This window comes from Argentina silus (assembly GCF_951799395.1).
Source record: "Argentina silus genome assembly, chromosome: Y".
Taxonomy (NCBI): Eukaryota; Metazoa; Chordata; class Actinopteri; order Argentiniformes; family Argentinidae; genus Argentina; species Argentina silus.
Window position 1 is genome coordinate 18,334,374 of NC_139654.1, and position 72,089 is coordinate 18,406,462.

The window sequence follows — 72,089 nt, forward strand, 5'->3', positions numbered from 1 at the left end:
AATGTATTCTACGATGTATCCTAATGGTGTTTTATTGAAATTGAAAAATGTATATCTCATTAAATTCTTATTCATACGTCACCCCGCCTCATCATTTTTACATATTCCAGGCTGGATAAAATCAGGGTTCACCGTTAACCATGCTGTTAGTCTGCTATAGCTTACCCTTGAGAATGGAGGTGACTGTCGACCTGGCATTCCAAATGCCATGTAGCATGCTAATAGTGGGGCCTAGTGGCTCAGGTAAAACTTTTTTTGTAAAACAATTACTTGAAAACATGGAGAGTACATTTTCAAAAGTGCCGGCTCGTATAATCTGGGCATACTCTTCATACCAGCCATTGTATGACGAACTCAGTCAAAATGTCAATATCGAATTCATAGAAGGTATTCCCGCAAACTTTAATGATGAAAATCTTTTCCCTTGGAACCAGCACAATCTTTTAGTAGTAGATGATTCCATGGATGTGGGAGGCAATCATGATGAATTAATGAAAGCGTTCACAGAATATCGACATCATAAAAAATTGAGCGTATTTTATCTGCTTCAGAATTTGTTTAATCAAGGGAAACATTCGCGCACGATTAGTTTAAACACTAATTACATGGTGCTGTTTAAATCACCACGTGATGAAATGCAGATCCGGGTTTTAGTTCAACAAATGTATCCCGGCCTGAAAAAATTATTTTTAGAAAGTTATGAAGATGCTACAAGGGAACCGTTTACATATTTAATCGTTGACCTACGTCCTAATTGCCCAGAAGCCTTAAGACTAAGAAGCGGGATACTTCCAGGAGAGTGGCCGACGGTCTATCAACCTAGAAAGTGACAAGAGACTTTTTAAATAAATAAACAATGTCTCAACGGATAAAAAGAAACCTTCCCATTTTAAAAGCTTTGCTCGCTCTAAAACCCTAGGAGAGAAGAAGCTTTCTATGTCGGGGGTCGGAAGATCTCATACTCGCACTGTGTGAGATTGCATTAAACATATTGAAGGGAAACATCCCTCTCACACCTGACCAGTTCACTAAATTAAAAAAACTGAAAAAATTTATCAAGCTTTTTGCCGAGCGTAAAACTGGATTTAAGCACAAGCGGAAAGTGCTGACGCAATCTGGTGGCTTCCTGCTACCATTATTAGCCACTGCAATTCCGTTTATAACTAGTCTGTTCTCTCGTCAGAGATAGCCATAGACACTCTGGTTATGGCTGCGTTTAATAAAATGTACATGATTTCTCCACAACAGTTGGATAATTTAACCCAAAAGAGCTCACAGAGCATTGGTGAGCGAGCCCAACATGTCTTGCAAAACAATATGGAACGAGTTCTGAAACAGTACAAGTGTTGACTCGCATACTAAAGCCAAGCAGTTCAATGATTTACTCGATAAATATCTAACCTTGCTCCGCAAGGGGTAGACTCGAGATCGCGAAATCGTTTTTAAACTATCTGACAAGCCCTCTGAGAAATCAAGTGAAGCTGATGAAGGCTACATAAGAGTGGAGGAGGGGGAAGAAGCTTCTGACAACCTGGAGGATGAGATTTTGGAGAATATAGGTTCTCGCAATCGAAAAAATGCAGCCTACATTCTGCAGAAGCTTCGTCAATCAAACCTTCTAAGATGGAATCGTTCAGGCGAGATAATTGTCCAGGATAACCCTATTAAAGGATCTCATATTTTTGATTTGATGAAGACGCTGTCAAACCGACGGTTCCATTCCGGAACTCTACCACGCGGATGGGATGTATTTTTAAATACAATTTCTGAATTAAATATTCCAATCACAACGGTTACGAACACACATGCTCGCCAGCAATTATGGCTTAAACCCTCCAAAACCTCGAGTGAATCAATTCCTCAGATACGTCACAGCAAGAGAAACCGTGGAGAAAAAAATAAAAAATCTCCATTGTCAACATCATTATTAGACATGTCTTACGACAGGACCCCTTCTAAAACACCTAAGGATATATTACAGATGGCTACATCAGCAGACTCTGAATGGTCAACGCCCACCGAATGGCAGCTCTCTACACCCATCCCTCCTAGATGGCTAGATTTCAATCGAAAAAAATGAATTCAAGCAGACTGTATGATCTTTTAATCAATAAATGAGTTATTGAAATTAATATATGACCGAAAGAGTATTCATTCATGACAATTATAACACTTTTTAAACAGTTTTAAAGAGCATGCATTCTGATTATACGTTTTAACAGTCTTCACCCGTGAAATACATTTAGCATATTTCTTGACAAACTTGCTGACCATAACATCATTCTTTTTTAAATGATCAGAATACAATCGCATTGTTTCTTGAAAGGAGAGTCCTTTAAACCGATGACAGAGGAAGAATACTACATGGGCTCCACAAGTCGTTGAATAATCATCTTGAACCTTCTGTTTGTTATAGCGTATTTCATGAGCATTCCTTGATAGAAAACGCATAAACGCTTCAGGGTAGAATCTGTGATCTGGAGGATTCGCATATGAGTCAAAAAATGGTGCCTTGTCAGGTTCAGCTTCAATAATCATCCCCACCCAATGTTCACCCTCCCTGTTCTGATCGTGCGTGTTAACGACTAGGTAGCTCGGTCGTCTATCTATCTTGGAGGGTAGTAAATCACTAGGCCAAACACCTGCAAAAGCATCACCTAAAATTGGCTTTAATATAGACTCCAGCTGATGGTTATCCATCCTTTTTCAGGTTTAAAGGTTTCCACTTTTTTAATAGTCGATCAGGACTTGTCGCTTTGAGTTTATCTCTATGACACTGTCATAGCAGGCATACACTATCAGGGTCATTGTCTGGGGTAGGGCTACTCTGAATCTTAAATCCAGACGACAGGTACCATGCACCGAGGGTGAGAGAGCCTCGCTGTCTAATTCATCATCCCTCGACAAATTGAACAGGAACAATGAGTAACCGTTTTCAAAGTTGTCACGGTTAATGCAGAGCGGAGAGTCTCTGATATGTCGGTTTGTACCCAAATATAAGTTGTAAAATTCTCGAACACTCTGATGTGTATCAAAGTGGGGTTGGTAGGGTTTTGCGGGGATAAAGCGTGAATTTACACTGAGACTGAGATATTCAAGATCCGAGTGATGGAATCTGAACGGGTTCTTTTCCCATGCTCCAACGAAAGCTCGATGATCAACTAATCCCGCTACTATATATTTAGGGAGCCTCCCTAAATATAAATTGTCTTGCGAGCACACCCGTGAGCCTCTAGGGATTGTATAATTCTTAACGACTACCCGGCTTATAGGGTATAGCGCATTGGATTTCATCAGAGGAGCCGAATGTCCTAACATGACATCGGGTGAAACCTGTACTTTTTTCGCAAAAATACTTGCAGATAGGATTTTTAATGCATACTCCTGGTCTGCAGCTGACACCAGTGTAAAAGCACTTTTGGCTTTCACCAGTTTCAAACGGACATCCACATTGTTTAACAAGAGTCTTTCCGAGAAAAATATGTCACTGTGTAGAGGCCCGATTAGTTCGAATGCGCGTGAACCTCGACAGAAGCTGCGATAGATACAGAATCCAAATCTGCACCTTCATCTTTGTACCAGAGCCTTGCTGAAAACTGGCTCTCCAAGGTTTCTTTTGAAAAGTTGAGCAGAGTTTCAATAATAGATCTGTAAGGATGTGTTGCGGACGATGAGCTAATGAGAACATCATTCAGACTGACATCTACCTGTGAGAATATAGTATTTAATGGGTATTGTATTATTCCACAATTATCAGCGCCTGCAAGATCTGTTCCATCTGCCTTGGTAATCTTGAGTCGTTGATAGAGCAATGTTGAGTTTAGATCTAGATAGGCACTTCCACTTCCGGATATCTGAAAATCCAGAACCTCTTGATCCACAATAGAGTTTAGAGGATGGATCTCCACGTAACTGCTTTTTCTATAGACAATTGGGTCATGGGCGGTGCAAAAAGGTCAAGTTCCGATTTGGTGCACTCAGCTGAGAGATGATGTACAAGAGACATTCTTCTTATTCTTATTCTTATTATTTTTAGAATATATTTCCGTCACTTAGTCTTTTAGCCTTTCTGGGTTTTTTTGATATGCGTTTCTTAGAGGTGCGATGCTCTAACAATGCCACAGATCTTTTTCTTCTTCTTCCTCTGGCAAGGCGTCCTATTCCTGATCCTTCCTGAGACTGGCTGGCTCGATTGGCGATATGACTGGTTACGGCCCCCACAACGTCTGATGCTATCCCCTTCGCTGCTGATTTCAAATGTGGTTTAACAATATTTGCCCCTCGCTTAAGAAACGGTAGGACAAATCTGAACGCCCGACTTAAGATAGACCCTAACCCTCGGCCATATTGCACAGGAGCACCTACAAACCCACTTAGACTGCCACGACCTGTTTGGTTTACGTAATAATTCACAAATCTTTGTGAATCCATTTTTTATTTTTTTTTGCTTTGTTCTATAGATTCAGATGAGAGACTTTGGTTTAAAGTGCAGCTTGCAAATTGTCTTCCCGTATGTGAATCGAATCAGCTTGTTTAAATCCGTTTTTAGCTCAATCTGTATATCCTGTATGCGCTGTTTATTAACAGGAACGTAGTGTAGCTTGCTTTCGGAGAGAGTGATTACATCACCGTAAGATCCTTCTTTTTTAACGATTCTTAGAAGGGGAACAACATCGTCTCCAACATGCTGTGCTTCCACGATATTCGTATAGACGAAAAAATTATACTGCCCTGCATTAATATCGCTGGGATATTTACTCATGGGATTTCCACCCGATCGTGTCCATTCGTCAGGCTCAAATCCTAGCATGTAGGCTAGTGGAGCCATGAACCTGAGAGAATATTTATCAGGTCCTAATACAGAAATTCTTTTATGTATAGAACTGTAATATAAAAGTAGATCTGTTTTTTGTTTCTTAAATATGGCATTTATCTCCTTCACTATCGCATCGACACTGTCATAATAGCCTGTAGGGATTTTCTGGTAGATTGGAGGGTCCCGCGGTCTCGAATGGTCTTTCAGGTCATAGGTATCTTCTAAACTTATAATATTATTCCATGTATGACAGTACATTATCTCTGCTAACGCCACCTCATAAGGTCCATGTAACTCTATAGGCTGAGAAAGCGTTATCGTATAATTTGAACTGTTATTGCTAGGGTAAACGTTGTGACATGCATTTGAAGGGAGCGTCACATAGAAAGATTCTCGCTCCTCCATCCTTGCTTCTTCTAGTTTGGCTTCTTCTTGTTTTTCTTCTTCCCAAGCTCTATGACCTCTTTAGCAGGCAGCCATGAGTCAAACTGACTAGGCCAACCTTGCCAGTGGACTAAAACCATCTTCCGTCCATTTTGAATTTTCTTGTCTAAAATCCTTTCTACCCGAAAGACTGTGTCGGGGGTGATTCTCACTTTCTGCAGTTCTGCCTCATAGAATGTGCCAGTAAGAATTTCACCTTTTATATCCCTTAATTTATAAACGGTCGGGAGTCTAGGGATACATTCATTAACTATAAAGTATTCATCAGTGAATGATTGTTCGTACATTTTATCGAATATCCCCCTGTATTTGGAAATCCGCACAATGTCACCCTCTTTGAATTTAAACACTGGGGGCTTACTGTTCAGAGGTAAAGTCCCGTATAAATTCTCAAAGACTTGCATGCTATTGGAGGGTGTTACCTCAACAGGTTTCATTTTGATACTGCTATGATAACTATTATTATAGCTATCAAGCAAATCCGGAATCACATCAATATATCTGCGGGTGTTCTTAGCTGTGAAAAACCTCCACATCTTCGTCTTCAGCGTACGGTTAAAACGTTCCACGACTGACGCCTTCAAATCACTACCCGTTGCAAAGTGTTGAATATTATGTTTCTTCATTAGTTTTTCAAAGATACGGTTAAAAAATTATTTTCCTGCATCCGTTTGAATTTTAACAGGTATACCGCTCTCCTCTAAGACTGCAGCAAAGGCCTCTGCAACTACGACGGCCGTCTTGTTTTTTAAAGAGCGTGCAAAAGCTTTTTTTGAAAATACATCTATTACTGTAAGCAGAAATTTAAAGTTATCATTGTCTTTAGACAGTGCACTCATATCGCAAAGATCCGCTTGAAATTGATACATAGGACGTGGCGCAAAAACACGATTTCTAGCATAGGTTTTTCTAGCCGTTTTGTGTAAGGTATACGCCTCCTGACCAGACAGCCACTCTCGTACTTGATCAGTGCTAACTTTTTCAGCCGTCTGCTCTTCGACGGCTTTTTGAAGTTTTTCTACCCCTCCAAATGATCCCGGGTGTGCAGGGTCATAATATATTCTCTTCATTACACGCTCAGACTTTTTTGAGGTCATGACGACTAGTAAGCATGCAAGATCTGAGTACAATGATGATTTTGCATAATTATTTATTGATTACATGTCATTACATTTGAATGATTAATACATGTTTTTAATACAACCCCACAGAAGTGTGTAAGGCATTTAGGGCCCTATCAACATCAAATGGTAGACCATTATATAGGTATACAACACCATGAGATGACTAAATTTGAAGCTATGCATAGACACTTCTCTAATAATTCCACCTAATGTTTTTTCAAATTTCTCCACATCAGATGCATTTGAACCAATATACACCAATTCCTTCCAACGGTTAAAAGACACACAACCTCTCACAATTTCCAATGACCTCTCAAAACGGACAACTTGTTCAATGTCAACATCGCTACATGTTTGAAATAAAGATTCATCATTAACACGATTAGCAATAGCACGTTTTACAAGAGAGCTGACCCCAGGATGACCTGAAGCGGAATTTAAAAAGTTAAAGAATAGTCTGAAAGCATTCCCCATTTTTGATCAGTTTAGACTAGTTCAAAAGAGGGTGTGAACTATTTCAACACTCTTCCAGTAGGATATGAGTTCATCTGTCATATGATCCCGGTCCTTGTCAGCCCCCACATACGCATCAACGATCTCTTTAAGCTTCCCCTGGATGTTTTCTTCATACTTCAGACCGTATAGAAAGGCCTTGGCTGCTCCTTGAACACGGCCGGTTGCTATCTCACCTAATCCAACCGTCTCCAGAGCAACCATAAGAGTCGGGAGAAATTTCCATGTCCACAGGGCGGTCATCAGCGCCTCAAAGTTGCTGTAAAAGTAATCACGCTCTAGAGGGTACAGACAAGCATGCTGATGTTGGCTTGGATGACCGGTTTTACACCCATAACATTCGTTTTTTATCTGATCCTCTATCACCAATGTTAACACAATGGCAACGCTGGCCTTCACCGTGTCCAGAAAAACATCACCACCCTGACGCTGAGATTGAAGCCGGTTCTCTAGAATTTCTTTAACCACAACAACCATCGGCTCATACAAGGGAGGGTTCAGGGGTGTCCCCTGAGCAGTGATGCAAGCTTCCGCACAGGGTTCGTTCTGAACCACAGGGGATCCCGCTACTTGCAGGCGAGGCGAAGTCGGAGGTGTAGGATAGGCGTTGAGGACAGAACGATCTTCAGCCACGGGGGCAGCAAAATCTGAAGCCTGACACCCAGGGGTGTACAGACAGGGTACTTTGTCCGATGTTGGCTTGTCGGTATATGGCCTATATCTTTTGACGGGGAATTCAAGAGGCCAGTACGGAGTATTTGACATGTCGCTGTCGGGCGAGTCGGGAGAGTAGGTGACAAGGCTAATAGTCTCCTCGGAATCGCTCTGATGTTCTAGGGCTTTCCACCTCGTGAGGTCGTCCGTCTGGGCATTCCGATAGTCTTCAAGAACCGGTTTATACAAATCATCGTAGCCGCCAGATTCCTGAGAAAGGCTCGGAAGATATCTGAGAAGCTTAGACTCTTCGTCCTGAGATTCTAGGGGTTTACATTCCCCAGCTGTAGAGTAGCCTTCGTCTTCACTTGATGAAGGCAAATCGTTGACTGTGAAAAAATCAGCCATGTTGAAGTAATGTCGCACAAACTCGTTTTTCCAAACTTCTTATATAGATTGAAGGTGAGGGGGGGGGAAGGGCTTGTGTCTAGTAGGCGTGTCTAGTAGCCATTGGTAGTAGAGGTGTCTAGCATGATTTACTATGATTCAACACCGTCTGTTTCAAGCATGTCTTCTGGAAAAAGATTACGTCTGTATGGCTCAGAGTCAGACAGAGATCTAGGGGTTAAACACCTGGTCGGGCCTGAGATCCGTTTACCAGAGCACGTGTTCAGACGTTTTGCCAGCTGGATGAGTCTCAGTCTCTGACTTTCCTGCTTGAAAAACTCGGTGATAGCTTTCAGCAGATTTGTCAACCTTGAGAAGTCTACCACTTTGATTGCCAGTTTAATCGGCCAGTAGCGCTCTTTCTCCATCACCGTCTTTGGTCTTTCAGAAGACTCTGCCTCTGTCTGGAATCGCACCAACAGCCATATGTGAGATCTTGAACAGTCAACAAGAAAAGCTTCCTGCAGGGAACGACTCGGTACTCTGGGATCCACGTTCATCTGGATAGAGGGTTTCATACCCTCCAGGGGCGCATTTTGCTCGTCGTGCACAGAATGCATGTAGCGGATGAATTCCAAGATGTGACCCTTCAATCTTTCGAATTCTGATGAATAGATTCTCAGAAGATTCTCAGATTCTTTTTCGAAAGTGTATATGTCCACATAGGGGAATGCACCTCCTGATGCAAACTCTACACGCACTACACGACCGCCGTCCAATTCCCACATCATACTTGTAGACGACATTTTAGACACTGTCATATAGTGACAACTACTACAGATCTCACACAGGGTCATATATATACACCTTTTGCCCGGGAAACACATGATCTTATCAGTGACACGCCCGCGACATGTGTCATACCCATGTTTGAAACTAAACATTTTTAAAAATTTAACCATTTTTTAATTCGCCATTTTATTCTTCATTATTGAACACTTATTTTTATTCTTCATTATTGAACACATTACTACCACTAGAGTAGCAGCCTAACCATTTTTTAATTGCCTTTTTTTTAATTGCACATTTTAACCCTCAGTATTGAGCTTTTATTTTAAGCCTCATATGCAATAAACGTTTATAGTATGTGTGTCTAGATGTATGTATGCGGCATGAAGTCATCACGACACATCACACAGCACTTATCAGTGACAAACTTTAGCTGACCCTTGGTTGGTCTTCAGCCAGTTCAGGGCCCCTGGTTTCCTAGAAAGAGAAAAGGCCCCTAATCCAACCGTTCTAACGGTTCTATATCCTATGGGGGTGACCACATCCTCAAAAAACTGTCAAGTTCCTAAATCTAATTTCACAAACAGCAGAACACCTTGTCCTCTCACCAACGTCTCATTGTGCAAGCATCAACACCCACCACATCCGCCCAAAGGGGCGGGACCTATAATTTTCAAGTATTATTTTTGATGATTAAATTCATGTGACGTCATCACCTTTTGACAGAAGGTGAATACTATATTCTCTGTCAATTCTTGGGTAATATCCCAGAGGTGTGGGTTAGGTACAACTCGTAGCCTTTTGAGTGGTGATGCACTACACGAGGCAATCTCCTTCTACCACCGACTGGACTTTTTTTTTTTGCCGAGTCTGCTTCCATAATGGGTTTTTCCATTTGTACCAATCATTTTGCATAGCCTGCTCCCATAATGGATTTTCCTTGCCTTCTCTGTCGTCATCTATTTCTGTGTTAACCTGTGTGTTGGCAGTTGTTCTGATTTTTGTTGTGTCTGGTTCAGCACTTCCACCCTTTCAGATGGTTTTCCATCTTCTAGCAAAGGCACATTGCTAGAAGGCACCGATGCCGTTCGCCATTGTGAGAGCTCCGCAGAGGATGTGCGTTTTTTTAGCTTTTATGTGTTTTCTAAATTCTCTCATTGTGAGAAACTCACTGGCACTGATATCCTACGACAAGGACACACTTCTACATGTAAATTACAACTTAAGACCAAGTATTTCGGATAATTATTCTATCGACACGGCGTGGCCGGCGGAGATCAGAAGGACCCCCCACGATAACAACAATGGGAGCGCGCCAAAAAAGAAGAGGAAACACCGGGGAAAGCGGGCAGGCATTCGGAATCGGCTGAGAGCTCAGGCCCACCGTCCACCTCTGCCTAGCATACTTCTTGCTAATGTCCAGTCTCTGGAGAACAAGATGGATGATCTCAGGGCGAGGATTACTTTCCAGCGAGACGTAAGAGACTGTAACATCCTTTGTCTAACAGAGACATGGCTTACCTCGTTGGTACCGGACCGAGTCATCTAGATAGATAGATAGATAGATAGATAGATAGATAGAAACTTTATTTATCCCAGGGGGAAATTCAGGTTCCAAGTAGCGTACAGACATAGGGGTATCACACATAACATACACATACAACATTAGCAGTATTGTATACAGGCGAGGTGCAGTTGTAAATGTCTTTGCAGTTAGGTGAGGTGCAAAAAGGTAAGGCAGACAGTGCAATTATAGCATTAAATACTAAAAGCTAAATACGGGCTACATAAATATGGACTATTTTTAAAGTGCATTTAGTCCAGGCTGGTGGAGGGAGGTAGGGGCTGTGTATGAGGCCTAGCATAGCCAGTAAACATTGTAGTTAATGAGGTGAAACTGTGACATGATACATGATAGTGATGTGATACAGAGGGTGGAGGTTATGCAGAGAAGTCCATCTCTTTGCCCTTGATTGACATATTGTAAAGTTGTATGGCTCTGGGGACAAATTATTTAGTCAGTCTGTCAGTTTTGCTTGTCAGTGCTCGTAGCCTCCAGCTGATCAAGCTCTTCTGCTGGATGATGGTGTGGTACAGTGGGTGACCTTCATTGTCCATGATGGTGAGCAGTTTGCTCAGAGTTCTTTTTTCCATTACTGAAGTGATGCTCTCCAGTTCAGCTCCCACAACAGAGCCAGCTTTCCTGACCAGCCTGTCCAGTCGCCCGGCATCCCTCTTCTTAGTGCTTCCTCCCCAGCACACCACTGCATAGAAGAGAACGCTGGTGACCACAGACTAGTAAAACATCCCTAGGAGTTTGCTGCAGACATTGAAGGACCGCAGCCTCCTCAGGAAGTACAGCCGGCTCTGTCCTTTCTTGTAAATCGCATCAGTGTTGGCTGACCAGTCCAGTTTATTGTCCAGGTGGACCCCCAGATACTTATATGTGCTGACCATCTCCACATTGACTCCTTCAATGGAGACTGGTAGCAGAGCGGGCTTAGACCTACGGAAATCCACCACCATCTCCTTGGTCTTTGTAGTGTTGAGTTGTAGGTGGTTGAGTTTGCACCATTGCACAAAGTCCTCCACCAGGCTCCTGTACTCCCCCTCCTGCCCATCTCTGATACACCCCACAATTGCAGTATCGTCCGAAAACTTCTGCATGTGCCATGACTCTTTGTTGTAGCAGAAGTCAGACGTGTACAGGGTGAACAGGACAGGAGAGAGCACAGTTCCCTGTGGTGCTCTGGTGTTGCATACCACAGTGTCCGAGAGGCAGTCCTTCAGTCTGACGAACTGTGGCCGCTCTGTCAGGTAGTCAGTGATCCAGGATACCAGGTGGGCGTCCACACCCATCTGCAGGAGCTTGTCTCCCAATCTGAGGGGTTGGATGGTGTTGAAAGCACTGGAAAAATCAAAGAACATGATTCTCACAGCGCTTTTCCCTTTGTCCAGGTGAGAATGCGTCCTGTGCAGTAGATATGTGATGGCATCGTCTACTCCAACCTTCTCCTGGTATGCAAACTGTAGTGGGTCCAGTGCATGGCTAACCTGGGGTCTGAGTGTATGTAGAAGCAGTCTCTCCATTGTTTTCATAATGTGTGAGGTGAGTGCGACAGGCCTGAAGTCATTGAGTTCTTTTGCGTGTGGCTTCTTTGGGACAGGGATAAGACATGATGTCTTCCACAGTGTTGGGGCCCTACCAAGACGTAGACTCAGGTCAAATAAGTACCTCAGCGGCTCTCCCAGTTCGGCAGCGCAGGTCTTGAGCAGTCTGGGACACACTTTGTCTGGACCCGCTGCCTTCCTGGGGTTAAGTCGCTTTAGTCCCGATCTCACCTGGTCTGCCGTGATTGTAGGGGGGAGGGGCTGGGAGGGAGGGAGGGGGGGGTGGGTGGTGGGGTGGCTCTTTGTCCCTGGGCGCTCCAGTAGACAGTGGCTGATGGCTGGTGATTGAGGTCGGTGACGCCTTTGATGATGGGGGGTGTTGGGAGATGGGGGGCTGTGTGAGATGGGGGAGAGGTGTAGAATGGCCCTGCACGCTGACAGAGACAGCTCCTGGAGAGGGGGTGGGGTAGGCCACCGCAGCTGGGTGGTCGAACCTGTTGTAGAACTGGTTCAGTTCATTGGCCCGGTCTCGACCTCCCTCAACACAGCTACTGCTCTTCCTCATGCCCGTCATCATCTTCATCCCATCCCACACCTCTCGCACGTTGTTCGGATCTGATCTGCCCTTCCGAACTTTGGACCATTGTTATACTCAGTTTAAGAATGGGTACAAAGCTGTTTCCCACCCTCCCTTTGGGAAATCAGATCACTGCGCCATTCTGTTGATGCCTGTTTACAAACAGAGGATCCAACAGGTAGCGGTCGTGAAAAGGGAGGGAAAGCGGTAGTCCGACCAATCAGAGGCCGCGCTACAAGACGCGCTGAGTGACGTCGACTGGGATATGTTTCAATCAAGTTCCAGCGATGTCAGCGAGTTTACAGAGACTGTCTTGGACTTTATCTCTACATTAGCCGATAACATCGTACCAACGACAACGGTAAAGATCTACCCCAACCAGAAACCCTGGGTCGACAGCTCCATCCGTGCCGCTCTGAGGGCTCGCACCGCCGCTTACAACTCCGGGCTGGCATCCGGCAGCATGGAGGAGTATAAAGCGGAGTCCTACAAACTGCGGAGGGCGGTGAAAGCCGCCAAGAGGAGATACGCAGACAGAATGCAGGCGCAGATGGAGAGCAACGACACCAGGGGACTATGGCGAGGACTACGGTCTATTACGGATTACCGGCACACACCCTCCTCAACCGGGAGTGCAGATGCCTCCCTAGCTGAAGACCTGAACTCTTTTTATGCACGGTTTGAGGCTGGCAACACCACCGCTAGCGCGCCGGCTAACAACAACAACGTCAGAGTGCTGGCTAGCGCGGCTGACGGGAGTTCACACGCTGGGGCAGAGCAAGCACTCTCCGTGACGGAACACGACGTGAGGAGGGCTCTGCTGAAGGTGAATACAAGGAAAGCTGCTGGCCCAGATGGCATACCTGGGAGAATACTTAAGACCTGTGCTAACCAGCTAGCTCCTGTGTTCACCACCATATTCAACCTCTCACTGGCTAATTCAGTAGTTCCCACCTGTTTTAAAAGATCATCTATCGTCCCTGTGCCCAAGATCACCTCCCCAGCCTGCTTGAATGACTACAGACCCGTGGCTCTAACCTCAGTGGTCATGAAGTGCTTCGAGAGGCTGATTAAGGATTACATCTGCTCCTCCCTCCCTCCGACCCTGGACCCACTGCAGTTCGCATATAGACCAAACAGATCTACAGACGATGCAGTTTCCCAGGTCCTCCACACCACTCTCTCCCACCTGGACAGGCAGAAGGGGGGCTATGTGAGAATGCTGTTTATAGACTATAGCTCAGCGTTCAACACCATAGTCCCCACCAGACTGGCTGATAAGATGATTGGTCTAGGACTGAACATTCCCCTGTGTGCCTGGATCCTGGACTTTCTGACGGCCAGGCCACAGGTGGTCAGGGTGGGTAGACACACCTCCAGCTCACTCACACTGAGCACAGGGTCCCCCCAGGGCTGTGTCCTTAGTCCCCTCCTCTACTCCCTGTACACCCACGACTGTGTGGCTAAGTCCAGCGAAAACTCCATCATCAAGTTTGCGGACGACACGGTCGTGGTGGGGCTGATCTCAGATAACAATGAGAAAGGCTACCTGGACGAGGTGGCGGACCTGTCACTCTGGTGTCAGGAGAACAGTCTCATCCTGAATGTCTCCAAGACAAAAGAGCTGATTGTGGACTTCGGGAGAGCACAACAACTAAGGGCCTACACACCGCTGGACATCGGAGGGACTGCTGTGGACAGGGTGAGCAGTTTTAAATACCTGGGAGTCCACATCTCAGAAGACCTGACCTGGACTACCCACATCAGTTCTCTGGTGGGAAAGGCAAGGCAGCGCCTGTTCCATCTCAGGCAACTGAGGAAATTCAGAGTCTCCCGGAGGATCCTTCAGTCCTTCTACTCTGGAGCTGTGGAGAGCATCCTGGCTGGCAACATCACCGTCTGGTACGGTAACAGCACGGCCCAGGACAGGCGAACTCTGCAAAGGGTGGTACGCCTGGCAGAAAAGACCATGGGAGCTCCAACCCCCCCTCTCCATGTCCTGTACACCAGGAGGTGTAGGACCAGAGCATACAGGATTATGAAGGACCCTCACCACCCGAAACATGGACTGTTCCAGCTGCTGCGGTCAGGAAAACGCCTCCGCTGTCATGCAGCAAAAACAGAGAGGCTAAGACTGAGTTTCTTCCCCCATGCCATCAGAATCATCAACGATGACCCCACCAGTGCCCCCCTCAAGTCACTCACACATGCACTGTCATTCTAACACATATGCACACACATAATCATCCATCTGCTATTTATATTGCTTACTGGCTATACTGTTCATATTGTTTATACTGTTTATACTGTCCATTTTTTAGTACTTCTATTTTTATTTTATTGTATTTTAAAACTTATTGTGTTGTTGCACTACTCTGTGGCACTGTCACTTTTGCATTTCACTGTATACTTGTATGCACGTGACAAATAAAGAAATCTTGAATCTTGAATCTTGAGTCCTTCTCTGTTTTCCGGGCGGATAGAACGGAGGAGTCCGGCAAATCCAGGGGTGGTGGAGTTTGTTTCATGACCAACAACAACTGGTGTAACCCTAACAACGTAACAACGCTTTCTCAGTCCTGCTCGGCTGACCTGGAGCATCTGACCATCTCATGCCGCCCATTCTACCTTCCCCGGGAGTTCAGCTCAATCATTATCACAGCCGTCTATATTCCACCACAGGCCAACACAGAGGCAGCGCTATCGACCCTACATGATACGCTGTGCCGGCATCAGAGCAACCACCCTGAGGCGGCGATGATAGTAACAGGTGATTTCAATCGGGCTAACCTTAAAAAAGTTATGCCTAACTTCCGTCAACACATCAAGTGTGCCACCAGGGGAGATAGAACTTTGGACCATTGTTATACTCAGTTTAAGAATGGGTACAAAGCTGTTTCCCACCCTCCCTTTGGGAAATCGGATCACTGCGCCATTCTGTTGATGCCTGTTTACAAACAGAGGATCCAACAGGTAGCGGTCGTGAAGAGGGAGGGAAAGCGGTGGTCCGACCAATCAGAGGCCGCGTTACAAGACCGCCAAGAGGAGATATGCAGACAGAATGCAGGCGCAGATGGAGAACAACGACACCAGGGGCCTATGGCGAGGACTACGATCTATTACAGATTACCGGCACACACCCCCCTCAACCGGAAGTGCAGATGCCTCCCTAGCCGAAGACCTGAACTCTTTTTATGCACGGTTTGAGGCTGGCAACACCACCGCTAGCGCGCCGGCTAACAACAACAACAACAACGTCAGAGTGCTGGCTAGCGCGGCTGATGGGAGTTCACACGCTGGGGCAGAGCAAGCACTCTCCGTGACGGAACACGACGTGAGGAGGGCTCTGCTGAAGGTGAATACAAGGAAAGCTGCTGGCCCAGATGGCATACCTGGGAGAGTACTTAAGACCTGTGCTAACCAGCTAGCTCCTGTGTTCACCACTATATTCAACTCTCACTGGCTAATTCAGTAGTTCCCACCTGTTTTAAAAGGTCCTCTATCGTCCCTGTGCCCAAGATCACCTCCCCAGCCTGCTTGAATGACTACAGACCCGTGGCTCTAACCTCAGTGGTCATGAAGTGCTTTGAGAGGCTGATTAAGGATTACATCTGCTCCTCCCTCCCTCCGACCCTGGACCCACTGCAGTTCGCATATAGACCAAACAGATCTACAGACGATGCAGTTTCCCAGGTCCTCCACACCACTCTCTCTCACCTTGACAGACAGAAGGGGGGCTATGTGAGAATGCTGTTTATAGACTACAGCTCAGCGTTCAATACCATAGTCCCCACCAGACTGGCTGATAAGATGATTGGTCTAGGACTGAACATTCCCCTGTGTGCCTGGATCCTGGACTTTCTGACAGCCAGGCCACAGGTGGGTAGACACACCTCCAGCTCACTCACACTGAGCACAGGGTCCCCCCAGGGCTGTGTCCTTAGTCCCCTCCTCTACTCCCTGTACACCCACGACTGTGTGGCTAAGTCCAGTGAAAACTCCATCGTTAAGTTTGCGGACGACACGGTCGTGGTGGGGCTGATCTCAGACAACAATGAGAAAGGCTACCTGGACGAGGTGGCGGACCTGTCACTCTGGTGTCAGGAGAACAGCCTCATCCTGAATGTCTCCAAGACAAAAGAGCTGATTGTGGACTTCGGGAGAGCACAACATCTAAGGGCCTACACACCGCTGGACATCGGTGGGACTGCTGTGGACAGGGTGAGCAGTTTTAAATACCTGGGAGTCCACATCTCAGAAGACCTGACCTGGACTACCCACATCAGTTCTCTGGTGGGAAAGGCAAGGCAGCGCCTGTTCCATCTCAGGCAGTTGAGGAAATTCAGAGTCTCCCGGAGGATCCTTCAGTCCTTCTACTCTGGAGCTGTGGAGAGCATACTGACTGGCAACATCACCGTCTGGTACGGTAACAGCACAGCCCAGGACAGGCGAGCTCTGCAAAGGGTGGTACGCCTGGCAGAAAAAACCATGGGAGCTCCAACCCCCCCTCTCCATGTCCTGTACACCAGGAGGTGTAGGACCAGAGCCTACAGGATTATGAAGGACCCTCACCACCCGAAACATGGACTGTTCCAGCCGCTGCGGTCAGGAAAACGCTTCCGCTGTCATGCAGCAAGAACAGAGAGGCTAAGGCTGAGTTTCTTCCCCCACGCCATCAGAATCATCAACGATGACCCCACCAGTGCCCCCCTCAAGTCACTCACACACGCACTGTCATCATAACACATATGCACACACATAATCATCCATCTGCTATTTATATTGCTTACTGCTTATTCTGTTCATATTGTTTATACTGTTTATATTGTCCATACTGTATATTTTTTAGTACTTCTATTTTTATTTTATTCTATTTTTAAACTTATTGTATTGTTGCACTACTCTGTGGCACTGTCACTTTTGCATTTCACTGTATACTTGCACGTGACAAATAAAGAATCTTGAATCTTTTGGTCCTGATTGATCAATGAATCCGCAGCGTGGTTCAAAATATGCATCTAAATTCCAAGTCATTGACCATTCCCTATTTGGTAATACTCCTGCCATCATTGCTGCCATACACTGCCCCGTTGTAACCCTAGACCCTTCTGCCACATCCTGACCATTTATCAGGCTTGGAATAGTATGTTTTGGGTTTGTTTTAATTCCAGCTAGGTGATGAGTGCGTGTTTCTGTTAGCCTGCATGCGGTAGCTCATAAATGCAAGTGGCAGAGCATCCACCCAGTTAATATGATATGTGCTTTGTGCTGGCACATATCTTGTTCATCTTTGTTTTGAGGGTTCCATTTATTCTTTCTACCATCCCTTGTGACAGTCTTAACTGTTGTATGACTTGTTTCACAGTTTTCTGAATAAATGCTGCACCGTTATCTGAGCTAATCTCATTAGGTATTCCAAATCTGGGTATTACTTCTCTTGTTAGGAATTTGACCACTGTTCCTGCCCCTAAGTCTACTGATGGCGTTGTTTCTACCCATCTGCTGAGTCTATCTATGACAACAAGCATGTATCTTTTCCCATTTACAATTTTTTTTATCATACTACATAGTCCATTACTAAATGTTTGAATGGCCCATCTAGAACCAGTATGTGCCCTAAGGGTGTTGTGATTCCCTTTCTTACATTGTTTTGCGCGCATACTGTGCATTCTGCTAATGCGTTGTCTACCATTGCCAGTAAATAGGGTGACCAATACCCTTGAAGTTTTATTTTTCTCACAACTTCCCCCCTTGCGCAATAGTCAAAACCATGAGCATCAGTGATCAAAATCCCCAGCAGCACCGTGCTACTATTGTTCCCTCATGAGATCTCCAAAGTCCTGTAGAGTCGGCTTTTGCCCCCCTTTGAAGCCACATGGATTGCTCATATGGCCCCGCATTCTGTTACATGCGTATGATGTCTTCCGGCTGCGGTATTGGTTCTACCAATACCATTGGGGCCAATACAGCCAGCGCACATTTTGATGCTCCTTTTGCCGCTTCATCAGCAGCATTGTTTCCCTGGATAATGTAATCATTGCCTTTCCGGTGTGCCTGACATTTAATGATGGCTAATCGCTTTGGTTTCATCATGGCCAACATTAATTCTTTGATCTGTTCAAAATGTTGTATGGGTGATCCATCACTTTTCAAAAATCCTCTCTGTTTCCATACTGCTCCAAACAGATGACAAACATACGCTGAGTCAGTAAAAACATTCACTGATTTGCCTTTTTCCAATCTACAGGCTTCCGTCAGCACTTTTAGTTCTGCCAGTTGGGCAGAACATGGTTGTTGACAACTGTCTATGTTTTCTTCTTTGAATGACTGTCCTATTTGTCTAACTATGCCATACCCTGCATGATTCCCTAGGTGATCTCTATAGCATGAACCATCTACAAAATATGTCTGTAACAAGTTCGTGACACAGAGGCGGAGTCGAGGTGGTGTGGTCTGGGAAAATCCCGTTTATTTTATAAAATGTTCGTACTCTTTCCATAAAGTTAGTAAAAACCAAACACTCTGCGACTTTCCAGTCGCCCTCCTTTTCCTCGAACGCCGAGGCACACACATCTTAAACCATCTAGTCAAAGAGGCTTCATTTGCAACAGGTGTGCAACGGAGCCTCGTCGACGTCACCCTGGCCACGGTCCTGTAGCTCCCTCTACAGGCCGAACGCTGCATGTCCCCCCACATACCCCCACCGGCCGACAACCTACTCCCCCCCCCCTGCACGGGAGAGGAAGTCTGCCACGACCATCTGCGCCCCCGGTCTGTGCACGACCGAAAAGTTGAAGGGCTGCAACGCGAGATACCACCGGGTGATCCTCGCGTTCACATCCTTCATGCGGTGGAGCCACTGGAGGGGAGCATGGTCGGAGTAGAGGGTGAAAGCGCGACCCAGCAGATAGTAGCGGAGGGCGCCGACCGCCCACTTGATGGCCAGGCACTCCTTCTCCACCGTGCTGTACCGGCCCTCCCTCTCCGATAGTTTGCGGCTCAGGTACAGCACCGGCCGGTCAGCCCCCTCCACCCGCTGGGTCAGCACTGCTCCCAGGCCTCTATCCGACGCGTCCGTCTGTAGGGAGAAAGGGAGGTTAAAATCAGGCGCATATAGGACCGTTTCTCCACAAAGAGCTCCCTTAAGGGCCTCGAACGACCCGTGGCACTGGCCCGACCATTGGACCGGATCCGGGGCACCCTCCCGGGTGAGGTCCGTCAAGGGACTGGCCAGCTCTGAAAACCCCGGCACGAACTGCCGGTAATAGCCAGCCAGCCCCAGGAAGGCCCTCATCTCCTTCTTCGTCTTGGGCCGCGGAGAGGCGGCGATGGCCGCAGTCTTTTCAATCTGCGGCCGGATCTCCCTCCGCCCGATAACGCACTTCTTCGGGTTGGCCGTCAGCCCCGCCTGCCTCAGGGACCGCAGAACAGCAGCCACACTCTGCACATGCTGCGTCCAGGTGTCACTGTGAATGACAATGTCATCCAGGTAGGCCGCAGCATAGGCAGAGTGCGGCCGCAGAATGCGGTCCATGAGGCGCTGAAAAGTGGCTGGGGCTCCGAACAACCCGAAAGGGAGCACCGTGAACTGGAATAGCCCGAGCGGAGTGGAGAATGCAGTTTTCTGCCGGGATACCGGCGAGAGTGGAATCTGCCAGTATCCCTTCGTGCAATCCAATGTCGTAAAAAACCTGGCCGTGCCAAGCCAGTCCAAGAGCTCGTCAACCCGGGGCATCGGGTAGGCATCGAATTTGGAGACCGCATTAACCCTTCTATAATCCACACAGAACTGTATAGACCCATCCGGCTTGTTGACAAGCACGATGGGGCTACACGAGTCACTGCGGGACTCCTCGACCACACCCAGCTCCAGCATGGCTTCCAATTCCTTGCACACAATGTCTCATTTGTGTACCGGCAGCCTATAGGGACGCGTGCGCACCGTTAAACCCGGCTGCGTTTCTATATGGTGGTCGATAAGCGTAATCCGACCAGGCAGGGGAGAGAACACGTCAGTGAACCTAGCTTGCAAATCTGCACCGTCTGTGGCCTGGCTAGCAGAGAGGTGCTCATCAATACCGACTGGAGTGCTAATTTTTTATTTTTGGACTTCCGATCCGAACTCATCTCCCTCTGGAATTATTGTAGCCAGAGCAACAGTGACCACGACGTTCCATTTTTTAAGGAGATTTACGTGATACACCTGCAAGCTATCCCCCCGGTCCGAGCGTACTACCTCATAATCCACGTCCCCCATGCGACGTGTGACCACAAACGGCCCTTGCCACTTCGCGAGTAATTTCGTGCTGGAGGTGGGTAACAGTAAGAGCACCTTGTCTCCCGGTGAAAATCCTCGCAGGTTAGAATGAAAGGAAGAAGAGCACCGTCAACACCTTGCCCTATCATAGGGGTCAGCACAAACACTCGGAGATGGGTTAGGGAAATGGATGATATTGAAACACAAGGAATAAGAACACACTTTTGGCTAGAAAGAACATATAGAGATGAGGAGGGAGAGGAGTGTCTCCAAGATCAGGAACTAATAGAGTAAAAACTGTGGAGAATAACAAGGTGGATAAACCTAGCAGAAATACCCTGGATAAGAATACTTAAAGCTGTGTGGCAAGTGAAACATTTGTGTCAATGTGGGGGGACATGCAGCGTTCGGCCTGTAGAGGGAGCTACAGGACCGTGGCAAGGATTACGGAAGCGAGGCGTCGTTGCGCACCTGGTGCGAATGAAGCCTCGTGAACGAAATGGTTTAACCTTTAAGAACGTAGGTTTTTTTTTTACCGTTGTATTCAACTGGGTGGGTTTTTTTAGGCCGTTTCACGAGTGTTCTATAGTAGCATTCTATAGTCATTGTTAGAGCAGCCGACTGGGGATATGCAGAGCTAGCATGGACTGATTTGCTGTCTTTTCAATTTAATCATTAATTTTCATCCAAAATATGTTACAATATTTATTTAGCAAATATTGTAACGATGACTGCTCGTCTGGTTCAACTTCATTTAGCGCAGGTTCGTCAGCAGCATCTTCAGCATCCACGTCCAAAAATATCTTCCTTATTTCCTCGTCGGTAAGCTGACGTCTTTTTGTTCGCCCGGACATGTTCCCTTTCTATACTTTATTCTACGTTTTTATTATTACCTTAGATTACGTTCGCTACTTGTGTTTATTCTGCATCACTGAATGAATGAATGAGATGCCGGGTATGTTGCAGCCGCTATGTGTTTCAAACTGTGGATGCGCTGATATTGCGCAAATAAAGTTGCAATTATAATGGGACAAGTTGGAGGTGTCTGCGCAGTTATTGTGCATGAATGATACGGAGGATGTAGCAAGTGACGTTTCCAAGTAAACAAAATGATAACGACAAGATCATATGGAGAGAGTCAATTATTGACGGAAGGAGAACAATGTTAGCTTGTGTTAGCAATCGAGCCATAGTGCTTGTGACAACTATCGTTAATTTGGGCCGTGGTCTTACATTAAAGTGAGGGACCCACACATATGGGGAAGGCGGCTGTGGATATCCCTCTGCTGTCACCCATTCACTCTCAATTTCCTTTATCTTTACTTCAATTAATGTTCCCCACAGTTGAATTTGGCACTCTGTTTCTGTTTTTATTGAATAGGCAGAAAAGAACAGCAAATGAGGTTGCTGTCCTATCAAATGGTCTATTACTGTGTATTTTATTTCCTTTTTGTTATCTTTTTTTCCTTAAAATCTATTTCCCATGTACTTTCTCATAGCCAGTTTATTATTTGATCCAAAAAGTGTAGGGAGTGTACTTCTCTCAGCTGTGTTTCTTTGCGTACCTTTTTAAAATATTCTGCGGGGCGTGGTAACACTATTTGCCGTTTTATCCCCTTCTCGTATTCTTTAAATATCCTACCCTTTATTTTGCTTTCTTGCCAAATTAACTCTTGTCCCAACCGTATCTCTACCCAGTTTGTAAATCTCACTCCTTCTATTAGCTGGGTATTTCTGGAGCCCTTATTTACCGGTATTGTACACTGCAGCAATTGTTTTTAGTGCGATCGTAAAATTTCCTATTTTCCACTCTTTTCTGTGTTTTGCCTCTCAGAGTGGCTAAGAACAACATAAGCTTTGCTTTGTTACCTATCCCCCTTTGTGGTTGAGACTGACCGCATCCTCTTCTACCAGGTCACACTTAAGTGACGGTCCAGGACGGTGCACGGCCCTTCTCTCCCATCCAGGTGGACTACACTACCTTATTTATCTATTTTACCGTTGTCTTCTTAAGTCAATTTTCACTGTGTCTTCTGCAGCTTTTATCCAAATCTGGTGTTCTTTTTTCAATTGATGTCTTAAAAAGTTTCAAAAAACTTTTTATCTGGTGTTCTTATTTCAATTGATGTCTTAACACGTGTCAAATGCTTCCTCTAAGATAAAACGATGGCTTCCTACCAATATCTTCTCCACCTGACTCTGGATTCTTGTTATTTTGTACTCTGGGAGACGTGTGTCATAAATTGTGCACTTCGCCACTTCACCTAAAAATGTTTACCTTTTGTTCTTCCATGTGTGATACCCGCGGTCTTATTGTTAAATTAGACTGTGGGGGGACATGCAGCGTTCGGCCTGTAGAGGGAGCTACAGGACCGTGGCCGGGGTTGTGTCGGCGAGACTTTTGTTGCACACCTGCTGCGAATTAAGTCTCGCCGGCGAATGTTTAAGATGTGTGTGCTTCTGCCATTTCAGTAGGAGAGGTGAGCTGGGAACGGAGAGAGAGAGAGAGAGAGAGAGAAAGAACACGAACACGAACGAACCTACCGACCTACGAACCTTGGGACGAGGCTGGAAAGCCCCTTAAGAGGTTCACTAAAGACTTTATGAATAAACGGGAGCAATCCCTAATCCCTACACTGCGTCTGCCTCTGTGTATCATCGGACATTGTTACATTGGCGCCCAACCTGGGACACAGAAGAAGGCAAGATGGACGCGCTAACAGCGGCAATATCAAGGATAACGCTCGTCCTCGAGCAACAGACGGCCCTGCAGCAGACCCAGCAGGCGACACTGGAGGAGCTGACGGCGGCGAGGGCCCTCCGCCAGGACTTCCCCAGGGCCGGCGGGCCGGCGCCGGGGACCGGAGCGGCACCAGGTCCCCCCAAGGTCCAGCTGCAGAAGATGGGGGACCTGGACGACCCAGAGGCGTTCCTCGCGGTGTTCGAGGGGACGGCGAGGATCTCGGGGTGGCCGGACCGAGAGTGGGCCTACCATCTGCTGCCCACAGTTTGCCGGCGGCCGCCCAACGGGATTACCAGTCCCTGGCCCGGGCGATTCGGGACCGCCTGGGCCTGACACCGGAGGAACACCGGCGCCGGTTCCGGGCCATGACCATGGAGGAGGGGTGCCGGCCCTTCGCCTTCGCCCAGCGGCTGGGGGACAGCGCATGGCGGTGGCTGGACCCCGAGAACAACTCGGCGGTGGAGGTCGGGAACCGGGTGGTAATGGAGCAGTTCCTCGCGGGGCTCCCGGCCCGCACCGCCGCAGAGAGCACCTCGAGCGACAGGGGCGGTGTGTTGGCGGTGCGGACGGCCGGGCCACGTGCAGGCCGAGTGTCGGGCGATGGACGTGGGGCAGGTCGTCCGCATCGGCGACATACCGGGCCCTCCCCCCGGACCAGGAGCGGCGTATCGTATTCCGGTAAGGAAACAACGTGATACGCACCAGGCGTTCTTGGATTCGGGCTGTATGCAGTCCATGATCCAGGAGCGCCTGGTTCGGCCGGGGGCACTGTTGAAGGCATCGAGGGTGCGGGTGAGGTGTGTGCATGGGGACATTCACGAATATCCGCTGGTCGCTATCGAAATTCATTTTGAGGGGAAAAACCATAGTGTACAGGCGGCGGTTAGCCCACGCCTCACGCATCCCCTGATTCTAGGTGTGGATTGGGAGGGGTTTCCTCAAGCGGTAAAGAGGGCTACCGGGATGCGTGCACGACAGCTAGGGAGGTGTGTGGCGTGTAATGTGCTCTGTGCCGAGGCGGCGCCTCGCGACACTGCCGGGGAGCCGGAGCCGGCGGGGGCGCCTCACCCCGAGACTTCCTCGCCGAACTATCCGCTGCTAGGCGACTTCCCCCTCGAGCAGTCTCGTGACGAGACCCTAAGATCAGCCTTTGACCAAGTGATAGCAATTGATGGTACTTTGATACGGCCAGACACAGTGCGCGCCCACCCCTATTTTGCGATTATCAGCGACAGGTTATATCGAGTAAGTCGTGACTCACATAGTCAGGAGGAAGTAACCCAGTTGCTGGTTCCCCGCAGCCGCCGCGAAATGGTCTTCCAGGCGGCTCATTTCAACCCCATGGCGGGCCATCTAGGGTATGACAAAACACTGCACCGTATAATGGCTCGATTTTATTGGCCGGGGATTCGGGCAGAGGTGCGTAGGTGGTGTGCGTCCTGTCGGGAATGTCAGTTAGTAAATCCCCCGGCCATTCCACGGGCCCCCTTGCGGCCCTTACCATTCGTCGAGAACCCATTCGACCGCATTGCGATGGATATTATCGGGCCATTTGAGCGGAGCACACAGGGTTATCGATTTGTGTTGGTCTTGATAGATTACGCCACCCGATACCCCGAGGCAATACCTCTGCGCAATATCTCTGCCAGGAGTGTAGCGCAAGCATTGTTTCAAGTCATCTCCCGCGTGGGAATCCCGAAAGAGATTCTCACCGATCAGGGCACTAATTTTATGTCACGCACCCTCAAGGAACTGTATGGCTTGTTGAACATCAAGGCGATTCGAACCAGTGTTTACCACCCGGCCACGGACGGCCTTTGTGAGCGGTTCAATCGGACCTTGAAGTCAATGATCCGGAAGTTTGTCCACGAGGATAGTCGGAATTGGCATAAATGGCTAGATCCCCTGTTGTTTGCGGTGCGGGAAGTTCCCCAAGCTTCCACCGGGTTTTCCCCGTTTGAATTACTCTACGGGCGTAAGCCCCGGGGTGTCCTAGACCTGTTTAAAGAAAATTGGGAGGAAGGGTCTAGCGACAGTAAGAGTGAGATCCAGTACGTCCTCGACTTGCGCACAAAGCTCCACGCCCTAGGGGCTATCTCACGTGAGCATTTGCTGCAAGCCCAGGAGCGTCAGAAACGCCTGTATGACAGGGGGGCTACCTTACGAGAGTTTACACCGGGAGACAAGGTGCTCTTACTGTTACCCACCTCCAGCACGAAATTACTCGCGAAGTGGCAAGGGCCGTTTGTGGTCACACGGCGCATGGGGGACGTGGATTATGAGGTTATACGCTCGGACCGGGGGGATAGCTTGCAGGTGTATCACGTCAATCTCCTAAAAAAATGGAACGACGTGGTCACTGTTGCTCTGGCTACGATAGTTCCAGAGAGAGAGGAGTTCGGTCCGGAAGTCCCAAAATCGAAAGGTAGCACTCCGGTCGATATTGATAACCATCTCTCTGCTAGCCAGGCCGCGGACGTTGCAGATTTGCAGCTTAAGTTCGCCGACGTGTTCTCTCCCCTGCCCGGTCGGACTACGCTCATCGACCACCATATAGAAACGCAGCCGGGTTTAACGGTGCGCACACGTCCCTATAGGTTGCCGGTGCACAAACGAGACGTTGTGTGCCGGGAGTTGGAAGCCATGCTGGAGCTGGGTGTGGTCGAGGAGTCCCGCAGTGATTGGTGTAGCCCCATCGTGCTTGTCAACAAGCCAGATGGGACTATACGGTTCTGTGTGGATTATAGACGGGTTAATGCGGTCTCCAAGTTCGATGCATATCCGATGCCCCGGGTCGACGAGCTCTTGGACCGGCTTGGTACGGCCAGGTACTTCACGACATTGGATTGCACGAAGGGATACTGGCAGATTCCACTCTCGCCGGTGTCACGGGAGTAAACGGCATTCTCCACTCCGCTCGGGTTATTCCAGTTCACCGTGCTCCCTTTCGGGTTGTTCGGAGCCCCAGCCACTTTTCAGCGCCTCATGGACCGTATTCTGCGGCCGCACGCCGCCTATGCTGCGGCCTACCTAGACGACATTGTCATCCACAGTGACACCTGGCCGCAGCATGTGCGGAGTGTGGCTGCTGTTCTGCGGTCCCTGAGGCAGGCGGGGCTAACGGCCAACCCGAAAAAGTGCGTGATCGGGCGGAGGGAGATCCGGTATCTGGGGTACCACTTGGGACGGGGGGAGGTGCGACCGCAGATTGAAAAGACTGCGGCCATCGCCGCCTCTCCCCGGCCCAAGACAAAGAAGGAGGTGAGGGCCTTCCTGGGGCTGGCGGGATATTACCGCCAGTTCGTACCTGGGTTTTCAGAGCTGGCCAGTCCCTTGACGGACCTCACCCGGAAGGGTGCCCCGGATCCGGTCCAATGGTCGGGCCAGTGCCAGGGGTCGTTCGAGGCCCTTAAGGGGGCTCTTTGTGGAGAAACGGTCCTGTATGCGCCTGATTTTAACCTCCCTTTCTCCCTACAGACGGACGCGTCGGATAGAGGGCTGGGAGCAGTGCTGACCCAGCGCGTGGAGGGGGCCGACCGGCCGGTGCTGTACCTGAGCCGCAAGCTGTCGGAGAGGGAGGGCCGGTACAGCACCGTGGAGAAGGAGTGCCTGGCCATCAAGTGGCCGGTCGGCACCCTCCGCTACTACCTGCTGGGTCGCGCCTTCACCCTCTACTCCGACCATGCCCCCCTCCAGTGGCTCCACCGCATGAAGGATGTAAACGCGAGGATCACCCGGTGGTACCTCGCGTTGCAGCCCTTCAACTTTTCCGTCGTGCACAGACCGGGGGCGCAGATGGTCGTGGCAGACTTCCTCTCCCGTGCAGGGGGGGGGGAGCAGGTCGTCGGCCGTCGGGTCCCCGGCCTGTGTCGGGCGGTGGGGGTATGTGGGGGGACATGCAGCGTTCGGCCTGTAGAGGGAGCTACAGGACCGTGGCCGGGGTTGTGTCGGCGAGACTTTTGTTGCACACCTGCTGCGAATTAAGTCTCGCCGGCGAATGTTTAAGATGTGTGTGCTTCTGCCATTTCAGTAGGAGAGGTGAGCTGGGAACGGCGAGAGAGAGAGAGAGAGAGAAAGAACACGAACACGAACGAACCTACCGACCTACGAACCTTGGGACGAGGCTGGAAAGCCCCTTAAGAGGTTCACTAAAGACTTTATGAATAAACGGGAGCAATCCCTAATCCCTACACTGCGTCTGCCTCTGTGTATCATCGGACATTGTTACATAGACATTTGTCCTTTTCCTTGGTTCTGATTATATTTTTTTCCAGCGCGGAACTGGCCGCGTCCTCCCTACCAGGTCACACTCAAGTGACGGTCCAGAGGAGGTGCGCACCCTTTCCCCCCAGAGACAGAAGCCCTACCCCACACTCCTCTTGAGTGACCAGTAAATTCAGCCTTTCCATGGGCGGGACTGGCTGCATCCTCTCTGCCAGGTCACACTCAAGTGACGATCCAGGAGAGATGCGCAGCCCTTGGCAACCCTAACCTACACTTCTATTGAGTGACCCGTAAATTCAGCCCTTATCCAGATACACTTCCTCAACACCAGACAAGCGGTATTATACAGAATTTCTGCCAACCTATTCAGCCCTCTGTTGACACACTTCCACAACACAACAAAGCGCTATCCGTAGGACTTGCACATGTGATCCTACCTAGGGCTTTATGGTGGTACCCCCAAGACTTAATTACAGTTAGTGCATGCACATTTTCTGAAATCCCCAACAGCTCTAGTTCAAATTCTAAATTTGGTTCTTTTGATTGGTAAGACCCGTGCTAGTGCCCTACCGTCGAGTCCGGAGACCCAGAGCGACACACACATTATCTAAAATAAAGCAGGAATACTGCTTACCTTGTTCTGCGGCCACTATTTGTGCAGTTCGTCCAGTCCATCCTCGACGACCGTCCACTGTGCCCGGGCCTCTTTTCAATCCTGTTTGTGACGCCAAGATTATGTTGTGGAATTCTATGCTAAAATACTTTGAAATGAAATGCCAAAGGCTAGAGCTGATGGTTTCTACAGAGATTTTTATTTAAAGTAACAAAAGCCGAGGTGGTTTGCGAAGCATCCTCCCATTTGCCCCTCAGCACACCATATTTATACAGTTTCCAATCCTTATCAAATTTTGGTTCCATCCCTCATATGTAAATCATTTACACCTCCTGGCTGTTCGCCACCAATATCTTTTACCTGGTTCCTACACCCCCTCATGGTTTGGTTTCCGCTCCCATTTCTAAAGTCAGTCATCAGGGTGTAACAATATTGGTGGCGAGCCCATCGTGATTATCTTAAAAATATTACATCAACTCCACTCCTGCTCTTAACCTCTGGGTACCTCTTGGTACTACTCCCTCCATACAATAATTATCACATGATTATACATTATTTTGAGATACAACTCAAGGGTCAGGTCAGATGGTTCCCAGCATTACACAGCCCGCCAGCAGTTTATGATGAAACGTATCTGGTTGGACAGTCTTCAAAAATCAATTAAGGAGACCTTGAGTGCTTACTGGCGTTGGACAGTAAGCACTTCAAAGACCATCTTTTGCACACGACTCTTGCATTCAGCACGCTTCCGCATAAAAAAAAAAAAAACAGTTCAGTGAAAATACAGTACAGTATTCTAAGTTAACTTTTCCTACAATCTATTAGAAAAATGTATGTTTGATGATTAGTACCTATCACAGGATCTACACTCACCTTATGATTTATGTAGTACATTCTTTGGCATCCTTATGATTATGTGACACATTCATTCTTATTTTTGTACACAACGGAAATTTACCATAGTAGCTGTTGCAGGAGTAGTTAATTAAAAAAGGAAACATGGCTTGTGATTCCCTAAGAGATTTAGCATGTTGTCCATCAGCTCCGAAGGCTTGGAGTCACCAAGGCCGTGCAGAGAGAGAAGCTGATGGGCACGTTCGGATTCAGTACATCCAAAAGTCTCTTGGAGTTAAGTTTTCAACGCCGCATATTTGTCGTGCTCAGGAGGGTCTTCGAGAATACTCACGACCCTGGCTACTGTTGTGCTTCCGAGAGCGGAGACCACATAGTAGTATTTGGTGTCGTCCATGACAATTCCTCAGAGTGCGAATTGTGCTTCAGTCTGGGCAAACCAGGATGTAGATTGCCGTTCCCAAAACTCGTCATGGTTGGAAACCACCAAAAATATCTTGGAAATTGTCGAAAAACGAGTCAGGATCACCACTGTAGGAGTCGAAGGGAATAAAGGAACCAGAGACTTGTTTGCAGTGAAAAGTCCAAATGCAAAGTGTGAAGTGCTGCCAAAAGCCACCACAAAGTGGTGACAAGTGCTGTGAAGGATGTTTGAAAAGAGAATGGTTTGCCTTGTCAGCTTGTCTTATCAGATAGATTGGCAAAATCGAGTTTATTTGCTCATGAATTACAGAAATGAAGAGTGGAAATGGTTTAAATATCAGGTTATTTTAAGGTTGTTTGTCTTTGTTTTATGTTATTTCATTTATTGTTTCCTGTTTATTTTTGTGTTACTCACCTTGTCTCTCGTTTCAGACACTTCACCACCTGCCCTTGTGTGTTTCCCGCCTGTGTGATCGTCTACCCCGCCCTGATTGGCTTCACCTGTTTCTCATGTTTGTTTTTATCGTGTTTTGTTTTGCTTGTTTTATCACTTTCTGCACGCGATCAGAGTTTGATGTGCAGGTTGTCAATTATGTGCGCCGATATGAAACATTGGACATTACTTTACTTACTGTGAATTTTGCTATGCGTTCTACAACTGGCTTGGGCGGGTTGGATTTCACCAGCAGATCCACACATCACCAACCCAGGTACACTCAACTATACCCGGGCTGACCTTCTGAAGCTACGACATGCTTCCTGGAAAAAAACTGTATCACCACTGCTGGATCTAATCCCCGACCATCTGTTAAGGAAACACATTTGGAGGAAAAGGAGATAAAGAGGAGGAATTAGGAACCGGTTGCGGAGACGAGGAAGTAAGCTCCCATTACCGGTTTTTACTCAAATGTGCACTCACTACGAAACAAAATGGATGAACTGTCTGCGCTGATCAAATTTGATTCTGACTACAGGAACACAAGCATGTTTTGTTTTACTGAAACATGGTTGTCTGAGGACATTACAGTGAGTTTAGATGGATTTACATTCATACGTTTTGACCGGGACACCAGCAAAACAGGAAAATCAACAATATGTCTCCAAGCCCCGCCCTCCCCTTGGTTTCTCAAATCATAATATGTAATATGACTCTCTGCCAAAATATGACTCTAATATGACTCTCTGACTCTCGCTGAGCAGCTGAACACCTTCTACACCAGGTTCAACAGGACTGACCTCGAGGAGGACTGGATCCCAACCAATAACAGCTACGCCCATGCACCAATCAGTGTGGAGGAGCGGAAGGTCTTTTCCATCCTCTCCAAGTTACACCCGAGGAAAGCTCCTGGACCAGATGGGCTCAAGGGCCGCGTAGTGAAAGAGTGCGCGGCTCAGCTGGGCGGTGTGGTGGCACAGCTTTTTCAGCTGTTCCTGAATGCCAGCTTTGTCCCCAGGACATGGAAGGAGACAACCATCATCCCTGTTTCCAAAAAGCCCAATGCCAAAGCCATGAATGATTTCAGGCCTGTGGCACTCACCTCCATCCTCTGCAAATGCTGTGGTGGAATACCACGTTAAAATACTTTGAAATAAAATGCCAAAGACTAGAGCTGATGGTTTATTCAGAGACTTTTATTCACAAGTAACAAAAGCCGATCTGGTTCGCAAAGTAGATCATGTTGTTCTCCCTAGCCACCATCTTTATACTTTCAAAGTTAGGTTTCCTCCCTCCTATGCAAATCATTCACCCTTCCTGGCTGTATCCAGCAATAACATTCGGTTCCTATATCTCGTCACAGCCTGGTTTCCCCTCCCATTTCTGGTGATGAGCTCATTGTGTTTATTACTGCGATCCTGGTTCTTGATGACCTTTTTTTCACCTACCAACTGCCCTTGTTTATTAATATCTCCATAAAAAGTCACTCCGTCTATCCCTTATCCTGTTTTCTCACGAAATAAGTGTATCTGGTTTCTATAACCCACTATTAGCTTCTTTGTTCTGTCTCACATGGAATGTTTAAATCATTCCTGCACTTCTTATCTACTATATCCTGGCTTCTCATGCCCCCATGTAACCTCTAAGAACCTCTTTCCTTCACTCCCCTCACAAATCAACCTCTGGCCATCTGCGTTCTTATTCTCTCTCTAACTCAACCTTTCTTTTGTGGAATTAGGAATCTTTATTTTCTAAAGAAATTTACCATAATGCATGGAGAGGGTGGTTGCTGGGGAGCTTACCACCATGGTGGGCGAGAGTCTGGACCCGTTCCAGTTTGCCTACAAGGCGAAACAGGGAGTTAAGTGTTACACTATGAACGTCGGCGGAACCAAAAAAAAAACGGCGCTCAGGGGTATGATAAGCCCGAAGGCGTATTTAATAATAATAATAAGGGAAAGGGGTTGGGGAGAGAAGGAGGGGGGTAATCCAATAGAGTGGTCGTGGGTCGGTCCAGGGTTCGGCAGGCAGGCGGGTAGTCAGATGAGCGGAGGTCGGGAAGCCGGGAGGTCCAGTAGTCGGGGAGGGGGCTAGGTCCGTGGAAGGGTCGATGAGGGGAAACACCAGGGAGGACGGGGTATCTGGATGTGGACACAAGGGAACGCTGTGACAACACAAACAAACACAGGATACTCAAGAGAGGTAATCTAGGGCTAGAAGCGTAAGGAATACTCGAAGGGTTACCGTGGGACGCAGTACGATCTGGCACTGGAGTGAAGATCAGGCAGGGTTTATGTAGTGTGCTGATTGGCAATCGTGTCCAGGTGCGCTGTTGACTGGGGAGACGCTCTAGTGATGACCGCCGCGGCCTCGAGGTGGTGCCAGAGGGTCGGTTGGGAGGGGGAACCGTAACATTAAGGATGCCAGCCTAACTCTTTTGGATACAGTGGCAAGGCACCTCGACTCACCAAAATCATATGTCAGGATTTTATTTATGGACTTTTCATCTGCTTTTAATACAGGAAACACAAACACACTTCTGCACCACCTCGAAGGACTACAGGTCAACACAACACTGGTTTTATGGATTAAGGATTTAATCCAACATGTCAGAGTGAACAGTCTTAAATCCAACAACATTGTGTATATGGAGAAGAGGATGAGTATTTAAAACAAATGAAATCACCTGCAACAGCAACGGACTGTCACTTTTTAAGTATGTTGATGACATGGCCTTGGTGGCCTGCATGACAGATGAGCGCTCCCTGTGCACATACAGGCAGTATGTGCACACCATGGTCCTCTGGTTCCAGGAGAGCTCCCTGGAACTGAACATTAGTAAAACCAAAGAGCTGTGTTGCGGGGGGCACCGGGCACCTAACACCCCACACCCTCTCTCTGGACCACTCAGGCTGGAGGGGCAGGAGGTGGAACAGGTCGAGATCTTTAAATATCTGGAGAGATCGACCACCGCCTGGCCTTCACACAACATGTGGATGGGGTCTATAAAAAGGCCCAACAGCGCATGTTTCTCCTGAGAAGGTTGAAAGGTTTTAATGTCAGAAAGGACATTTTAACAGTAGTATACTGGTCACTCATCGAATCAGTTCTCACATTCAACATTGCATCCTGGTGCATTCCTCACACTGAAAAGCAAGAAAAAACTCACAAGAATCATCAAGCACGTAACCAAAATCACCGGCACCACTCACACCCAACTCTCAGATCTTTACAGTCACGTAGAAAAAAGAAAGGCAGACTCCATCACTAAGGACCCTTCACACCCCTTTCAGATACTCCCATCTGGTCAAAAAAACTACCTATAAAAACTCTTTCATTCCTATCCATTTTAAATAAGGCCAAATACACTGTCATTACTTTTTAATGCAGCTCTGCACACCTACTCTTATTTATTTATGGAACTGTTTTTTAATGTAATTTTATGTGAGTCTTTCATGGATGTTTTTTTATGTTGTTCTTGAGCCTCTAATCTAAGGCAATTTTCTGTAATTTTTATGTCATAGACAATTACGTTTTTTTTTAATTTGAATTGAATTTAATCATTCTTCCCCGTGCATTTAGTCTGTGTGTTCCCCTGTCTCTGTGCCAGTTCGTCTTTGTACCTTCGTGTCATACGTCCCAGCATTTCCTAGTGATAAGTATTCCTGGTTTTTGATCTACGAGTGGGTTTCTGACTTTACCCCTTATCGGATTATCTGCCTGCCTTTTTTGAACTGCCTACCTGTGTACCGAACCCTGCTTTGCCTACCCCCTTCCTGGATTATCTGCCTACCCATTGACTGCCTACCTGTGTACCAAACCTTTTTTGAAAGTAAAGACGATTCTATTGGATTTAAGTTTTGTCTCTGAGTCGTGCATTTGAGTCCTCTGCCTAAATACTCCAGTCATTACAACGAGGACCAAGCAATGGGACCAACTACTATCTACTCCCATACCGTCATCACGCATTCTCTCACAGCGAAGAGAAGCAAGGGAAATGTTTTAGTGCAGTCTGACATGAATAAGCGCGAGTCTGCTTTAATTATGTTGCAATGTATTGATTACAGAATGAAGCTAGGAATTTTCATGCAAGATGTTGGGTTTCAGTGGGTTAGTGGGTTTCCGCTCCTTTGAACATCATGCTATACTGTTAAGATCCCAACCTCCTGTACTTGTTATAACCATATATAGACCCCCCAAACAGTGTCCTATCTTCCTGGATGAATTCTCTGAATTGTTGTCCATTGTCAGTACAAATTATGACAACATTATGCTATTGGGTGATTTTAATCTACATGTGGATAACGTGGCCGACTCTAGAGCTGCTGGGTTCCTAAAAATGTTGAGTTCTATGGACTTCATTCAACATGTTAATGAGCCGACACACAACCACGGTCACACGCTAGATCTAATTATTACTCATGGCCTAAGGGTTGATGCATCCTCTGTAATTGACTTGGCACTCTCAGACCATTACTGTATCTTTTTCACTGCATTACTATCATCGTCTAGCTTTACTACTGAGCAGGTTGTTACAAAACGCTATCTTGGAAGTTGCTGAAACTTTTGTTAATCATTTTAATGACATACCCCCACAGATCCTTCCGTCCTCTTGTGATGATCTAGTCAACAATTTTAATAATAAGTTAAAGACTACCATTGACACTGTAGCACCAGCCAAACTTAAGAAGACTAAATCTAAACAGAAACCACCATGGAGAACAGGGGATATTATTAACTTGAAGAAAAACTGTAGGAGAGCTGAACGTCAATGGAGAAAAACTAAGCTGCAAGTCCATTTTGACATTTTTAAACACCTCGCTAACTTCAACAGAGCAATTAGAAATGCAAGACAAATACAAACTCATTTATAATAATCTTAATAATCCTAGAATACTTTTCTCAACTATTGACAGCCTCATAAATCCAGCCCCAAAAAAACACGCTTTATTCTCCTCAGTATCTAAAAGCAAAGAATTTGCCAAATTTTTCAGGGACAAGAAATCAGGCTGGACCTCAAACATGTTTTACAGAATGTGCGTGAGCCCCTGTCTTCGGACACTCAGACCCAAGATGGCGCCGAGTATGGCTGCCGTGCTTTGGGCTCCTGAACGACAATGCAGCTTTTTGCTTATTTTATTGTTATTTTGTGTTATTTTACCTTCTAAAGTAGCCTGCTACCTTAGATATGACAGAGATGCACTACTGCACGTGAGAGAACTGATGACTACGTACCCAAAACCGGAGTTTTTTCACTGGGACCCGCTGCTCACTCCAGACGCTGGCCAAACAATAACAATGGCCGGGTCACAACAGAAGCACCGCCGGCGTCGTCGACTGAGAGGTCGCAGGGCTGGCGTGCTGATGAAGCTGAGACGCCGCGTAAACAAACCTCAGCATTCTGCAAGCGAACGTCCAGTCACTAGACAACAAGCTCTGCGAGCAAAGAGCAAGGATGGCCTTCCAGAGAGAAACAAGAGACTGTAACATCATTTGTTTGACTGAAACCTGGCTTACGGAAAACACACCGGACCAGGCGATTGTTGCTCTGGGGTTCTCTGTTTGCCGCGCGGACAGGTCAGCAGAACTTCCTGGACAAAGCAAAGGAGGTGGGGTGTGTTTTATGATCAATAACACTTGGTGCAAACCAGAGAGTGTTCATACACTTAAGACTTTCTGCTCCTCGGACTTAGAATACCTCGCACTGTTGTGTCGCCCTCACTGGCTACCCCGCGAATTCACTGCCATTGTAGCAATAGCGGTGTACATTAGACCATCAGCTAACACAAGTACAGCACTCAGCGAACTTTATGACTTCGTCAATAACACAGAAATCAAGACCTACATGGGTACGCGCAAGGAGTCATGGGATTCATACAACACAGAATACAGGAAGTTGTCCACACAAAGACTGTCCGGCTGTTTCCAAATCCTAAACCGTGGATAAATAGCGCAGTCAGAGCTGCACTCACCGCGAGAGATACAGCCTTCAAATCCGGTGACATCACCAATGACAAGAGTCACAACTATGCAGCAACAACTCACGCAGCATGTGGCAAGGGCTACACACCATCTCAGACTTAAAAGGGAGACCTGGCTGCGTAGCTACTGTAGCTAGCTCTCTCCCGGACGAGCCGAATAGCTTCTACGGCCGCTTCGAGAACCCCAACGCCATCCCACCAGAGAGGATACACACTGCGGACAGTTCTGCCAGCGCCTTGGTCATCACCGAAGCAGACGTGTGCAGGCAGTTCGGGCGCATTAACATCCGCAAAGCGGCCGGACCAGACGGCATCCTAGGCCGAGTGATCAGAGTGTGCGCAGCGCAACTGGCTGGTGTGTTCACGGACATATTCAACCTCTCCTTCTCCACAGGAATAGTCCCGTCCTGCTTCAAGTCATCCACCATTGTCCCAGTGCCGAAGAAGAACAAGGTAGCATGCCCAAACGACTGGCACCCTGTTGCTCTCACTCCCATCGTGAGCAAATGCTTTGAGAGGCATGTCAAGGCCCAGATCTGCAGCATGCTCCCTCCCACCCTGGACCCTCACCAATTTGCCTACAGGCAAAACAGATCCACTGACGACGCCATCGCCACCGCACTCCACTCCGCCTTCACCCACCTGGAGAAGAGGAACACGTGAGGATGCTGTTCGTTGATTATAGTTCAGCATTCAACACTATTGTCCCCTCCAGGCTCGACACCAAGCTGAGGAACCTAGGCCTCAACCCCGGCCTATGCGACTGGATACTGGACTTCCTGTCGGACCGACAACAGGTGGTGAGAATGGGCTCAAAGACCTCCACCCCCCTGACCCTCAACACAGGAGCCCCCCAGGGCTGTGTCCTGAGTCCCCTCCTCTACTCCCTGTACACCCACTACTGCGTGGCCACTCATGGCTCTAACTCTGTGATCAAATTCGCTGATGACACCACAGTGATTTGCCTGATCACAGACGGCGATGAGACGACCTACAGGAGAGAGGTCGACCGCCTGGCCCAATACAGCCAGGAGAACAACCTCTCTCTCAATACCGACAAGACCAAGGAGCTTGTGGTGGACTTCAGGAAGAAAGGCAGGAACAGGACCCTATCACCATCAATGGGTCCGCAGTAGAGAGGGTCAACAGCTTCAAGTTTTTTGGCGTCCATATCTCCGACAACCTCACCTGGGACGAGCACACCAATCAGGTGGTGAAAAAGGCACAGCAGCGCCTCTTCCACCTCAGGCGGCTGAGGAAGGTTGGCATGGGGCCCAAGATCCTGCGGACCTTCTACAGGGGCACTACCAAGAGCATCCTGACGGGATGCATCACTGCCTGGCACGGCAACTGCACCGCCCTCAACCGCAACGCGCTGCAGAAGGTGGTGCGGACAGCTGAGCGCATCAGTGGATGTGACTTTCCCTCCACCCAGGACAGCAAGCGATGTGTCAGCAAAGCCCGGAGGATCATCAGAGACCTCAGCCACCCCAATCACGGCCTGTTTGAACTGTTGCCGTCCAAAAGACAGAGCCTCCTCCGAAGCCTCAGGGCCAAAACTCAGAGGCTCTCCAACAGCTACTTCCCCCAGGCCATCAGGCTCATGAACAAGTCTACCCTGAACCCATGACTTTACCCCCAGCACACCCACAGAATGGACTCTACTAGCACACAGTCACTTTAACAACACCTCTTACACCAACGGCACAGTGCAATAATAATGACATTCCACTGAACCACTTTACTTTTTTACTCTACTATTTATACTGCAATTGTGTCTTGTCTATTGTCTTGTGTCCCCAACAATCGTCACTGTCCAACCGTCTCACTTATATCGTACTATGTCACTTATTGTCTTGTCCTTACCTCATTGCACTACTGCATATTTGTATTATTTGTATATTGTATGCTGCATTGCCAAGGAACCAAGCCCAAGAATTGTACTCCCTGCACTCGTGTATGAGACGTAACAAATAAACTTGAAACTACCCCTCTGCCATCACTATGAATGGTGGCTATTGATAAAGATATGCTGAGGAAAGGAGTTATGGAACTAAAACCCTCTACCTGCTCACTTGACCCCATCCCCACCACCTTTTTTAAGACTGTGTTTAATTGCCTGGAGGATGAAGTTCTAGCGATTGCAAATTACTCCCTGCTCACTGGTACTTTCCCCGAGGCACTGAAAAATGCTGTTGTAAAACCCCTCCTAAAGAAAAATAACCTGGATCCTTTAGTACTAAATAACTTCAGGCCAATTTCAAACCTTTCCTTTTTAAGTAAAATTCTTGAGAAACTAGTATTCAGACAGCTAAATTACCTTCATTTCAGCGGTACACTTGAGAAATTTCAATCTGGTTTTCGTCCCCAGCATAGTACTGAGACAGCACTAGTTAAGGTCGTAAATGACTTAAGAATGAATATGGATGACAATAAACTCACAATATTAGTACTCTTAGATTTAAGCGCTGCATTTGATACAGTTGATCATGACATCCCTACTAACAGATGACAAAATTGTGTTGGTCTCTCTGGCTCCGTTTTAGACTAGTTTAGGACTTACAGCGGGTGAAATAAGTATTGAACACGTCACCATTTTTCTCAGTACATATATTTTCAAAGGTGCTATTGACATGACATTTTCACCAGATGTTGGTAACAACCCAAGTAATCCATACATACAAAGAAACCAAGTTGTGTAATAATGTGAAATGACACAGGGAAAAAGTATTGAACACATGAAGAAAGGGAGGTGCAAAAAGGCATGGAAAGCCAAGACAACAATTGAAATCTATCAGTAATTAAAAAGCAATCCAGCCCCTTGTCAGTGCAAATTAATATCAGCTGGTTCAGTCCCAACTGATGGCCTACAAAAAGGTGTCATTGCCAAGGTGTCACACAAGACACGTCTCATAATGGGTAAAAGCAAAGAGCTGTCTCAAGACCTTCGCAACCTAATTGTTACAAGACATAACGATGGCATTGGTTACAGGCGCATTTCTAAGCTTCTGAATGTTCCAGTGAGTAGTGATGGGCAAATGAAGCTTTTGTGAAGCACTGAACCACTTGAGCCAATTGTTTCGAAAATGGGTTCATTACTCGAAGCTTCAGTTACAGTGACCTCTCCTGGCGAAGTGCAAGGCTGCAGGCTAGTTGGTGGACAGGAGGCTTTTAATTACACGCACGCACGCATGAACACACACACACACACACACACCTCAATGAGCAGTGTTGGAGAAACTACTTTACTTTTGTAGAAAAGATCTTTTGTTCTGAAGCATCTTTGCTTTGATCACCCTTGGATTTAAAGTATTGTAACGACCCTGTGTAAGGCCCGTTAGCAACTCCGCCAAGGGTGTTACTGCTCTTGGTGTTGTGGCTAGCGCAGCCGGTTTGTAAGCGAAAGATTGCGAGTTCGATACCCGCTTAAGGCAAGCTGCTCTACCCCGCCGTTCGCTACAGTATCTTTGCTTTGATGAAATTCTTTGATGCACACACACACTAAGACTGAATATCATGTTCTATTTACAAATAAAGATTGATGAATGTGTGTATTGTGTTATTGAGGAGAGAGTGCTGGGGAAAATATGGCATAGTTTGGGTGTGTTTGTGTAACTATGGCAGGGGGTGATTATGTGGGATGGGGAACACTCAGAGAATACAAACGCAATACCAACAACTCAACAGCAACAACGCACCTACTACGACAATCCACGAATTGTGCATTGTTTAGAGCGGTTATAAAGTGTGGAGGCACTCAAATTCAAAACTGTCGCAACCTATCACCTGTCAGAATCGAGACGAGGCAGTGCCAGTGAATCACCTGATTGGACCGCGAACCAGTCAGGTGATTCATTCAGGCAACGAAGCAGTTGCTGCTTCGGACGTCATATGTCACATGATTTTTTTCGCACCAAAGCAAGCTTTGAAGCAGTGGTTCGATGGAATTGTTGTTCAGTGTTTGAAGCACGTATCGAAGCTTCAGTGTCGCACTGCCATCACTACCAGTGAGCACTGTTGGGGCCATAATACGGAAGTGGAAAGACAATCATTTCACCATAAATTTGCCTTGATCAGGTGCTCCTGACAGAGGAGTGAAACATTTCTGACAGAGGAGTGAAAAGAATAATCAGAAGAGTTGTCCAAGAGCCAAGGACCACTTGTGGAGAGCTTCATAAAAGACCTGGAATTAGCAGGTACTGTTGTCTCAAAGAAAACAGTAAGTAATGCACTCCACCGCCATGGCCTGTATGCACGCTCACCACGCAAGACTCCATTGCTGAAAAAAAAGCATGTTGAAGCTCGTTTAAAGTTTGCTGCACAACATTTGGAAAAGCCAGTGAAATACTGGGAGAATATAGTGTTGTCAGATGAGAGCAAAATTGAACTGTTTGGATGCCATAATACACACCATGTTTGGAGGAGAAATGGCACTGCACATCACCCTAAAAACACCATACCAACAGTGAAGTTTGGAGGTGGGAACATCATGGTGTGGGGCTGCTTTTCAGCAAATGGTACTGGCAAACTTCACATAATTGAAGGAAGGATGAATGGGCAAATTTACCGAGACATTCTTGACCAAAATCTGCTGCCATCTACCAGGATGATGAAGATGAAATGAGGGAGGACATTTCAGCAAGACAATGATCCCAAACACACAGCCAAGGAAACTCTCAATTGGTTTCAAAGAAAGAAAATAAAGCTGCTAGAATGGCCCAGCCAATCACCTGACTTAAATCCCATTGAAAATCTATGGAAAGAACTGAAGATCAAGATTCATAGAAGAGGCCCACGGAACTTTCAAGATTTGAAGACTGTTTGTGTGGAAGAATGGGCCAAAATCACACCAGAGCAATGCATGTGACTAGTTTCTCCATACAGGAGGCGTCTTGAAGCTGTCATTACCAACAAAGTATTAAATAAATATCAGTAAGCGTGTTCAAAACTTTTTCCCTGTGTCATTTCACATTATTACACATAACTTAATTTCTGAACTTATTTGTTTTGGTTTCTTTGTATGTATGGATTACTTCAATAGTACCTTTGGAAACATATTTACTGAGAAAAATGGTGACATGTTCAATACTTATTTCACCTGCTGTATCTGTCCGGCAGAGCTTTTTCGGTCTCCCTTGGTGAACACTCCTCAGCTAACACTAACATAACGTGTGGGGTCCCTCAAGGCTCCATTTTGGGACCTGTGTTGTTGCAGTCTCTATATGCTGCCTCTAGGAAACATTATCAGAGAATATGGAATTCATTTTCATAGCTATGCCGATGATACACAACTTTATCCTTTATCACCAAATGACATCAGCCCTATTGATAAACTAGTTCAGTGCATTGATCATATCAACTCATGGATGTCCCATAACTTCCTGCAATTAAACAAAGTTAATTATCGGAACAAAGGTCGAACGAGAGAAGCTATGCACTAGCTTAAAGTCTCTAGCACAAAACACCAATCCCCTCGCAAAAAATCTTGGTGTACTTCTAGACCCTGATTTGAATTTTGAATCACACATCAGTAATATCACTAAAAACGCTTTTTATCACCTTAGAAATATTGCCAAAGTGCAACCATTTCTCTCCCAGGCAGATACTGAGAGACATATGCATGCATTTATCACTAACAGGTTAGATTACTGCAATGCTCTCTTCTCTGCTCGACCTAAACAAGCTACAGATCATTCAGAATGCAGCAGCACGTGTATTGACCAAGACCAGACGAAGAACACACTTAAAGTCTCTTCATTGGTTGCCTGTCAGTTTTAGATTTGATTTCAAGATCCTTTTACTGGTATTCAAATCACTAAATGGTCTTGCGCCTGAATACCTGTCAGATATGCTTTCAGTTTACAGTCCATCGAGACCTCTCAGGTCCTCTGACACTGGTCTTTTAGTCATACCCGGGGCGAGGACAAAGAAATGCGGGGAGGCAGCTTTTAGTGTATAGTCTATTCCTCGCCTCTGGAATAACCTCATGACCTTAGGGTGTCACAATCCATGAACACTTTTAAAAGAAACCTCAAGACACACCTTTTTAGCTTAGCTTTCTCTTAATCCATTTGCACTTCTATTTTTGTTTTCTTTTTATTTACCCTCTTAATCCATTATTATTTCTATTTCTATTCTATTCTCTATGTATGTACAGTACCAGTCAAAGGTTTGGACACACCTTCTCATTCAAAGGTTTTTCTTTATTTTTTATTATTTTCTACATTGTAGATTAATATTGAAGACATCAAAACTATGAAGGAACACATATGGAATTATGTAGTAAACAAAAAAGTGTTAAACAAACCAGAATATGTTTTATATTTTAGATTCTTCAAAGTAGCCACCTTTTGCTTTGATGACAGCTTTGCACACTTTTGGCAAGGTGTGTGTATTTATGTATTTAAAATGTTACTGTTAAGCACCTTGTATTGCAATTTTGTATGAAAGGCGCTATATAAATGAAGCTTGATTGATATTCCGAACATAACACACTATCAATACAAATAAGGGGAAACATTTTTCTCAAAATGTTCTAACACACAACAAAAGTGCAGTAGAAGAAAATAAAAACATTTGTGCAAGAAAAAAAAGGAATGTCTCCCATGTATTACGGTTCCATCTGGACACAGAGACCGCCTCATGAACTTACACGCACAACAAGTGCATCTTATTATTTCATTATGACCTTTCTATTTAAGTTGTGTGTTTTGGATTCCCAGTGTGGTAGCTTGACTCTCATCTGAGGTATGTTCTCTCATGGTCCTCAAAGCCGTGTGTTTATAAGAGATTTTCTAGTGTCCTAAGTTGTTTAAGTTAATTATGTTTATTATTTTCTAAATTCGTTCCTGTCTAATCTCTGGAATATACCAAGTAAAGTGGCTTTGCCTTTCACTGCATTCCCTCGTCTGGTCTCCTCTCTGCGCCTGGGTCCTACACTTCACATCCTCACACCATGGCCATAACCACTGATTTACAAAGCCATTGTCCACATTGTGCCTCTATTCAAATGTATTTGATACAAATTTCCCTCTGTCACTCTCCTGTTAATCCCAAAACAACCCTCAAAAACTTGGACTGCTTTCAAATAATACTGCAAAATAAAACAAAGTTTAAAAGGAATGAAAGGCTATACTATAAAAGCACTCAAACATTCAAACTATATTGCCTATAGGAGAGATGAGATCGAGGGAACAGGAGGAAGGAGTATTGTAGAACTTTATTGCACGTTTTCTGATGCTTCACAGTCATGGAACCGTGGCAAAATTTCTAGGATTGTACTCGATATATGAATATTATACATATTAGAATTAGTGTGTGTATGTACATATTACAATTGATCAACGATGCCTCCTGGTGGTTGTTTTGCCGACAGTCAATGTGTAATGATGATTTTCGGATGTTGAAGAATGTAGTCACCGGTGATGTAACAAAGTAGATACGCCGAATAAAAGTTGAATCAGGATAGTTTAATTCAGATCGATCTGGGCTCACAATGGAAGATACATGGTCAATGCACAGTTACACAAGAGAGCAACGAAGTGGGGGTCATTTTATACAGTAAGATAAACAATTCTGGAGGCCTCCCCTCGTATATCTTACGTGGCATGGCTCCAGTAAGTCTGGGAACCAAGGGGCCCTATACCATGTTCCACATCTGGTTATTATCTCAACAGAATCTTAAGTAAGTTGCACCCCAGCTAAAGTTCATCATAACAATCCATCTTTTTCTTCGTTTTTCTTTGGAGCATATAAGTTCCCCGGCCTATATGGTTTACACTATTCCAGGTGGCTGCGAAGTCGTACTCCGGACTTTTCACTACTTGAACCTGACTTGGGTTCTTCCTGTTTATCAACAGAGTACAGATTCGCAGTCATCTGGACCACACACACATGACCAAACATCTCACTCCACAATTGACTAGGAGCAAGTAAAAGATCATGGCATGTCTAACTAATGCATAATACAGATATATGTCTATTTGGGCAAAACCTCATGTATATATAGAGGGCAAAATCCCACATAGAAATAACTAGAGGTAGATTACATAATTGAATAACACGTTTCAAGTTTTGGCCAACACAATATCAAGGCTTTTCACTAAAAACAGTCATAAGAAAAATAAAAATGAACATTATTTCTTCATATAAAGTACACGGTTACATGATTATCTCTACATTTATGTAAACATAACACGATATATGACCAAGATCTCATGACCAAGATGGCGGCGCGCATGCATCGCAACGCTCGGTGTCTCTCCAGAGTTTGCGAATTAGTCGACATTTGCTTGTTTATCTTAAGTATTCTCGCTAAAAACAGTTTAGCGTACATATCGTACAGCCGACAAGAACTTCTGGACATCGGTTCCGGCACTCCAGTCATCTTTATCGACGATATACCCGAGATAACCAAAACAGCGGGTCCAGCTAACTCCGCTACACCGACCGGAAGAGGCCCCAGACCGGCTCGGAAACGAAAACACAGGCGAGGGAGCCGAGGTGGGCTGAGAGCTAGGCTAAAGCTAACTCCACACCGACTCTCACTACCTAGCCTTTTCCTTGCAAATGTTCGTTCCCTGGCAAACAAGATGGATGAACTGCGGCTGCGGATCATCACCCATAAATGGATTAAGGAATGTAACGTCAACGTCAGAGGAGACAGGACATTGGACCAAGTATACACCAGCATGGCTGATGCGTACAAAGCCGTTCCCCTCCCCCACCTAGGTCAATCAGACCACCTCTCATTGTTCCTACTGCCCAAGTACTCAGCACTCATCAAACGAGTGAAACCTACAGTGAGGACAGTCAAGGTCTGGCCAGAGGGAGCGGACTCAGCGCTCCAGCAGCGTTTTGGAAACACTGACTGGGGTGTGTTTGCCACTCAGGCCACCCATGACTCCCACACGGACATTGATTCATATGCCTCCTCTGTTTTGGATTACATCAATTCTAACATCAACAGTGTCACCACACTCAAGCGGATCACCACTTTCCCTAATCAGAAGCCATGGATGAACAGTGAGGTCCGACTCCTGCTGAAGGCACGCGACATTGCCTTCAGATCAGGGGATGCTCGGGCCTATAGCTCATCCAGGGCTAATCTGCAGAGGGGCATCAAAAAGGCCAAGCACAACCACAAGCTGAGGATAGAGGATCACTTCAGGAACAACTCTGACCCCCGACGCATGTGGCAGGGCATCCAGGCCATCACAGACTATAAACCAACTAACACATCAACCCTCTCCGTTGACGCCTCCCTCCCTGATGAGCTGAACCACTTCTATGGCCGCTTTGACAGGGACAACAAGGAGGTGGCCATCAAGGCTGTGCTCCCTGCGGATCACCAGCCCCTCACTCTATCTCCCACTGACGTGTGTGCGGCACTGAGCAGGACTAACGCACGCAAGGCTGCTGGTCCTGATGGGATCCCCGGACGCGTCCTCAGGGCCTGCGCTGTGCAGCTGACTAAGGTTTGGACTGACATATTCAACCTGTCCCTAGCCCAAGCAGCTGTCCCCGCGTGCTTCAAAACCACCTCCATCGTGCCGGTGCCAAAACACTCCACTGCAACGAGCTTAAATGACTTCCGACCAGTGGCACTCACGCCCATCATCATGAAGTGCTTCGAGAGGCTGGTCTTAGCTCAACTCAAGACCTGCCTACCACCCACACTGGACCCCTTTCAATTCGCCTACCGGCAGAACAGGAGTACAGAGGATGCCATTTCAACGGCACTTCACTCCGCCCTGTCCCACCTCGACAAGACTAACTCTTATGTGAGAATGCTGTTTATTGACTTCAGTTCAGCATTCAACACCATCATCCCCTCCAAACTGATCTCCAAACTCAGGCAACTGGGCATCAACTCCTCCCTCTGCAACTGGATTCTGGACTTCCTAACCAACAGGCCGCAGTCTGTTAGGCTTCACAACCACACCTCCTCAACCCTCACCCTGAACACCGGCGTTCCACAAGGCTGTGTGCTGAGCCCCCTCCTTTACTCCCTCTTCACCTACGACTGCACACCTGTACATGGCTCAAACACCATTGTTAAGTTTGCAGACGACACAACGGTAATCAGTCTCATCAGCAACAACGATGAGTCGGCCTACAGGGAGGAGGTCCAGCACCTAACAGTGTGGTGCAACGAAAATAACCTGGCTCTCAACACCAGGAAGACCAAAGAGCTCATTGTGGACTTCAGGAAGTCTAAAGCTGGCGCACACACCCCCATCCTCATCAACGGGACTGAGGTGGAGCGAGTCACCAGCTTCAAGTTTCTGGGTGTCCACATCTCTGAGGACCTCTCCTGGACCCTCAACACCTCCACCCTGATAAAGAAGGCTCACCAGCGTTTCTTCTTCCTGAGGAGACTAAAGAAGGTACATCTGTCTCCTCAGATCCTGGTGAACTTCTACCGCTGCACCATTGAGAGTATCCTTACCAACTGTGTCACAGTGTGGTATGGCAACTGCTCGGCATCTGACCAGAAAGCACTGCAGAGGGTGGTGAAAACTGCCCAACGCATCACCGGTTCCTCACTCCCCTCCATCGAAGCTGTCCAGGGCAAACGATGCTTGCGTAAGGCACGCAGCATCGTCAAGGACATTTCTCACCCCAACCACAGACTTTTCACCCCACTCCCCTCCGGGAGGCGCTACAGGTCTCTCCGCACCCGAACCAGCAGGTTCAGAGGCAGCTTCTTCCCTGCGGCTGTCACCCTGCTGAACTCGAACACTGCACCTACCTGACAACCTACTACCCCTGCAACCCCTGCAACCCCCCCCCCCCCACCCGGACAATTGCACTGTCACTCCCCTCCCCTGCTCTTACTCAATACCACTGCTCTTCTGTACATATCTGTCCATACTGTTCATACTGTTCATAATGCATAATAATGCACATATCTTTATATTTTTCTTAATACTACTGTTAATACTCTGCACATACTGTTCATACGGCATTCCATATTTATATTTATTCTGCTATCTACCTCATGTACTGTTAATACATATATACTGCTAGACTGCATTACTATACAGTTCATATGCTGCTACACTGTTCATACTGTAACTTATTTATTCTGCTATAATGCTAATGCTTACTCATATACTGCTCACACTGCACTACTTATATTATACTGCACTACTTACTGCTCATATATTGCACTACCTGTAAATACTGTTCATTGCACTTTCTGCTATTTTGCACTTCTGGTTAGACGCTAACTGCATTTCGTTGTCTCTGTACTTGTACTCTGCACAATGACAATAAAGTTGAATCTAATCTAATCTAATCTAATATAGAGGTAGATGACTATATTTTCACACTCTGGGATATTTTCCATACTATTCTTCATCAGAGGAGCCTAAATGCGTCTCCTTGGTAGCAAAGGGCGCTATCTGACTCTGGATGTAGTCGAGATCTTTATGCGTTGATTCGTGGCATCTTCACTTTTTTCACAGTCCTCTCCACTACTCCACGTCAGACGGTGGGTTCACAGGCGCCGCCTTAAGACATGCCGCATGAATCCACTGCGGTTGATTCTTCACTTTAACTGCAGTTCGAGTCGTCAGGAGAACCTGTGTTGGTCCACCATATCGAGGTTCGCCCTGTAGAATTACTGGTTTCAGACTACATAATCGCCCGGCTTAAAGTTGTGAATAGGCTTATCCCCTGGAGAGGGAAGGGCCTCTATGACCTGTTGGGAATATTTGGAAACAAAATCATACACGTGTTTAACATAATTTTGTTGCATTTCCTGTAATTGGCTTAAATCAACAGCTGGCTTCTCGTTCATCACTGCTCCTAATGGAAAAGGGCAGGCCATTAGAATTTCGTGAGGACTCAATCCAGTAGTAGCATTGTGCATGGCCCTCATTGACAAAAGTACTAATGGTAACGCATCCAGCCAATTCATCTGTCGAGCTTGGTGCACTTTCATTAGTTTGTCTTTGATAGTGTCACGAGGCTGTCCGACCAGCAGATGGCGACAGAGAGCACTTCCAGGGGGACCAAGAGGAAGTAACCGGGAGATGCCCATATTTGGTCCTTCCTGCCCGAGGGACTCACCTGGAACTGATGACCGGAGTGATTGTGTTTTGTGTTTATGTTTCTCACCTGTGTTTAGTCGTTAGCCCTTATTAGTTGGAGTATTTAAAGACCTCTGTTAGCAGTGCCTCTTTGCTGAGTTTTGAATGTTTATTCCCGAGACAGTTTTTCCGTGTATTGTAAAGATCCCTAAGTTTTCGAGTAAAAGCCTTGGACCTCCCTCAACTGCCTCTGACTCTGCATTTTTGTGGTTTGCCTGGTTACCATCAGCTTTGGCTAAGGTGAATAGAGCCTCTGGTGGTCAACTCTAAATCTGCCGTGACAGCAAAACTCAGCCTTCAACATGAACCCCGCGGAGTCACCAGCACCCTCCTCAGAGGCCGAGCAAATCCGAACGGCACTGACGAACCAACGAGCGATGTTGGGTGCGCACCAGGACCAAGTGGCTGCAAGCCATTTCTGACCCAGTGCTCACTGATTTTCAAGCTCCAGCCCTATTCCTTTGCCACAGAAGCCTCCAAGATCGCCTATATCATCACCTTGCTGTCTGATCGGGCCCTACACTGGGCCACAGCCCTAGTGGAGAAGGAATCCCCGATCTGCGACAGTCTGGATGTGTTCACCCATGCTCTCCGTCAAGTCTTCGACCGTCCCGTAAGTGGGCGTGAGGCCGCCAGACGACTCCTAGACCTACGTCAGGGATCACAGACGGTGGTCGACTATGCCATTCAGTTCAGAACCCTAGCTGAGGAGACTGGATGGGAAGAAGAGGCCATGATCTCAACCTTTTACCATGGACTGGCAGAAGAGATCAAGGATGAGCTGTCTACTCGAGACTGGGGCGATGGCCTGGAGGCACTTATCACCCTTGCCATCCGTATTGACAACCGCCGACTGGAGAGCCTAAGAGAACGAGGTGGCAAGAGCCTGGCATCCAGTGGCCTGTATCCACCAATCCTGTCACCCGCAGTTCCTCAGACACCTCCGGAAACTCCATGGATGGCGGAGGAGCCTATGCAACTGGGAAGAGCTCGTCTGTCTCAGCAGGAACGTGAGAGACGTTGGCGAGAGGGAAGATGTCTCTATTGTGGGGCTGCCGACCACCTCTGTCTCCAATGCCCAGGGCTGCAGGGAAAAGCCAGGGCTCCTCAGGGAGCTGGGAAACCCTGAGGAGCGGAGCCATACTCCCGTCCAGGTCAGTGTCTGGTCTGCATTTGCATGTGATACTTAGATGGGGGGGATCCTCAGACCAGGTAAGCACCGGTTAATGCCCTTGTTGATTCTGGAGCCGCAGAGAACTTTTTAGACTTGTCGTGGGCCTTGAAATTGCAATTACCCATTGAGTTAAACCCTTCTCCACGAATAGTGCAGGCTATTGATGGGAAACCTATTGGCACTGGCAGACTAACCTACCGTACTAAACCTGTTCAGCTACGTATTGAGGACCACTGTGAGACTATCCAATTTCAGTTACTTGACTCACCAATGGATCCTATGATTCTGGGCTATCCCTGGTTGTGTAAGCATGAACCTCAGTTCTCTTGGTCCACAGGCTCTTTAACTCTCTGGGGTCCTAACTGTGTCCTCTCTTGTGTCAGAGCTCAGAAGGTGTGTTACGCTTAAATAGAGGAATTCCCTGTGTCCAGAGTAGCGTGGACCCCAGACCCCGTTTAGAGATACCGGGATTACCAGAGCAATACAGAGATCTGACTATGGTTTTCAGCAAGGCCAAAGCCTCAGTGCTACCACCACATCGACCCTATGACTGTGCCATCGATCTGCTTCCTGGCACTATGCCACCTAGGGGCAGACTATATTCCCTCTCTGCCCCTGAGAAACTGGCCATGGAAGAGTACATCAGGGATGCACTTAAGACTGGCTTTATCAGGCCGTCTAGATCTCCTGCAGCGGCAAGTTTCTTTTTCATAGGAAAGAAGGACGGTGGACTCGTCCTTGCATAGACTACAGAGGCCTTAACAAGATTACCATCAAAGATCGGTATCCTCTTCCCTTGATGTCGTCCGCCTTTGAACAGCTGCGCAACGCTACCATCTTCACTAAGCTGGACCTGCGTAGCGCCTACAACCTGGTGCGTATGAGGGAAGGGGATGAATGGAAGACCGCATTCATCACCCCTAGTGGCCACTACGAATACCTGGTGATGCCCTTTGGGTTGGCCAACAGTCCAGCGGTGTTTCAAGCATTTATAAATTATGTTTTGCGAGACATGTTAAACCAATTTGTGTTTGTTTATTTGGACGATATCTTAATCTTTTCTTGTTCCCAGAGTCTCCATGTCCAACACGTTCGAGAGGTCCTGAAAAGACTATACGAAAACAGCCTGTTCATGAAATGGGAGAAATGGGAGTTCCATGTCACTCAGGCCTCCTTCCTGGGGTTTGTCATATCTCAGGAGGGGGTTCACATGGATCCCACCAAGGTGCAGGCCATTTTGGACTGGGCTCAACCAGCAACCCTAAAGCAGGTACAACGTTTTTTGGGCTTTGCTAACTTTTATCGCCGCTTCATTAGGAGCTTCAGTTCGGTGGCGGCGCCACTCACTGCACTTACCAAGGGGTCCCCAGTAAGGATCAAATGGACAGCAGAGGCACAGATAGCATTCGACACCTTAAAGAAGCACTTTGTGACTGCTCCAATTCTATGCCATCCAGACCCGGCCCAGCCGTTTGTGGTGTAAGTGGATGCTTCTGATGTCGGAGTGGGAGCAATTCTTTCACAGAGGTCAGTGGAAGATGGAAGACTTCACCCATGTGCCTTTTTCTCACGCCGCTTGACCTCATCTGAAAGGAATTATGCGGTAGGAGACAAGGAGCTATTGGCTGTCAAGTTGGCACTTGAGGAATGGCGCCACTGGTTGGAGGGGGCGGAAGAACCTGTCCTATATCCAAGAGGCAAAACGACTGAACCCGCGGCAAGCAAGGTGGGCACTATTCTTTAGCCGTTTTTTAACTTTGTGCTCTCTTACAGACCCGGGTCGAAGAACACAAAGGCAGATGCCCTCTCCCGCCAGTTTGACCTCTCTGAAAAGGATCTAACTCCAGAGCCCATCCTTCCAGCCTCCTGCATCATGGCGCCAGTACAGTTTGCCGTTGAGGACACGGTCCGCCTGGCCCTTGAATCCGAGACTTGCCCCCCTGAGGCCCCTGAAGGCTGTCTCTTTGTACCAAGCTCAACCAGGTCACGGGTCTTACAATGGGGCCATTCCACACGTTTGACAGGCCATGCAGGCGTGCAGCGCACCTTTGAGTTTATTCGGCGAAGGTTCTGGTGGCCTAAGATGCGAAGGGATGTCAAGACCTTTGTGAATGCATGTCCAGTCTGCGCACAGCACAAATCCAGTAACCAACGACCTGCAGGTCTCCTACTGCCGCTGCCCATCCCAAAGCGATCATGGTCCCATGTCTCCATGGATTTTGTAACAGGCCTGCCAACCTCCAGGGGAAATAAGGTAATTCTTGTGGTGGTAGACCGGTTCTCAAAGGCAGCACATGTCATGGCACTTCCTAAGCTGCCATCTGCTCGTGAGACCGCCGATCTCGTCCTCCAGCATGTGGTGAAGATTCATGGTGTTCCTTCAGATATCGTCTCTGACCGTGGACCTCAGTTTGCCTCTCGTTTTTGGAAGGCCTTTTGGTCTCTCTTTGATGCCTCGGTCAGCCTCTCTTCGGGATTTCACCCACAGTCGAATGGCCAGACTGAGCGTGTGAATCAGGATCTGGAGAAATATTTAAGATGTTTTGTGTCCTCTAACCCAGACAGATGGAGCCAATTTCTGATGTGGGCAGAGCTGTCATACAACACTCTCCAGCGGTCATCAACTGGTATGTCTCTATTCGAATGTCAATTTGGCTTTAAACCTCCTCTGTTCCCCAGTCAGCAGGACTCTGAAGCGGTCCCATCTGCTGAGGCATTCGTGTCCCGCTGCAGGAGAGTCTGGAAAACGGGCTCGCATTGCCTTAAGCCAGTCAACATCTCGCCACCAGAGGCAGGCCAACCGACACAGGAGACCGGTTCCACAGTTTAGACCTGGTCAACGAGTATGGTTGTCCGCCAAGGATCTCCCATTGAAAGTGGATTCTCGGAAGCTTGCTCCACGTTATATTGGACCATTCTGCATCATTCGAAGAGTGAATCCAGTCACTTACCAGCTGGAGCTCCCAAGATCCATGAAGGTGAATCCGGTGTTTCATGTATCCTTATTGAAGCCAGTGCTTACCTCTCCTCTGTGCCCCCCCCCTCCCCCACCCCGTCTCATAGGTGGAGGTCTGGCTTATTCCATCAAGCGGCTGTTGGACTCAAGACGTGTTGGACGGGGACTACAATACCTTGTAGACTGGGAAGGGTATGGCCCAGAAGAGAGGAGTTGGGTTCCTTCACGACACGTCCTGCATCGAGGCCTTGTTCAAGACTTCGAAGTCAACCAGATCGCCCTGGGCCGCCGGGAGTCGGCCGTAGAGGAGGGGGTCCTGTCACGAGGCTGTCCAACCAGCAGATGGCGACAGAGCACTTCCAGGGGGACCAAGAGGAAGTAACCGGGAGATGCCCATATTTGGTCCTTCCTGCCCGAGGGACTCACCTGGAACTGATGACCGGAGTGATTGTGTTTTGTGTTTATGTTTCTCACCTGTGTTTAGTCGTTAGCCCTTATTAGTTGGAGTATTTAAAGACCTCTGTTAGCAGTGCCTCTTTGCTGAGTTTTGAATGTTTATTCCCGAGACAGTTTTTCCGTGTATTGTAAAGATCCCTAAGTTTTCGAGTAAAAGCCTTGGACCTCCCTCAACTGCCTCTGACTCTGCATTTTTGTGGTTTGCCTGGTTACCATCAGCTTTGGCTAAGGTGAATAGAGCCTCTGGTGGTCAACTCTAAATCTACCGTGACAGTCCTGTTCGTTCTTTCCACTTGACCTGAACTTTGTGGATTGTAAGGAATATGAAATGTCCATTTAATTCCTAATGCGGTAGTTAACAATTTAGTTACCCTGGAGGTAAATGGTGTTCCATTGTCTGAGTCAATGCCCATTGGAATACCAAAACGAGGAATCACATGTTCCATTAAACACTTCACGACCGTTTGTGCGTTTTCTTTTCTTGTCGCAAATGCTTCTGTCCATTTTGAAAATCTGTCGACTATCACCAAAAGATATGAAAAACCTCTACATTTCGGCATGTGCGTAAAGTCAATTTGCAATTGCTGAAATGGTCCCTCAGGTTTTGGTAAATGTTCATGTTTTGATGGATTAATATTAGGATTACATTGCGCACAGGTAAAACATCTGCGAATGAACTGTAACTTGTTTCTCCTATTCCTATTGTGAAAAACATTTTTAAAATGTACTCAGTTACCCCTTTGTAACCTGTGTATCGGCCCATGTATAAGAGATCAAAGGATCGTACGCAAGTTTTGGCAATGCTATGCGATCACCCCCGAATCTCCATAAACCCTTGTCATCTTTCAGACATCCTTTCTTTTCCCACAATCTGATTTCATTGTCTTCCGCTTGGTTTTGAAAGGATAGCAAATCATTGTTAGTAAACGGTGGGTCCGTCTGTAACACTGCCATCAAAGTATTTTCCTCCATCCATGGTGGAAAAATTCCGCTCAATGCTGCATCTTGAGCATACTTATCTGCTAAGTTGTTTCCCTTAGCTATGTCTGGATCTTCTCTCGAATGTCCTTTACATTTAACAATGGCAATGTGAGCCGGCCCCATCATAGCTTCCAATAAGTCTTTTACAAGTTTAGCATGTTGAATCGGTTTTCCGGCTGTGGTTATAAAGCCTTGATTCTCCCAAATCTTGATAAAATCATGTGCTACAGAAAAGGCATACTTTGAATCAGTATATATAGTTACTGATTTATCTTTAGCATACAGTGGGGGAAATAATTATTTGATCCCCTGCTGATTTTGATAGTTTGCCCGATTACAAAGAAATGAGCGGTCTATAATTTTTATGGTACTTTTATTTTAACAAATAGAGACAGAATATCAACAAAGAAGTCCAGAAAAAACACATTATATAAAGTTATAAATTCATTTGCATTTGATCGAAGGAAATAAGTATTTGATCCCCAAGCAAAACATGACTTAGTACTTGGTGGAGAAACCCTTGTTGGCAAGCACAGAAGTCAGACGTTTCTTGTAGTTGGTCACCAGGTTTGCACACATCTCAGGAGGGATTTTGGTCCACTCCTCTTTACAGATCCTCTCCAAATCCTGAAGGTTTCAAGGCTTTTGCTTGGCAACTCGAAGCTTCAGCTCCCTCCACAAATTTTCTATAGGATTAATGTCTGGAGACTAGCTAGGCCACTCCATGACCTTAGTGTGCTTCTTCTTGAGCCACTCCTTTGTTGCCTTGGCTGTATGTTTTGGGTCATTGTCATGCTGGAAGACCCATCCTCAGTGCTCTGGCTGAGGGAAGGAGGTTCTCGTCCAAGATCTTACGGTACTTGGCCCCTCAATGCAGTGAAGTCGTCCTGTACCCTTAGCAGAGAAACAACCCCAAAGCATAATGTTTCCACCTCCGTGTTTGGCGGTGGGGATGGTGTTCTTGGGATTGTAGCATTCAGCATTTCTCTCCCTCCAAACACGACGAGTCGAATTTATGCCAAAGAGTTCAATTTTGGTCTCATCTGACCACATCACCTTCTCCCAAGCCTTCTCTGAATCATTTAGGTGTTCATTGGCAAACTTCAGATGGGCCTGTACATGTGCCTTCTTGAGCAGGGGGACCTTGCGGGCACTGCAGGATTTCAATCCGTTACGGTGTAGTGTGTTACCAATGGTTTTCTTGGTGACTGTGGTCCCAGCTGCCTTGAGATCATTACCAAGCTCCTCATGTGTAGTTCTGGGCTGATCCCTCACCCCTCTCATGATCATCCTTACCCCACGAGGCGAGATCTTGCATGGAGCTCCAGGCCGAGGGCGATTGATGGTTATTTTGTATTTCTTCCATTTTCTAATAATTGCACCAACAGTTGTCTCCTTCTCTCCAAGCTTCTTGCTGATGGTCTTGTAGCCCATTCCAGCCTTGTGCAGGTCTACAACTCTTACCCTGATATCCTTTGAATGTTCTTTGGTCTTGCCCATGGTGGTGGAGAGGTTGGAATGGAAGAGATTGATTCTATTGACAGGTGTCTTTTATACCCATAACAAGCAGAGATTAGGAGTACTTTCTTAAAGTGACAGGATTAATCTGTGTGCCTCATGGGCATATAACCGGTTTGTCTGAGCCAGAATTCTTGCTGGTTTGTAGGGGATCAAATACTTATTTCCTTCGATCAAATGCAAATGAATTTATAACTTTATATAATGTTTTTTTTCTGGACTTCTTTGTTGATATTCTGTCTCTATTTGTTAAAATAAAAGTACCATAAAAATTATAGACCGCTCATTTCTTTGTAAACGGGCAAACTAACAAAATCAGCAGGGGATCAAATAATTATTTCCCCCACTGTATATACACGCTCTAGTCAATGCAATCAATTCAGCTGTTTGTGCTGATAAAACTGGTAATCTGTATGCTTCAATCTAATCTGTATGCTTCAATACAGTTCCCATCGTTGTCCACAATGGCATATGCTGCCAGTGTAGTTCTATCATCTGGTCGCATCGAAGAACCATCACAATATAAAGTCAAATCACTGTACTCTAAAGCTATCTGCTCAAAATCAGCTTGTACGCTAGATGTGGAATTTATAACTTCCATGCAATCATGCGTAATGTCATCACTTTCGTGCTCAATTTCATCTCCATGTAATAATGTTTTCAGATGTATGGCAGGGTTAGTATGTGTTATAGCAGAAATAGTTAAATTTTGGGTGCCAGTCAAAATGTGTTCATAATTGCACCTCCTTTGACTTGTCATGTGTTGTGTAGTAATCTTTTGTAAGATGATAGTTACCGTATGTGATGTATGTAATATCATTGGATATGCCAAAACAATGGTTTGTGATTTTTCAACCATGATGGCCGCTGCGGCAACAGCCCGCAAGCATGGCGCCACACCTTGAATTATCAATGGCAGAACTTTGCTATAATATGCGACAGGTCACATGGCTCCGCCGTGTGTCTGTGCCAGTACTGCAGAAGCTACATCTCCGTTGTCTGCAACATACAAATGAAATGTCAGTTTGTAGTCCGGCAGCCCCAATGCTGGACTATGACACAACAAGTACTTAATGTGTCGAAATGCCTGTTTCATTTCTTCATTCCAAAGTACAGTGTCTGGCGTGTCCTTCAGAGTCGCCTTTCTTAAGATAGCATCATACACAGCATATTCTGCTAGCCAACTTCGGCAATAGTTCACCAAACCTAGAAATGACAACATGGCAGTCTTAGTTCTTGGCCTTTCAATGTCTTTGATTGCTTGAACTGACAACATGGCAGTCTTAGTTCTTGGCCTTTCAATGTCTTTGACTGCTTGAACTTTGATTGCTTGTCCGGTGATAAAAAACCACATCCATTTTTCAGTATATATCCAAGATAGCTGACACTCTCTCTGCAAAATTGCAGTTTTGATAGTGATGGGCGGTGTCCCCCATCCGCTAGGTGTTTCAGCAGTGCAATTGAGTCATTTATGCACTCCTCCTGATTTCGCGAGGCAATAAGGATGTCATCTACGTATTGGATCAGACACGAGGAGCATGGAAGTCCTAATTTGGATAAATGTTCATTAACATGTTTACCGTAAACTGTACTACTGTCCACAAAGCCCATTGGCATTATTTTCCATATGTACTGTTGCTTAAGAAATGTGAATGCAAATAAATCTTGTGTATTTTCGTGGACAGGGATTGAGAAGTAGGCGGAGCTTAAATCAACAACAGTGTAGAATTTAGAATTAGCTGGCAAAGCTGTTAAAATCGAATTGGTGTCTGGTACAATTGGTGAAAGAGGAATCACAGCTTCATTAACTTTTCTCAAATCTTGTGTAAATCTGTATTTGCTAGTTCCTGTTTTCAAAATAGGGTTAATTGGTGAGTTATTTGGTGATGACTGTCTTGCAATCACGCCTTGTTGTAATAAACTTTCAATAACAGGTTTAATTCCTTCTTCCTTCTCTTTTGATAAAGGATATTGTTTAGTGTAAACTGGGTATTTGTTTGGATCAATCTTCGCTTTATATGGTTTCACATTCATAAATCCTACATGATTTGCATGTAATGCCCATAATGTTGACGGGACTTCGCTCAACACACAGGGGGGGCGTAGTTCGACCTTGCTCTCCTTCCCTGTCTCTGTCTTTGGTTTCTGATTATTCTGTAAATCCTTTATGAAAAAGTGTGTTGGCTCAGTTCCATACGACAGAATTCTTGTTCCTCTCTTCCTGTTCTGGTGGTAAAATCACATATTGATTAAAATCATTAATTAGATTATCAATATCGCTAAAGTCATTTCTAACTGCACAAACGAAAGTTTCAATATCATTTGAAATGCTCTTCCAAATTAACAACAATCCATATGGTGATATAAACATGTTCTGTGGAGTTTCCTGCATCTTGTCTTTATCAATCACTTTATCTGAAAAGGGCATATTTACAGATTTCAAATTCAACATCCTAGTTGCTGCTGCTGCACTGCATGAAGCCAATTTCTTGATACCCTCTATTGTAAACATTTTCTGTACAAAATCCGTCTCTGTTAGTGTAGTCATAATCTTGTAGGAATTCAGATTACTATTTGAAAATAATTGATATGCTCTGCTTGATGGTATTTGAATTTCAACACCCTCCGGTGAACAGAAAATACTCGCATTCAATTTACTCAACAAATCTCTTCCTAACAATGACAATGGTGTCGTTGAGCTGACTAGGAATGAATGTTGCAGTTTCAATTCATCTAAATCAATTTGTAATGGAATAGACATGGGATCAGTATGCACAGTTCCTCCAATTCCTATAGACTGTACATTTCGGTCGCTCAAAGGACAATCTTTCTGTCTCAGACATGACAGAGTGGCTCCCGTGTCTCCTAAAAATCTAATCCTTTTCCCATCTACATTTAAACTTAATTGTGGAATCTCAGATGGTTTATCTGTAATGTGATATTGTGGAGCATTAATGATACATTTAGTTTCTGTCATGTCCGACTCAAACCGTCATGGTCTCCACAACAGATTTGCGGGTGTGTCTCATGTTTGGTCGAGGTGCATAAATTGGCTGTGCTGACGTCACTGCTGTGGGCATGTTACTTCTCCCCATTCGTGTCGTATTCCAGTTTCCCCTCTGCGGAGAAAATCCCCTTCTCGCTATGACTTGCTGCCTTGCAGAGCACTCACGGACCCAATGTCCTTCTCTATTACAATAGAGGCACACATTATTTCGTGTTATACCCCTTCCTTGACCATTTCCGTGATAGTTTCCTTGTCTACGCTGATTTTCCATATGAGGTGCAAATTGTGTGTTCCTATATGGTAGTGTTTGCGCTTGATTCACAAATGGTGTACAGTCATGAGAAAAAATTAGGACACCCTATGAAAACCTTTGTCTTCTTCAACATATTCAAACATATGGACATTTGATATTCATTTGAACAATATTGAAAAATTGAGGTAATATAACTAAACAAATACAACTGAAACAAATTATTTAAAAAATGGTTGGTAAAATGTAATTAATAGAAATGCAATCTTCTTGTGAGGAAAAAGTTAGGACACCCCCACATTTAGTTCCACTTAAAATGCCTACAATTATAATAAAGAGCACCACATCAGGTGCAAATGATTAGAACAGCGTTACAGAGGATTTTGGAGGAGCCTGTCCTATTTAAACCTCAGATATTTAGTTTGGTTTGCTCTTGATTGTTGAAGTGAGTTGCATCACCATGGCGAGATCAAAAGAGCTCTCTGAGGCCTTCAGAAGAAAAATTGTAGATGCATATGAGTCTGGGAAGGGATATAAAAAGATCTCCAAACTATTCGAAATTGGCCATTCCACTGTCCGGAAAATAATAAGTGGAGAACATTTAAAACCACCACCAACATGGCCAGGTCAGGCCGCCCAAGCAAGTTCAGCCTAAGAGCTGACCGAAAGATGCTTAAAGAAGTCTCCAACAATCCCAGAATGTCATCACGAGACCTACAGGTATCTCTTGCCACAATTGATGTCAAAGTACATGCATCCACCATAAGAAAGAGACTGAACAAGTTTGCATTACATGGGAGGTGTGCAAGGAGGAAACCCCTGCTGTCAAAAAAAAACATCAGGGCAAGACTAAAGTTTGCCAGAGAACACCTAGAGAAAGACCAGAACGTCTGGAACAATGTGCTTTGGACAGATGAATCCAAAGTTGAACTATTTGGGCACAGTAAGAGTAGACATGTTTGGCGCAAAACCAAGACAGCATTTGAGAACAAGAACCTCATACCAACTGTGAAGCATGGGGGTGGAAATGTCATGGTTTGGGGCTGCTTTTCTGCAGCAGGGCCTGGTCAGCTCACCATCATAGAATCCACTATGAATTGTGTATTGTATCAGAGGGTGCTTGAGGAAAATGTGAGACCATCTGTTCGAAAGTTGAAGCTGAAGCAGATGTGGACCATGCAACATGACAATGACCCAAAACATTCCAGTAAATCTACCAAGGAATGGCTCAAGAAAAATAAATTGAGAGTTCTGGAATGGTCAAGTCAAAGCCCGGATCTTAATCTTATTGAGATGCTGTGGATTGATTTGAAACTGGCTGTGCATGCAAGACACCCCTCGAACATCACACAGCTGAAAGAATTCTGCAAGGAGGAGTGGGAAAAACTTTCTCCCAATTGATGTCAGAGACCTGTAGACAGTTATAAGAAACGTCTAATTGAGGTTATTTCAGCCAAGGGGGGCAATACTAGCTATTAGGGCATAGGGTGTCCTAACTTTTTCCTCAGTAGGAATTGGCATTATTGTTAATTTTTCGTTAAATAAATGATTACAAAGTTACATTTTCATAGTTTTTTGTTCAATTACATCCCCTTCATCTATAGACATTGTTAGAAAGAAGATAACATATTGATATGTCCATATTTTTAAGAGAATAACTTAATATTTTGGGGGGTGTCCTAACTTTTTCTCATGACTGTATACTGTGACATTTGAACTACATCTGTTTTCGGTTTCTGAGTCACAAATAATCCCACGGCTTCTAGTTCTCTTATTTTCTTCAGTAATTTCACTGGTTTCAATGAGTACACGTCTGGTGTAGACAATTTCAATGTATGGGCAGATTCAGCATCCATCCCATTTAAAAACATACTTATGAAGAATGTAGTTATTTCTAACTTCACGTCTTCCTTCCAAGTCTTTTGGAATCGTGTCGCAAATTCAGACATTGTTTCATTTGATTTGTGTTTGCAATTTAAAATCTGTGATATCACGTTCTTGGCTGGCGTGTTCCTTTAAGAACTCTGTCAGCTGTTCAATATGCCTGTCCTTGTAACCCTTGCTAAGCCATGGATATTTATCATCCAGGTCTCTTCCCTCTTTTGGTCCGTCGTTATCATACTCTAGTGTATCACATGATTCTATTAAAGTTACCATTTTGATATTAGGCATGAGCGTGCTTAGAATGTATCTCACATCTTTTCCGCTCATCCTCCCATGTAATAATGCTGTGCGCCACCAATTAATGAAACCTCGTGGATTAGACAATGGTTTCGGTGCATCTTTTATAATTTGTGATAATTCACTCAATGTTAACGGCTTGTCTAATACGATCCTCTAGAACAAGTAGGGGTGCCAACACTTCATCACCGCTATTCACTTCCTTTTCACTTCTCAATTTCTGTATCTGTTGTTCGGCGTGTTCATCTAATATGGCCCGTATTATCCTGTAAATATCATATACTTCCTTGTCAGAAATATTAGATAACACACCATTTATGTCTAGATTATTTATTAATTCAGGATCTAACTGTAACAATGTCCTTGGACACAGAGACGGACTCAGTAGTTGCGATAAGGGAAAACCCTGTTTATTCACACTGTTACTCTTTATCATTCGTAATCATGAAATCCCTGGTCGACTTTCCAGTCCCAGCTTTTCAGCCGCCCCCTGAAAGCAGAGGCACACACATCTTAAAACATTTCGTTAACGAGGCTTCATTCGCAACAGGTGCGCAACAAAGCCTCGCTTCCGTAACCCTGGCCACGGTCCTGTAGCTCCCTCTACAGGCCGAATGCTGCATGTCCCCCCACACCAGGGGTCGGCAACCTTTTGTTTGTAAAGGGCCATTTTTGGTCAGAAATCGGGTGTGGCTAGCTGTCTGGGGCCGCATATTTTAATTTGTTTGTAATAGGCTATTTAGCTACTTTAGCAATTAAATAGCCTGTATAGGCATATACAACAATTTGAGTTTATGCAATGAATATATGCAATTGCAATAAAACATAGGCTATAAAACAAGCATCTTTTTTTTTTATCTAACAAGACATGAGGAAGGAAAGCAGGAAAAAACAACTAACAGGTTTTTAAGTTGAAAATCAGTAGCCCTAGCCCTGCATTTTCAGTCCATGTTTGTGCAAATGAAATGAATAAGTGCATCATAGAAAATATCTGCCTAACCCTGTTTTTGAAAATGAAACATCATCTTTAAAATAACAACACTGGTAAACATTTCAAACAATTAAATTTTGACTGTCCAGTTCAGTAGAAACTTACTATTTCCTGAGCTGCCACAAAACTGGCAGCAGTAGTGGAGTTTGGAGATGTCATCCATTTTTTGAAAGTACATTTGCTCTGCTCTGCCCTCTTCATCAACTCTGAAACCGCTCTTTTTCTTGCCTCCCCAGCTGGATATTTCTCCGCGAATGCCGTGTGCTTCTGGAAATGTCGCATATTAAACATTCGGGTAAGCCAGCAACAGTTGTGGTACACCCATAAAGATCTGTCCACGCACTGTTAAATTCTCTGTTTTCCTCGAATATCTTTCTCTTCTTTGGATCCATAGCTAGGCGATCTAAGCAAGCTACCGATCATACGCTACTGCGCTCAGAAAATAGGCGCCAGGATAGTCTCGCGATGCACATTTCATGTTGAAAAAAACATTTTTCATGCCATATACAAGCAATATATTTTTACAAATTGATAATGTATGGTTGATTTTTGGCCTACAACAATCATAGGAAAATGAATCCCATAAATATTAATTTCGAGTTATTTCCTTCTTTTTTTTTTATGCCAAATGGCCGCAAGGGCGGCGCCAAAGGGCCGCGGGTTGCCGACCCCTGCCCCACACTAATACGATGCTTTTTTTCTTTTGATATTTTTCCACCGCTGTCGAAAAAGTGGTTATCTCACTTACAATGCTATTATGATGAGCGTCAACGTCCTCTTTTTTCTTCAACAAAGCAAATAACTTTCTATATTCACTCTCTACACTTTCTCGAACGTATTTCAATTGTTCATTGTTTATGCGTGTTCTATTCCCACTGTGTTTTCTTTCTATATTCTGAAAGTATTTGTTGCAATTGCGTATCCACAGTTCACTACAGTCTTTACGCCATCTTTTAAGTTCGAAAGTATCTGTCTTAATTTTGAGAATGATATTTGTAGCGTAAATCTTTGGCGTTGATGTTTTACTCTTATTTCCATGCGATGTCTCTGCTTCTAGAAATAGCCAATCATAGATGTCGTCATCATCATTAACATTTGCGCTATACGCAGGCGGATCTAATGATGTTATCTTTGGATATTTATTGCTTACAGTTTGAATCATCAACTTTGTTGGTTCGGTTTTCTTAATAGACATTGCTGATATCTTTTCATCTTTAGATTCAATAACGTTTTGTTCCATTTCCAAATTAATTAATCTATTCGTTTTATTTTTCATTGTGATAAATCACTCAAATACGGTTCTACGTAAAACAATCCTAGTTTTGTTATCATCCACTCCCGTGGTGTCATTTGATCAACATGTTTTATTGGTATCTGTTTCAAATGTGGATTTGTCTTCAATAATTTCATCATCGCTTTTCTCTCTTTGCGTGTAGATCACGCTCATTTTTGTGTTTAATTTTGACCGTTTTGCATTCTGGTATCTTACTGGATTGATTCCCCATTGTTACGACTCAGTTGGGTCTAGGGTAAAGGGAAGGAATCTTGAGCGCGTTGGTGTGAAATAAAAGAGACCAGACCAGGAGGGATTGAACTGAAATAGTAGTATATTGTAAATAGTGGGGGGGGGGGTGTACGGGCAGTGTACACACAACACAACAGACACACACAACACTAGCAACCCACAGGCCAAGGGGACATGGATGTTGCCAAAGAAAAGAAAGTAACAAAACTCTAGGAGGGTTAGGAGAGGCTACTAACTGATCCTAACTACACATCCAAACTCAAAATACCTCTCTGACTAACTAACTACTCTAAACCAAGGACATAAAAATGTACATGGTTGGCAACCACCCCTTTCCTAGTGTTTCTATACAACAGTTCCACCTACGTGAGAGTATAGAGGCCTCTGTCTTACCTGCCCCAGGGCCTGGACCATACAAACAACGACCATACAAACAACTACCACACACACACACACACAGGGGAAACAAGTGTCAGTGGGGGATACATTAGTGATGGCAGTTTGACACTGAAGCTTCGATACGTGCTTCAAACACTGACCAACAATTTTATCGAAGCACTGCTTCAAAGCTTGCTTTGGTGCGAAAAAAATCACGTGACATATGACGTCCGAAGCAGCAACTGCTTCGTTGCCTGAATGAATCACCTGACTGGTTCGCGGTCCAATCAGGTGATTCACTGGCACTGCCTCGTCTCGATTCTGACAGGTGATAGGTTGCGACAGTTTTGAATTTGAGTGCCTCAACACTTTATAACCGCTCTAAACAATGCACAATTTGTGGATTGTCGTAGTAGGTGCGTTGTTGCTGTTGAGTTGTTGGTATTGCGTTTGTATTCTCTGAGTGTTCCCCATCCCACATAATCACCCCCTGCCATAGTTACACAAACACACCCAACCTATGCCATATTTTCCCCAGCACTCTCTCCTCAATAACACAATACACACATTCATCAATCTTTATTTGTAAATAGAACATGATATTCAGTCTTAGTGTGTGTGTGCATCAAAGAATTTCATCAAAGCAAAGATACTGTATCAACGGCGGGGTAGAGCAGCTTGTTTTAAGCGGGTATCGAACTCGCAATCTTTCGCTTACAAACCGGACGCGCTAGCCACAACACCAAGAGAGGTAACTCCCTTGGCGGAGTTGCTAACGGGCCTTTCACAGGGTCGTTACAATACTTTAAATCCAAGGGTGATCAAAGCAAAGATGCTTCAGAACAAAAGATCTTTTCTACAAAAGTAAAGTAGTTTCTCCAACACTGCTCATTGAGGTGTGTGTGTGTGTGTTCGTGCGTGTAATTAAAAGCCTCCTGTCCACCAACTAGTCTGCCTAATTTGACTGCAGCCTTGCACTTCGCCAGGAGAGGTCACTGTAACTGAAGCTTCGAGTAATGAACCCATTTTCGAAACAATTGGCTCAAGTGGTTCAGTGCTTCACAAAAGCTTCATTTGCCCATCACTAGGATACATACATCAAGGTGTACAACAAAGCATGAGCTCAGGAAGAGAGCGACTGGCATGAAACACACAGCTTAAGTACTAAATGAAGGGAGTTGATTGGGGTTGGACTGGGATGGCAGGTGATTAGGAGGATTGGCAGCAGGTGCAGCAAATGGGAGTGGTGATGTCGCCCTATAAAAAAAGAGGAAAAACAGAACAGACAAACCTACGTGGAACGTAACACCCATGATTCAAACATATACAGTATTAGTATTTTAATATCTCAATCCAACCTTCAATTGAATTTATTCCACAATAGCCTTTTAAACTTCGATTTTGTTTCGTATTAGGTTTCAAACGCTGTGATTCAATATCTATGTTCTGACTATCTTTCTTTATCACGCTATTACTTTCTGTATCCTTCTATTTTCTAACTTACTGGTACACTTGCACATCATTTCATTCTCAGATAGGTACGCTACAAGAAATTACGGATGGCTTTAAATCCGTCTTCTCTCGCTTCTTCCTCCGACCTAAGATTTTATAATTGACCTAGTCAATGACTTGTCGGGGAAGAAACATTTACACATATCACAACTACGGATGGCTTTAAATCCGTTCATCCAAGGCCTCTCCCCATATAATTGCCTACAATAACTTGTCCCGGGGAAAGACACAAAAAAGATCCTATCTTCTGTGTATTTATAGCCAGAATCCAATTCTGCTATTTCTCTTAAGATATAATCATACCTTATGTATCAGTCAGCATCCAATTCTGCTGATCACTCTCAGGATCCAATCCTGGCTGCGTACCTATTTATTCACTGTCTTATCCCCATTCTGTTTGCCATTTAAGCTTTATTTTTACCTTTTCAAATCTTTTCAACAATAGCGCTTCTCAACATATTCATTTAGCTTCCATCTTGCTAAAAACAACCATCGCGTCAATACTACGTGACCGCAACGTCACAATTGCGACTCTCTCTTCAAACAACTTTCTGTCACAACATATCCTCTTGGGAACCAAGGAAAAAAAGTGTCTTCCAATTTCTTTTTTTGCGACTTTTTCAAATGTATGTTTATTTTTAATTTTACATAATGTCCACTGTAGTGGACCACAGGACCATTTAAGTGTGAAAAGACAGCCAAACCTTGAAGATAAAACATTTAACAGATTATGGCTGTAGAGTGATATTAAGCCAAGAATACATTCAATTTGATTAAAAAACTAAATTATTTATCATTCTGGATTGTTTCACTTGCTTGTTAGTTGCAAGGACGGTAGTATATCTTCTATTAAAACTGAACGCATTGTCGTTGTGTGTCTGTCCGTACCTCGAACTTAGAGTGTGTTTATTTGAACAGTGAACTGTAGAACTAAAGTAAACAGATATATTTATTTTTATTATGATTTAGTTATTTGTCATTCATCTAGTTTTTTTTCTTCATTGCTATTCAATTCTTCTTTTGCATGTTTAATTTTTAGTGGTGATAATCCTGGAAGCATTTTCTCTTTTTGGTAATGCAGAGAAACATCTTGCATTTGGTACACCTCATGTACAGTACGTCTTGCTTTTGCAGCCCTTATTTCTGCATCTTTCTGCATGCTTAATATCCACCATCTCTGGCATGTGCATGGCTCCTAGTCTGCGCACAGATGGCTCTGGTTGTGTGATCCTCATTTTGTTGGTGGCTCATACTCTTCTTCACTGTCTTCACTGCTGTCGTCAAGTTCTGGCCTATCCAACAGCTCTTCAGCCAGGTGCAATTTGAAGTCCAGGTACTGTTGGGTGTTCTTCGCTGGTCGGTTAAGCCCTTTGCTGTCAGACCTTTGCTTGTATTGGATCCAGGAGTTTGTGATGGCAACATCAAAGAAGTCTTCCTCTTCTTGTTCACCATCTTCTTCTATCCCATGTTCAACCTCATCCTCTCTCATCATCTGACAGCTCCAACTCTGAATCTCCCTCAACTATCTGGTAAAGAATCCTCTCTGCTTCAGTTCTGTCTCCTCCAACAATGTTGACTCATTAAGTACATTAAGATGGTCTTGATGTCCACTATAATTGACATTCATAATAGGGCTATTATTTCAAAACACAAATAATTTAACTGCTATCAGAACTAAATATATAATTCCTGACATGTTAATAAACAAGAACATACAGTATATGATTATCATAGCAAAACAAACTACAGATAAACAATATTTGATTTACCTCTGCTCTTTCCATAAAATGTGCTTGCTGGTATGCCGGGCATTTTGGAGGAAAAGGAAGAGGCGGTTCCCAGAATCCCAGCCTATCATATCACTGTCATGACACCAGGATGTCCTCTTTACGATACAGCAGGAGAGAATATAGTATTCACATTCTGTCAAAAGGTGATGACGTCACATGAATTTAATCATCAAAAATAATACTTGAAAATTATAAGTCCCGCCCCTTTGGGGTGATGGGGTTTGTGTTGATGATTGTGCAATGAGATGTAGGGGCGAGGTCTCTTATAACTCCCGCCTGTTTGGGGTGATGGGGTTTGTGTTGATGGTTGTGCAATGAGATGTAGGTGAGAGGTCAAGGTGTTCTGCTCTTTGTGAAATTAGAAATTAACCAGGGGCCCTGAGAGCTGGTCACAACGGATCAAAGACTTGATCAGCGGCATCAGAACTGAACTGGCTGAACCCCAAGCAAGGGGCTAGTGATGACTATGTGTGGTGATGCCTTCATGCTGCATACAGGCCTCTAAGTCAAAATTGCATATGAGGCTTAAAATAAAAGTTCAATACAGAGGGTTAAAATGTGCAATTAAAAAAAAAGGCCATTAAAAAATGGTTAGGCTGCTACTCTAGGGGTAGTAATGTGTTCAATAATGAAGGGTTAGGGTTAATAAAAAGGGGGATTAAAAAATGGTTCAATTTTTTAAAATGACAGGTCGCGGGCGTGTCACTGATAAGATCACGTGTTTCCCGGGCAAAAGGTGTATATATATATGAGCCTGTGTGAGATCTGTAGTAGTTGTGGCTATATGACAGTGTCTAAAATGGCGTCTACAAGTATGATGTGGGAAATGGAAGACGGTCGTGTAGTGCGTGTAGAGTTTGCATCAGGAGGTGCATTCCCCTATGTGGACATATACACTTTCGAAAAAGAATCTGAGAATATTTTGAGAATATATTCATCAGAATTCGAAAGATTGAAGGGTCACATCATGGAATTCATCTGCTACATGCATTCTGTACACGACAAGCAAAATGCGACCTTGGAGGGTATGAAACCCTCTATCCAGATGAACGTGGATCCCAGAGTACCGAGCCGTTCCCTGCAGGAAGCTTTTCTTGTTGACTGTTCAAGATCTCACATATGGCTGTTGGTGCGATTCCAGACAGAGGCAGAGTCTTCTGAAAGACCAAAGACGGTGATGGAGAAAGAGCGCTACTGGCCTATTAAACTGGCATTCAAAGTGGTAGACTTCTCAAGGTTGACAAATCTCTTGAAAACTATCACCGAGTTTTTCAATCAGGAAAGTCAGAGACTGAGACTCATCCAGCTGTCAAAACGTCTGAACACGTGCTCGGGTAAACGGATCTCAGGCCCGTCCAGGCGTTTAACCCCTAGATCTCTGTCTGACTCTGAGCCCTCCAGACGTAATTTTTTTCCAATCTTTTCAATGCTTGAAACAGACGGTGTTGAATCATAGTAAATCATGCTAGACACCTCTACCACCAATGGCTACTAGACACGTCTACTAGACACGCCTACTAGACACGTCTACTAGACACGCCTACTAGACACGCCTACTAGACACACCCCCCTTCAATCTATATAAGAAGTTTGGAAAAACGAGTTTGTGCGACATTACTTATTACTTCAACATGGCTGATTTTTTCACAGTCAACGATTTGCCTTTATCAAGTGATGACGAAGGCTACTCTGCCGCTGCGGAATGTAAACCCCTAGAATCTCAAGATGAAGAGTCTAAGCTTCTCAGCTATCTTCCGAGCCTTTCTCAGGAATCTGGCGGCTACGATGATTTGTATAAACCGATTCTTGAAGACTTCCGGAATGCCCAGACGGACGACCTCACAAGGTGGAAAGCCCTAGAGCATCAGAGCGATTCCGAGGAGCCTATTAGCCCTGTCACCTACTCACCCGTCTCGCCCGGCAGCGACGTGTCAAATACTCTGTTCGAGCCTCTTGAATTCCCCGTCAGAAGATATAGGCCGTATACCGGCAAGCCAACATCCGACAAAGCACCCGGTCTGCACACCCCTGGGGGCCCGGCTTCAGATTTTGATGCCCCCGCGGCTGAAGATCGTTCTGTCCTCAACGTCTATCCAACACCTCCGACTTCGCCACGCCTGCAAGTAGAGGGATCCGCTGGGGTTCAGAACGAACCCGGTGCGGAAGCTAGCCTCACTGCTCAGGGGACCCCTCAGAACCCTCCCTTGAATGATCCGATGGTTGTAGAGGTTAAAGAAATTCTAGAGAACCGGCTTCAATCTCAGCGTCGGGGTGGTGATGTTTTTCTGGACACAGTGAAGGCCGGCGTTGCCATTGTGTTAACATTGGTGATAGATGATCAGATAAAAAACGAATGTTATGGGTGTAAAACCGGTCATCCAAGCCAACGTCAGCATGCTTGTCTGTACCCTCTAGAGAGTGATTACTTTTACAGCAACTTTGAGGCGCTGATGACCGCCCTGTGGACGTGGAAATTTCTCCCGACTCTTATGGTTGCTCTGGAGACGGTTGGATTAGGGGGGACAGCAACCGGCCGTGTTCAAGGAGCAGCCGAGGCCTTTCTATACGGTCTGAAGTATGAAGAAAACATCCAGGGGAAACTTAAAGAAATCGTTGATGCGTATGTGGGGGTTAACAAGGCCCGGGATCATATGATAGATGAACTCGTATCCTACTGGAAGAGTGTTGAAATAGTTCACACCCTCTTTTGAACTAGTCTAAACTGATCAAAAATGGGGAATGCTTTCAGACTATTCTTTAACTTTTTAAATTCCACTTCAGGTCATCCTGGGGTCAGCTCTCTTGTAAAACGGGCTATTGCTAATCGTGTTAATGATGAATCTTTATTTCAAACATGTAGCGATGTTGACATTGAACAAGTTGTCCGTTTTGAGAGGTCATTGGAAATTGTGAGAGATTGTGTGTCTTTTAACTGTTGGAAGGAATTGGTGTATATTGGTTCAAATGCATCTGATGCGGAGAAATTTGAAAAAACATTAGATGGAATTATTAGAGAAGTGTCTAGGCATAGCTTCAAATTTAGTCATCTCATGGTGTTGTATACCTATATAATTGATGTAGCAGCATATCGCTTTAAGAATGGTCTACCATTTGATGTTGATAGGGCTCTAAATGCCTTACACACTTCTGTGGGGTTGTATTAAAAACATGTATTAATCATTCAAATGTAATGACATGTAGTCAATAAATAATTATGCAAAATCGTCATTGTACTCAGATCTTGCATGCTTACTAGTCGTCATGACCTCAAAAAAGTCTGAGCGTGTAATGAAGAGAATATATTATGACCCTGCACACCCGGGATCATTTGGAGGGGTAGAAAAACTTCAAAAAGCCGTCGAAGAGCAGACGGCTGAAAAAGTTAGCCCTGATCAAGTACGAGAATGGCTGTCTGGTCAGGAGGCGTATACCTTACACAAAACGGCTAGAAAAACCTATGCTAGAAATCGTGTTTTTGCGCCACGTCCTATGTATCAATTTCAAGCGGATCTTTGCGATATGAGTGCACTGTCTAAAGACAATGATAACTTTAAATTTCTGCTTACAGTAATAGATGTATTTTCAAAAAAAGCTTATGCACGCTCTTTAAAAAACAAGACGGCCGTCGTAGTTGCAGCGGCCTTTGCTGCAGTCTTAGAGGAGAGCGGTATACCTGTTAAAATTCAAACGGATGCAGGAAAATAATTTTTTAACCGTATCTTTGAAAAACTAATGAAGAAACATAATATTCAACACTTTGCAACGGGTAGTGATTTGAAGGCGTCAGTCGTGGAACGTTTTAACCGTACGCTGAAGACGAAGATGTGGAGGTTTTTCACTGCTAAGAACACCCGCAGATATATTGATGTGATTCCGGATTTGCTTGATAGCTATAATAATAGTTATCATAGCAGTATCAAAATGAAACCTGTTGAGGTAACACCCTCCAATAGCATGCAAGTCTTTGAGAATTTATACGGGACTTTACCTCTGAACAGTAAGCCCCCAGTGTTTAAATTCAAAGAGGGTGACATTGTGCGGATTTCCAAATACAGGGGGATATTCGATAAAATGTACGAACAATCATTCACTGATGAATACTTTATAGTTAACGAATGTATACCTAGACTCCCGACCGTTTATAAATTAAGGGATATAAAAGGTGAAATTCTTACTGGCACATTCTATGAGGCAGAACTGCAGTGAGAATCACCCCTGACACGGTCTTTCGGGTAGAAAGGATTTTAGACAAGAAAATTCAAAATGGACGGAAGATGGTTTTAATCCACTGGCAAGGTTGGCCTAGTCAGTTTGACTCATGGCTGCCTGCTAAAGAGGTCATAGAGCTTGGGAAGAAGAAAAACAAGAAGAAGCCAAACTAGAAGAAGCAAGGATGGAGGAGCGAGAATCTTTCTATGTGACGCTCCCTTCAAATGCATGTCACAACGTTTACCCTAGCAATAACAGTTCAAATTATACGATAACGCTGTCTCAGCCTATAGAGTTACATGGACCATATGAGGTGGCGTTAGCAGAGATAATGTACTGTCATACATGGAATAATATTATAAGTTTAGAAGATACCTATGACCTGAAAGACCATTCGAGACCGCGGGACCCTCCAATCTACCAGAAAATCCCTACAGGCTATTATGACAGTGTCGATGCGATAGTGAAGGAGATAAATGTCATATTTAAGAAACAAAAAACAGATCTACTTTTATATTACAGTTCTATACATAAAAGAATTTCTGTATTAGGACCTGATAAATATTCTCTCAGGTTCAAGGCTCCACTAGCCTACATGCTAGGATTTGAGCCTGACGAATGGACACGAACGGGTGGAAATCCCAGGAGTAAATATCCCAGCGATATTAATGCAGGGCAGTACAATTTTTTCGTCTATACGAATATCGTGGAAGCACAGCATGTCGGAGACTATGTTGTTCCCCTTCTAAGAATCGTTAAAAAAGAAGGATCTTACGGGGATGTAATCACTCTCTCCTATAGCAAGCTACACTACGTTCCTGTTAATAAACAGCGCATACAGGATATACAGATTGAGCTAAAAACGGATTTAAACAAGCCGATTCGATTCACATACGGGAAGACAATTTGCAAGCTGCACTTTAAACCAAAGTCTCTCATCTGAATCTATAGAACAAAGCAAAAACAGCCGCAAAAAAATAAATAAATAATAAAGAATGGATTCACAAAGATTTGTGAACTATTACGTAAACCAAACAGGTCGTGGCAGTCTAAGTGGGTTTGTAGGTGCTCCTGTGCAATATGGCCGAGGGTTAGGGTCTATCTTAAGTAGGGCGTTCA